Raw genomic sequence first — 72,089 nt, forward strand, 5'->3', positions numbered from 1 at the left:
TCGTAGTACAAACCATAATTCTTTTGGCCATTGTTCTAGTTAGCTTTAGCTGTTAACCTGACATGGAAAAGGTTACCTGGAGAAACAAATCTCAACTAAGGGATTGTGTAGATCAGGTTCGTCTGTAGGACATTGTCTTTATTGTCAACTGATGTAGGAGGGGCCCACTCCATTGTAGATATCACTAATCCCTGGGCATGTGGTCCTGACTATAAAAAAAGCTGGATGAGCATGGGTCCATCTGTGAGCCAGCCAGTGAGTAACATTAGTTCACGCTTTTTTTCTGCCTGAGTTCATGCTCCGACTTCTTTCAGGGATGAACTGTGACTGGAAAGTGGGAGTCAAGCAAAACCCCTTCTCCCTCAGTTGCTTTTGGTCAGAGTGCTTTGTCACAAAAATGGAACAGAACTTGAACAACCATCCTATGCTGTTCCTTGTGATAACAGACACACACACACACACACACACACACACACACACACACACACACACACACACCTTGGTGCAGCGATACAGACTGCAATAGATGCTGTCCAAGCCCCATCTCTGTCTTTCATGTAGTTTCCTCTGCGAGCTGCAAGGTTGCTCACTTGGAGTATCTGTAGCCATCTTCCTGAGGATGTTTCGCTCCTGGACACAGGAGCAGGTGCTCAGTGCAAAGGCTGAGCTGGAAGTGCCAACCAGTTAATGTCCCCTGAGGCTACATCAGTAATTAACCTGAGAACCAAAGTACTAGGACCCTGGCATCCTCCACAACAGACTGGATTACTGCCTGCCTCTGCTTTCTGGGTCATTCTGAGTGGACACTTGCCATCATTTCCCAAGGATGCTAGAACTGGGAATGTTGCTGCAGTGCCTGTAATTATAAGATGCTTTTCTGCCAAGTCCTGATCCACCCGTGGAGCCAAGGGAGAAAGTCGTATCAGAATGATGGCTGGAGGCACCAGAAAAGTGTAACTAGAATTCACCTGGTGGGAATTCCCCTGAAGGGAGGAAATCAACTCCCTTCCACACTGCACTTTCTGGAGCTGCCTTCTACATAGATTTTGTGCAGGGAGAAAACATGCATAATTGTGGTTCTTTGGGATGAAAAGACTTATGGAATTATTCCCTCGTAAGTTTGCATATGCTACTTAAATACCGAGGCATGAACAGCTCCAAACATCATGGCCTGTCTCTTGTAATCTGGCTTCCTGGTTTCTGTTTATTTGTGTCCAGAGTAATGCAGCTGAGACATGTTTTCCCTTGTTGTGCTATCTCTTGCTCAGAACAAATAACAATTCATACCTGTTTCACTTCTGGGGGAGAGGGGACTTATGTGGGCTGGGAATTTTTCTCTGAATCGTTTTAGTAGAGCTGGACATGTGAGAGCAGTGTAATGCACATGCTAGCTAATTCTTTTCCTAGCTGAAGTGTACTGCTCTGAGCTCCTCATTGTATACAAAACGACAAAAAGGATGCCAGTGAAGTTAAGTCAGAAATGGATCTACAGCTTAGAAAGCAAGTAGGAAACGGAAGGAAGGAGAGGAAGCCTGACTGAGGACTTGACCCCAAGACTCGGCAGCCAAGCATGTCCCCACAGGTGTGGTTGCCCTGGCTACTTAATGCTCCACAGTTATTTGAGAATTCAGCCTTAGCTGAGGAAGCGTCTTTGAAGGTGGCTGTGTGTGCACCTCTATTCAGATTCTAAGCCCTGGAGAGGCACTAAGGACAGATGCTCAGGTCTCTCCTAAGAAAACTCTTTGAAGAGGCAGCCTTTCCTGTTGCCTACCCATCCTTTCCCCCTCAGACATGTCTCTTCCTGTAGCTCTATGCATTTTACAGCATAGAATTTAATACCTTCACTGCTTAGGGTCTGGATTCCGCCCCTAAAATCTGGGCTTTCCTGTTTTTCTCATTGTTAAGCCTACAACTCCGGATACAGGGTGGGCACTGAACAAATGAATGGAGCAGATATGGAAGTGATTGAGGGCTCAGGTGCAGGGCTGCTTCAGATGAAAAGCCTCTCCTTCTTGATAAAATAAGTAAAGGCTTCTAGAAGCTGACTTGTTTTTAGCAAGAGGAGACAGTACACAGTTCACACTGCAAAGCAAAATGTGGCAGAATCACTTGACTGTTTTCTCCCTTAGATTTGCTTCCAGGCAAAGTTGGAACTTCTTACCAAAGCCCAAGCTTTGGCTTGTCTCTATGTGAACCGAAGAGGCCTTTGGCAAGAAGCCTGGAACCTATCAACGTGATAGACAAGCTCGCTCTTTTTCCCTGAGCAGAGACTAAAGGCTGGGTTTGAGTCTTCTGTTCAGTTCTTTGGTGAAATGATGCCACTTTGCATGGTGCCTGCAGGCTGCTTTGTAGGAGGGGAAGTGTTTCTCTTTTGACTTTTCCCTGCCCCTGACAACTACATATTGAAGGGCTAGCATATATTCATGTGCTGCATGCCTTCTGAACAATTGTGTTCTGATAAAGACCTCGAGCCAGCACCATTGTTATCCAGTTGCAGCTGAGTGATGCTAAGTTGTTTGAAGACTCATCTCATTTTAGTTAAGGCGAGCCATCATTCTAAATGCTAAGCCAGGCCAGGCTTTTTCTGAGAACAAAAAGTTTGGTCTCAGAAACATCTCTGTATGACTGCCTGAGAAACTCATTTCAGCCAATCTTTATTAGCCACTATTAGCCCCAAGGGAGTTGTGCTATAAATAGAATGTTTGCATTTGTCCAAAATTTATATGTTAAATCTTAATGCCTATTGTAAAGCTATTTGGAGATGTGGCTTTTGGGAGGGGTGACTAAGTCAGTCATGGGAACTAACTTAGAAGGGAATTCATTCCTTAACAAAAAACAAAAAAAAAAAAAACAAAAAAAAAAACCAAGCCAAAAAAAAAAAAGGAAAAAAAAAAAAAGAAAAAGAAAAAGAAAAAGTAACGAACACTCTGGGAAGTTGACTTGCTTTTTTCTTTCCTGTGAAGACACAGAAAATAGCTACCATCCAGAAACCCAGGGACAGCCACTCACCAGGTAGATTTTTGCTAGAGTGTTAGTCTCTGGTCTGCGACTTCCTAGTCCCCACACCGGTGGGAAATATATTCCTGTTGTTCAACAGCTTCCCAGTTTATTAGAATTTCTTTGTATCCACCCAAAAGGGCAAAACATGTTAAAAGAGAGTTGGTTCAAAGACCCCTTTGTGTTTGACGATGTTGGCATATACAATAGTGTAATTACACAAGACAGAATGCTTGCAACAGCCAATGTCAGGAGAATCTAGAAATGCCTACAAATCTCCTGGAGCATTTCTCACTGTATCGAGGGTCATACCTTACTCTTGCTTCTACAAAGAAAGCAAGCACCTCAAATGTTGGTTCACTGTCCTCAGCATACAGGACGGAGATGGAAATTCTTTTCAAAGTGCCCATTTGGGCCTCCCACCATAGCAGTATGCTCTGTATCCAAATAGAAAGAAACTCAAAATGTGCCTTTATCCTAGGGCCAAGAGCCAGCTGTGAAAAGGAAAGGTCTGAAGGAAGAGCTGCCTGGGTGGATTTAGGTTTTATATAAACAAGGAATTATTCCAATATAAATATGTATTGTGTAACATTTCGAACCCACTCGCCTCAAATTTTGTTTCTTTGTTATTCAAAACTAATTGAACACACCATGCATTTTCCTTTCTAAGTCTAAGTACTAGAAGGAGGATATGCCTTCCTGTCTCCATCTGGGCCCAGAGTCAGGACTGTTCCACAGCCCTCAGACACAAAACCTGCCCTCAGAGAGCTGGTCTGCCAGGAGCACTCTCCCTCCTAAGCCCACAGCCCACAGCCCGCAGGAGAGACCCGCCAGAGAGCACAGGGCTCAGAAAATGCAGGATGGCCTGGGGAAGGGTCCTTCCAGTCTTCATCTGCACCCAGAGTCAGGACTGTTCCTCAGCCTTTGGACACAAAACCCGCCCACAGAGAGCTGGTCTGCCAGGAGTGCTCTCACTCCAAAGAACATAGGCTCACAGGTTCACAGGCTCACAGGCTTACAGACTCACAGGCCTACAGGAGGGACAAGCTCCCTACAGAGAAAGCAAAACCAACAAATATCAGAGATAACCAGATGGAGAGAGCCAAGAACAGGAACCTAAGCAGCAGAAATCAAGACTACTTGGCATCATCAGAACCCAGTTCTCCCACTACAGTAAATACTAGACATCCCAACATACCGGAAAAGCAAGATTTGGATTTAAAATCACATCTCATGATGATTCTGTGTTTACCAACACAATACAAGAGATTAAAGAGAGAATCTCAGGGACAGAAGATACCATAGAAAATATGGACACAATAGTCAAAAAAAATGCAAAGAGCAAAATGTTCCTAAACCAAAACATCCAGGAAATCCAGGGCACAATGAGAAGACCAGACCTAAGAATAATAGGTATAAAGGAGAATGAAGATTCCCAACTTAAAGGGCAAGTAAATATCTTCAGTATAATTATATAAGAAAACTTCCCTACCTTAAAGAAAGAGATGCCCAGGAACATACAAGAAACCTACAGAACTCCAAAGGGATTGGACCAGAAAAGAAAATCCTCCTGTCACATAATAGTCAAAACACCAAATACTCAAAACAAGAAAGAATATGAAAAAGCAGTAAGGAAAAATGTCAAGTAACATATAAAGGCAGACCTGTCAGAATTAAACCAGATTTCTCAACAGAGACTATTAAAGCTAGAAGATCCTGGACAGAGGTCATAAATACTCTAAGAGAACACAAATGCCAGCACAGACTACTATATCCAGCAAAACTCTCAATTAACATAGATGGAGAAACCAAGATATTCCATGACAAAACCAAATTTTCACAATATTTTCTACAAATCCAGCCCTACAAATGATAATAGATGGAAAACTCCAACACAAGGAGGGAAACTGCACCCTAGGAAAAGCAAGAAATTAATCTCCTTGTAACAAACTCAAAAGGAGAAAAGAGTCACACAAACGTAATTCCACCTCTAACAACAAAAATAACAGGAAACAACAATCACTATTCCTTAGTATCTCTTAACATCAGAGGACTCAAATCCCCAATAAAAAGACAGACTAGCAGACTGGATGCATAAGCAGGACCTAGCATTTTGCGGCATACAGGAAATATACCTCAGTGACAAAGTCAGGTACTACCTAAAAGTAAAAGGCTGGGAAAAAATTTTCCAAGCAAATGGTGCCAAGAAACACGCTGGAGTAGACATTTTAATATCAAATAAAATCAAATTTCAATGAAACATTATCAAAAAAGATAAAGAAGGTCACTTCATACTCATCAAAGGAAAAAAAAATCTATCGAGATGAACTCTCAATTCTGAACATCTGTGCTCCAAATACAAGGGCACCCACATTGATAAAAGAAACTTTACTTAACCTAAAACCACACATTGCACTTCACACAATAATAGCAGGCGGCTTCAACACCCCACTCTCAGCAATGGAAAGATCATGGAAACACAAACTAAACAGAGACAAGGAGAAACTAACAGATGTTATGAACCAAATGGATTTAACAGACATCTATAGAACATTTCATCCTAAAACAAAAGAATATACCTTCTTCTCAGCACCTCATAGTACCTTTTCCAAAATTGACCATAAATTGGTCACAAAACAGGCCTCAATAGATACAAGGAGATTGAAATAATCCCATGCATCCTATCAGATGACCATGGATTAAAGTTGGTCTTCAAAAATGACAAAAAGAACAGAAATCCCACATACACATGGAAGGTGAACAATGCACTACTCAATGATAACTTGTTCAAGGAAGAAATAAAGAAAGAAATTAAAGACTTTTGAGAATTTAATGAAAATAAAGGCACAACATACCAAAATTTATGAGATACAATGAAATAAATGCTAAGAGTAAAACTCAGAGCTCTGAGTTCCTCCAAAAAAGAAAATGGAGAGAGCATACACTATCAGCTTGACAGCACACATGAAAGCTCTAGAACAAAAAGAAGCAAATTCGCCTAAGAGGAGTAGACAGCAGAAAGTAATCAAATTCAGAGCTGAAATCAACCAAGTAGAAACAAAAAGAACTATACAAAGAATCAACAAAACCAGGAGCTGGTTCTTTGAGAAAATCAACAAGATAGATAAACCCTTAGCCAGACTAACCAGAGGGCACAGAGAGTATATCCAAATCAACAACATATGAAATGAAAAGGGAGACATAACAACAGAAACTGAGGAAATTCAAAAAAGTTATCAGATCCAAAGCTTATACTGAAAACAACTGTATAATCTGGATGAAATGGACTATTTTTTAGACAGATACCAGGTACCAAAGTTAAATCAGGATCAGATAAACCATCTAAACTGCCCCATATTTCCTAAAAAAGGCGAAGCAGTTATTAAAAGTCTCCCAACCAAAAAGAGCCCAGGACCAGATGGGTTTAGTGCAGAATTCTATCAGACCTTCATAGAAGACCTAATACCAATACTGTCCAACCTGTTCTACAAAATAGAAACAGAGGGAACACTACCCAATTCCTTCTATGAAGCCACAATTATGCTTATACCTAAACCACAACAAAACCCAACAAAGTAAAGGAGCTTCAGACCAATTTACTACATGAATATCACTGCAAAAATACTGAATAAAATTCTCACAAACTGAATCCAAGAACACATCAAAATGATCATTCACCATGATCAAATAGGCATCATCCCAGGGATGAAAGGATGGCTCAATATATGGAAATCCATCAATGTAATCCACTATGTAAACAAACTCAAGGAAAAAAACCACATGAGCATCTCATAAGATGCTGAGAAAGCATTTGACAAAATTCAACACCTCTTCATGATAAAAGTCTTGGAAACATCAGGAATTCAAGGCCCATACCTAAGCATAGTAAAAGCAATATACAGTAAGCCAGTAGCCAACATCAAACTAAATGGAGAGAAACTTGAAGCAATCCCTCTGAAATCAGGTACTGCCCACTCTCTTCCTATCTATTCAATATAGTACTTAAAGTCCTCATCAGAGCAATTAGACAACAAAAAGAGGTCATAGGGATACAAATTGGAAAGGAAGAAGTCAAAATATCACTATTTGCAGATGATATGATAGTATACTTAAGTAACCCCAAAAATTCCACCAGAGAACTCCTAAACCTGATAAACAACTTCAGCAATGTGGCTGGATAGAAAATTAACTCAAACAGATCAATAGCCTTCCTCTACTCAAAGGATAAACAGGCTGAGAAAGAAATTAGGGAAATGACACCCTTCACAATAGACACAAATAATATAAAATACCTTGATATGACTCTATACAAGCAAGTAAAAGATCTGTATGACCAGAACTTCAAGTCTCTGAAGAAAGAAATTGAGGAAGATCTCAGAAGATGGAAAGATCTCCCATGCTCATGGATTGACAGGATTAATATTGTAAAAGAGGCCATTTTGCCAAAAGCAATCTACAGATTCAATGCAATCCCCATCAAATTTCAAACTCACTTCTTCATATATCAGAAAGAGCAATTTGCAGATTCATTTGGACAAGCAAAAAACCCAGGATAGCGAAAATTATTCTCAACAATCAAAGAACTTCTGGGGGAACTACCATCCCTGACTTCAAGCTATATTACAGAATAATTGTGATAAAAACTGCATGGTATAGGTACAGAGTCAGGCACATAAATCAATGAAATGGAACTGAAGTGAACCTACACACTTGATCTTTGACAAAGGAGCTAAAACTATCCAGTGGAAGAAAGATGGCATTTTTATCAAATAGTGCTGGTTGAACTGGAGGTCAGCATGTAGCAGATTGCAAATTGACCCATTCTTATCTCCTTGTACAACGCTCAAGTCCAAGTGGATCAAAGACCTCCACATAAAACCAGATATACTGAAACTAATAGAAGAAAACGTGGGAAGAGCCTTGAACACATGGGCACAAGGGAAAATCTCCTGAACAGAACACCAATGACTTATGCTCTAAGATCAAGAATCGACAAATGGGACCTCATAAAACTGCAAAGCTTCTGTAAGGCAAAGGACATTGTCAATAGAACAAAACAGCAACCAACAGATTGGGAAAAAGTTGTTACCAATCCTACATCTGATGGGAGGGCTAATATCCAATATATACAAAGAACTCAAGAAGTTAGACTTCAGAGAATCAAATAACCCTATTAAAAAATGAAGTACAGAGCTAAACAAAGAATTCTCAACTGAGAAATATCAAATGACTGAGACGCACTTAAAGAAATGTTCAGCATCTTTAATCATCAGAGGAATTCAAATCAAAACAACTCTGAGATACCACTGCACACCAGTCAGAATGGCTAAGATCAAAACTCAGGTGACAGTAGATGCTGGCAATGATGTGGAAAAATAGGAACACTCCTCCATTGTTGGTGGGATTGCAAGCTGGTACAACTACTCTGGAAATCAGTATGGAGGTTCCTCAGAAAATTGCAACCTGTGGACCCAGCTATACTTCTCCTAGGTATATACACAAAAGTTGCTCCAGCATATAACAAAGTCACATGCACCACTATGTTCATAGCAGCCTTATTTATAATAGTCAGAACCCAGATGTCCTTCAACAGAGGAATGGATACAGAAAATATCGTACATTTATATAATGGAGTACTACTCAGCTATAAAAAGTAATGACTTCATGAAATTCTTAGGTAAATGGCTGGAACTAGAAAATATCATCCTGAGTGAGGTAACCCAGTCACAAAAGAACACAAATAGTATGCACTCACTGATAAGTGGATATTAGCCCAGAAGCTTGGAATACCTAAGAAAAAATTCACAGATCATATGAAGCCCAAGAAGAAGCAAGACCAAAATATGGATGCTTCAGTCCTCCTTAGAAGGGAGAACAAAATACTCACAGGAGGAAATACAGGGACAAATGGTGGATCAGGGACTGAAGAAAAGGTCATCCAGAGACTGCTCCATCTGTTTATGACATATCCAGCCACCAAACCCAGTCACTATTGCTGATGCCAAAATGTGCTTGCTGACAGGAGCCAGATATGGGTGTCTCCTGAGAGGCTCTGCAAGAGCCCTACTGACACAGATGAGGTTGGTTGCAGCTAACCATTGGACTGAACAAGGGGACCCCAGTGGATGAGTTAGAGAAAAAACTGAAGAAGAGGAAGGACTTTGTAACACCATAGGAAGAACAACAATATCAACCAACTAAACCCCACCAGAGTTCCCAGAGAGTAAACTACTAACCAGAGAGTACACCTGGAGGGACCCATGACTCCGGCCACACATATGGCAGAGGAAAAGCCCTTGGTCCTGTAAAGTCTTGTTTCCCCAATGTAGGTTAATGCCAGAGCGCTGAGGTTGGAGTGGGAGCATCTTCATAGAAGCAGGGGCAGAGGGAGGGGGTATGGCAGAGATGGCGAAAGGGGATAACATTTGAAATGGAAATACATAAAATACCCAAGAAAAAAATTTAAAAAAAAAGACGTGAGCATCTGTCTCAGTTGTCTTCAGATCTGATGCTTTCTTCATGTTCTAATTAAGTGAAAATCCAACATCTTAAAAGGCTCAGTTTATAGTAACGAGGATTTTATGGTGGAAGACCTTACTTCATCTTTAGCTGGAGACAAAGCTGATCTGTCTGATTCAATGAGGGCCACAGAAGCATTTTTTTTCTTTCCTTTCCACTCTATTCATTCACAAAGAACAAGGATGGGCCAAAATGGGAGTTGCTTTCATTCCCAGGACATTTGCCTGAGAATTGCCTCTTTGGTGGAGAGTAGGGACTGAAAGCCTGAGGGTAACCTGCTGAGGTCCTCGGCGGCAGGTGCTCATTCAGGCTCCCTGTTCTCCTATTCTTGCCAGGCGCTTTTAGGGACAGCCGGCAGTGTTGAGGATATTGAGACCCACTTCCTCATCTACACAGCAATTGGAGAGGTTTTTAATTTTTATTTTGGTTAATTGCTAACAAGCAGTTGCACCAAACACGTTACTGTGCAAGGCTACAGTCTCCTGCTTCTCGGAGTCCCCTTCAAACAATGGATGTTCTCCAGATACATGCTTGGTCACCAAAAAGGAAGCATCTGTTAAGAGCACTCTAGAGAACCCTTATACACACATGAAAATTGCTTTTATAATAACCACACACACAGCTGTTTTTAGTTTATAGGTTTTGTAAATGTCGAGGATTCTGTGCCTTGATTTTCTTCTAAAGCAGAATGTGTTTGTATGTCTCTAATGTCTCCACTCCCCCAACCCCTCCCCATCCTCAATTCTCTCCTGGGGGATCTGGATCTTCATTCTTGCTCTGTAGCTTGGAATGTGTTCTTTAGAGATCCAAGATGTAGCCTAGTCAAAAGTGCTTGCCTGGCATGCAGAAAGCCCTGTTTGGTCCATGGCACACATGGAACTGGTCTGTAATATCTGCACCCTGGAGGGTCGAAGGTTCGAAGTCATTTATGTTTACATAGTTAAGTTGAGGTCAGCTTCTGCTGCCTAAGACCACTGTTTAGAAACACACATCTCCTATTGTCATACTGGTTATCAACATCTGGAGCTCGACCTCTTCAGTCATAATATGGTGATCATAAAGTATGCCATATAAATTGTGAGGGTTGAACAAGTTCACACAAGGCTCATCATTTATTAATGCTGTTTTTATTTCAAATTGGCCCACTGCCTGTGCTTATCAATAAAGTTTTATTGGAATACAGCTACCCCCATTTATTTGTCATCTCTGACAGGAGAGTTGAGTACTAGAAACAAAGACCACACTGACTGAAATCTAAGATGTTTACGTAATCATAGTACAACAGTTTTCTCACTCCTCCTTCATGTCCCCAGGGAGCTCTGGATCTACTGGGAACAAAGACTCTTGAAAGACCTCCGGAGAGGACCTTTCCCTCAGGAGGAGACCCAAGCGCCCAATGACCAAGCCGAGTCCACTCGGATGCAATCAGCAAGAGGGTTTATTGGAAAACACAGGTACCTGCGGGCACACAGTCTCTTCGGAGGACTTGCACGCCCAACAACTCCAGCATGGGGCTTTTATAGGGTTTGGGGAAGCAGAAGCGGGCGTACAGAAGCAGATGCATAGTTACGGGGATTGGTGGATTCAAACGAGGCACATAGACATGTTCACATATGATTGGCTATTTCACATGATGAGGTAATAAGGTATAGCTACACACATTGGCAGGTTTGGGGCGTCCTGAATGTTGGGGGCTGGGGACTTATCTCTTCCTGCCAGGTGGCCTGTAAGTCAGATCCAGTACTCCTGGTCTGTTCTGCATTCCTTTCCTTTTATGGTCTGTTAGTTCTAGCGGCAGGGCGGGGCTGCCTGGACTTGCTTTTCACAGTGTTTAGCCCTGAGTTTGTGAACTTTAAAACTTACTCTTTTAACTTCATATTTTTAAACCTTAAATTTGTATAATTTTCCTTTCACTCTGACACCCCATCACTGTGCACTGCAGGAGAAAGGCAATGTTGAGCTGAGGAGAGTTTTGGATTGTTTTCTCCCCTCACCTCCAAGCACACGTATAACCTCAGAGAATCAGCTCCCCTCATCTGACCTCCTGATGGCCAAGGTAGCATGGCAGGCCTAGTGATCACCAAGGGCTCCTTGGATCTTAGAACTCTCTGGTTTCCTGGGTTGTCATTCTGTTACCATATGGGGAAGCTGCAATGGAATAGAGGAAAAAGGAAGCAGAAAAGAGCTAGGAGGGACAAGAGAGAAAGTTCTGGAATGTGTGTAAGGGTTCACCAGTCTTTGTACACAGAAGTCACTGCTACAGCAACAGGGCTCTGCATTGTAAGTGTTCATGGAAGTTGAGCAACAAAGGAGATAGGAGTGTGCTCAGATCTGTCTTCTCTGAGCCAGCAATGAAGGGATTCATGTGGTCTGGGATTAGGTGAAATGGAGACTAAGTAACTGAGAACCTGGGTAAAGTCAGCCATGTTTGTTCTTGGTCCAGGTGGAACTGTCAGGATTCCGTCTGTCTAAAAGCTGTTCACAGTACCTGTTGTTTATTATCTAGACCTGAAAGGCCCTGCCTTTGATCATTTTGCAGTTCCAGCTTGAAAGATTCTGGGTTCCACCCCACCCTAACTCATACTAGGTTAGGCTTTAGAGTTATGTGCATCCTGGGGGGCAGCTTGGGCAGATTTCAGGAGCAGGGAGGTGGTTTTATGGCTCTGTTCCCAAGCCTTGTAAACTCCTTGTTTATTTCTATCCTTTAACCACCATTGGATCACCCTTGTGTCTGAGCCCAGTTGTGACTTGAAACTTTCTCTCAACCAACAGATGATGACAGAGGTTTTTGAAAGGACAACTCTTGACAACGTTTTGTTTGTAAGGCCTAGTCTTGGCATAGTAGAGACACACCTCTGCCAGCCCCAAAGAAGCAGGTAGCCATGTGGTGAATGTCTGTGGAGGGCCATGGGGTATATCACTACAGGGTATCTGGGGTCCTGAGGTCAGCCTCCAGTTTACAGTCAGTAAGAAGCCAAGGGCTTCTATCATGCAGGCTAAGCAAAAGTATTCTATCTAGAAATAGCTCCAGTCAACCTTCAGCTGGCAAAATATCCTTCAAGTACCCAGCCTTGGGGACCTGGGCTGCAGACCCAAATGAGCAGTATTCAACCTATAGGAACTAGAGGAATATAAATAGGTACTTTTTTGCGTTATCATATTACACAACAATTAAAAATGAATATAATCAATGTCCAAAAAAATTCTAGAAATAGGCAGAGTAAATGACAGCCTAAGGTGGGTAGTTTGGGGCTCCCAAAGGTCTTTCATTTTCCCCTAGGTTTCCCATGTTTTTATACACAATATCTATCTTCCTTATTCTTTATAAATGAAGATGTCAAATATATATTTAAAATAAAGATATTTCCAAGAAAGTAATAAAACACAACACATGTAATGATTATTTGTTGTAAATCAATTTGTTCAAATGTCTGATAAATTACCATTTCATATTGTAAAGACCACTGTATAGGATAAATTAGCTTTATTGTCTGTCTGTTGAGATAGGACTTGCTCTGGAGCTCAGGCTGCCTTGAACTTGAGAGGATTAAGTTCTGAGTGAGGTGGGAGAAGGAACCCGGAGTTATTCATAAATTTGTAGAGAATTAGCTACATTGCTGACCTGGTGCTTAATACATCACGTTTGCAGCCATGCACCCCATAATGATGTTTAGTCAGGGGGTAGACTCATGCATGACAACACAGATTGCACAGCTGTGTATTAGGCCTTGCCACCTAGGCTTGTGCAAGTAAAATGATGGTCACACAGCTATGCAATCCCCTAAGAATACATATCTAGACTTAGATCCTATTGTTCATGGATGCACAGCTGTGTACCAGTTAGTGATCACCACCTCAGCACTGCCAGGTAGGCACTTTGACTACTCTCAGTTCTCCATAGCATGGAGTTTATGTAGCTTGTTCAGTCATGTTGCAGTGGAACCTTGGTGTCTGGAATGGGCTTTGCATTTCCATAACAAGAAGAGGCAGACGAATGAGAACAAAGGCAGGTAAGAGAAATAAGGAAGAGATCTGGAGAAAATTCTCCAAGTAGGAATTATGTTGAGGACATCTCCATTCAAAAAGAAATGAGAGATTAATTTTAAAAAGATGGATACTGGACTTGTTAGCAGCAGATGCCTGAAGGCTGAAGATGGCTTTGAGGCCTTGTACAGGTTCAGTGGGAAACAGGGCTTTGATTTCTGAAGTGGAGAACCTTAGTTGTAGGTGGAAGGGAATGGGCAAGTGGGCTGTCACTTTTTGTTCAGGCCATTCTGAAGTGACATAAAACACTTTCCCAGACTGAGCATGTGACCCGTGCAGTGTGTGCTCTGGCTAAACTATAGCAACGGCACACATTTACATGTTATCCTGCAGCCCTCCTAAAAAGAGCAGAAGAGTCAAAAGTTGGAATTGTAAACCCTTGGCTTGCAGGAGTTCTCTTCTGTGAATATGTTTGGGTCTTTGTTGTCTTGGAAACACCAACATGACACAGTTTAGCAACTTCTTCACCAGCTTTATTGATTGACTCAAGGGAAGGCACAAGGCAAGAGCTGACCATAGAGTATGTCTGTGAACTTCCCCAAGCTGGAACTGGGAGAGGAAAGGACTATTCTCAGGTTACTGAACTGAGCAAGGCTGTACCGGGCGAGTAGCCACCATGTCCACTGTGTGCAGGCATTTAGAATGAGCACACTGTGCAGGGCTGTCCTACAGCAGAGTGTCATACTCCAGAGGCACTATTAGGATAGTTTTAAATCCCTGGTTCAACCTGACCCTGATTTTAACAGCTCTTAGTAATGAAGCATATTTGAGGTATGATTAGTATATAGCAAGCAATGTCAATTTTACATGTAGGTTGAATCATGGATATGTATTTATGAAATCACAACCAAGATACTAAAGGTACAAATCCCCAAAGTTTCCTCTGGACCCAGCCCCCAAGGGACTGCTGATTTACTTCTGTCATTATTTAGGGTTGTTGTTGTTGGTTTGGTTTTTTTGGTGTTGTTTTGTCTAGAATTTTATATAAATGGAATTGTACATTTGCTCTCCCCTTTTATCTGGCTTCTTCCACTTAGTGTAATGAATGTGATATACATTCATACTGCCCATGCACCAACATCCACTGTTTCCTCCCCCTGCAGAGGCACCTACTGTCTCTCCATTCTCTGCTGTTGACGATTTATTTGTTAAGAATAACCATGCCATGAATATTGAGGATACGTTTTTGTATGGATGTAGGCTTTAATTTCTGATGCCTTAATACATAGAAATGCAAAGATTAGTGGTATACTTAACACAAAGAAATTGCCAGGCTGGGTTGAAGAGATGGCTCAGTATACCAGTGAAGTACTTGCTGCCTGCCCACGTCTGATTACCTGAGTTTAGGTGCCCAGAACCCACACAGAGGCTGAGTACTACAGTGTGGGTCTCTCTAAAGGAGAGTGGGCAGTGGAGACAGATAAACCCAGGAAACTGAGGAACCAGCCTGTAATATGCAGAGGGAGGGAGAGGGAGAGGGAGAGAGAGGGAAGGAGGGAGAGGAGAGGGAGAGAGGGAGAGAGGGAGAGGGAGAGAGAGGGAGAGAGAGGGAGAGGGAGAGGGGGAGAGAGAGAGAGAGGGGGAGGGGGAGGGAGAGGGAGAGAGGGAGAGAGGGAGAGAGGGAGAGGGGGGAGAGGGAGAGAGGGAGAGGGGGGAGACCCTGTTTCAAACAAATTGGAAGGGAAGAGTTGATACCCAAGGTTTTCTTTTATGACCTTTCTGGATTATTTCTCTCCTCTGGACAGTGACTGTAACAATTGTTCCATTTGCTCCAGGTCTTTGCAAATGTGGTGGTTTGAATAAGAATGGCCCCATAAACTCATATATGTGAATGTTTGCTTATCAGAGAGTGGCGCTACTTGAAGAGGATTTGAAGGGAGTGGCTTTGTGTCATTGGAACTGTGTTTCCAGAGTTTCAATAGTCCAACCCAGGCTCATAACCTTTCTTCTTGCTGCTGTAGATTCTGGTATAGAACACTCAGCCCCTTCTCCAGCACCATGTCTTCATGTTGCCACACTTCCCACCAGGATGATAGTGGACTGAACCTCTGAAACTGTAAGCCAGCCCCAGTTAAATGTTTTCCTTTATAAGAGTTGCTGTGGTCATGGTGTCTCTTGACAGCAATAGAACACTGGACAGCAAACATGGCTTGAACAGTTGTTCCCTCTTCTGCTTTGGGACCAATGCAGTTCTAGCTGACTCCCTGTTATTTGTCCTCAGAGAATGATGATTGTTATAGAAAACCCTGTCTGGGAGAACTTTATCTGTAAGACCTGCAAATCTGAATATAAAAAAAAATATTGATTTAACAGCAGACAATACCCAGAAGAACCTGCATGAAAGCCTAAGTCATTCCTAACATGGTTTCATTTCTTCATCTGAGAACATCATCATCATCTGTCACTGAGTGACATTAACCTCTCACACTGAGAACTACAACTGAAATAGCCAGGGTCCTTTATCTGCCTAGCCACATACCCTGCTGTTTCAGTTGGAACCAGGATGCAGAGTCTGAGGAATCTCTTATGCTTAATTTAGGCAACATGGGCTTCATGAGTTAATAAGAATTATGATTGTAAGACTACACTTGTAATTGTTTCTAACATGCCTCTGAGGTGGAGAAACACCCTGACGGTGGCAGAATATTTGAGCCAAATAATGTGAAAAGATAAAAGATGCAGCTTGCCAGTGTTTGCCTGGTGCCACCCAGGGCCATCAGGGGCTGGAGAGCAGGTGAAGGGCTAAGCAAGATGGCTCTTAATTCAGCTTCCTCACGTTCTGCTTCCTGCCTTGGGAACTTTACCACAGTTGCTGTGTGCTGCTCAGTTTCCTCATTTGTGGGGTGCACATACTAAAAGCACATCTTCATGTTACTCAGACTTTATATTGCTGTGACCAAACACTGCAGAAAACAGGAAAGGAAGCATTTAGTATTGACTGATAACTTCAGAGATTTTAGTCTGTCATGGTCGGGGGAGGCCGTGGCAGAGCAGAGCAGAGCAGCTCATATCATGGCAGCCAGAAAGTAGGGCAGAAAGGGAAAAGGGGAAGGGAGAGGGAGGAAGGACAGTAGGAGAGGGAAAGAGAGAGGGAGAGAATATAGTGAACTAGTAGTGGTCTTTCTTGTGTATCCACTATGTGCATAGTCAATTAGACAGCACCTCCTCCATCCAGGCTCTATGTTTCTCTGTTGGTTGATCCTCTGTAGAAACACCCTCACAGACACACTCAGAAGTATCCTTCCCTAATCCTATGTATAGGATTTCTACTTTAGTAGCCAATCTGTGGTGTGTTTCTCCTAGGAATATTCCCATTTTTAAAATCCAATCAAGTCAACTCTCAAAATTTGTGATTGCACTGCCTCATAGAGTTCTTGTGAAGATAAAATGTCTGTCAGTACAAATTGCTTAGAACACCAACACTGGGTGTAGACAGTGGTCAGTCAACAGATATAACTACTACTACTATTAGGCTGTGATGGACAGCACATTGTCCCTCCCATCCTTAGTAAAGATAATTCATTTTCATGGTCTCTTAGATGTTTCAGCACATTGATTGTTACAGTGTTACCATTTCCTCCCACATTTTACCAGCCTCCCCCTCCCATTTACATGTGAGGATCCCATGAAAGTTAAGAAGCCGTAATTAGAAGAGGCAACACATCACAGCAGGATTGGAGATGCTGCTGTTGGTGCTTCCTGTTACTTTAAGATGTTCTTATAAGCACAAGTGACAAGCCCTAAGGTACCAGATTAGTTTTCTTCCCAGGGAGGAGATATGCTGTCTATCCTAGACCATGCTAGTAGTACCAGGGGAAGAGCCCTGCTCCTAAGTCCGGGAAGCAAAGTGCTGTCTCTTAAGACAGGTTACTCCTCACGGTTCTAGCTCTTTATTCTTCATGACTGTAGCAGCCACAGTGTCCTTCCCCAGGAAGCTCTTAAGGAATCTTGGGATTGGGAATTTGAGGGCTTTTGGCAGTGAAGATGCTCTTCCTGCTTGAGGAAAGACATAGAACAGACGACTCCATCCCTAGCAGGAGGACAGCATCCATTCTCTCAGCCTCATTAGGTCCAGGACTAAATGTATAAACATGGTCTTCCCTTCAGACAGCTGCTTCCAGTATTGATTGGGCATGGTCAGCCCCTCTATTCCAGCACCTAGTGATTCAGGGAGAACTGTAGAGGCTTGGGGAGTGAAAGACATTTAACAAACCCATAAGCACAGAGAATGAGATCTTTGGGAATATGGGGAGAAAGGAAAAGAAATGAATTGTTGAAAGAAGACAAAGGCTCCCAAATATATCAGGAAGGAAAACAGCACTTTGCTAAAAAAAAAAAAAAAAAAAAATTAGAAAACTAAGGACTCCGGTTAGGAGCAGGATAGCCATGAACGGGAAATACTGTAAAAAAGACCAGGGTGAGGGAGGCTGAGGACATGGATGGAGATGCTGGGTAGTCAGGTGGTCATGTGGGAAATACGATAATCCCATACGTACAAGTGAGAGAGATTCAATTTGTGAGAGGCACAGATAAGACAAATATAAGAAATAAAGCCAGTTTCAGAGTGAGACTGATGGACTGAATGTATCTGACAACAGGTCAGGGAAGGTTCAGTGGGGAATAGGAAGCATGAAGGAGACAAATCTGAAGAGAAAGAAGATGTCCTCATTGCCATGGCTGTCAAATGACTTTGACAGGGAGCAGAGAGGGACAATAGAGCGCAGAGGCTGATGGACAAATTCTCTAGCCCTGAGTCACAAAACATTACAGGGATCTGCTTTGTAGTCCATGACCACAGCCATCCCTGAGGCACACGAGGAAGCCTTCAGAGCCAGTGGGGCTGCTGTGGTGTTAGATCTGAGGTGGAAAACCTCCAGAAACAGCTACAGAAGTAAAGACTCCGAAGTCACGTTGGGATTTTAAACTTGCAATCTCAGTGGGGCAGGCATTTCTACTCTTAATAGCTAACCTGTGGTGTGTTTCTCCCAGGGATGGCCCCATTAAAAACCTGTACATAGAAAAATCATTTAAAACCATATTTCCATACATATCTATCATTGGCTTGCCCACGTTTTCCTCACTGCCCCTCTTCGTGCCCCACCCCACCTGACTGTCTCTCACTTCCACAGCAGTCTCTCTTTTGCTTTCCTATGGTAAGTATGTCACATGCATGTATTTAAATTCCGTATATGAGAATTCAGTATCTGTCTTTCATTTTTTTCCTTTCAGTTTCTTCCCTCGTTCCCCTTCTCCTTTTCCATGATCACCCCAAACCCTCTCTGAGCCTTACTTCCCAGTGGGAAATAGCCTGGTGGTCAAGACTCTGGGATCCTCCACTTATAAACTCATCTTTCTCCACTGGATGAAGCTAACTGTTGGTGGCTTTTTGGTCCAAACAACACAGACAGGTGAAATCTTGCATATTGTAGGATCATTCTAGGTGCAGGGCTACAGACTAAAACCCAGTATAGCTAGAGATAGGTCACCCCGGGCAAGGCAGGCAGGTAAACATTTTTTTAAAATTATTATTGTTGTGAGCATGTATATCACTTCTAACCTTTCCTCCCCCTCCAATTCTTCCCATGTTCCTCCTTTCCTTTCCAAACCCATTATCTCTTTATTATCTATATGATATATAATATATGTCATATATATAATATATGCACACATATGATGTTATTTCTCTGCTAGTGAAATGAGCCAATTCAAACCAGATTTATATATATTATATATATATATGTGTGTGTGTGTGTATACATATATATATATATATATATATATATATATATATATGCAGGTTTATTGGGAAACTGCTCTCAGGCAGGCAGGTTCAATGGCTCCAAGGAAGGAGGCCAGGGAAGGAGGGAGGGAGACAGAGGAGAAGAGGAAGAGAAATAGAGAAAGTGTGCACATGGAAGTAAAAAGGGGATAGAGAAACCAAAACGTCTGGATGCTGTAGGGAAGAGCCTCTGGGGGAAGGGCAGCCCCACCCCTAGGCTGGAAAGTTCAGGGTAGAGACTGACGGGTTCTGGAAGAACCTGGAGGCCAGGTCTGCTTTGGTAAAATATGCACCTCAGCTCATGTGTCCATCCTGGGGGAGACTCGGGATCAGAGACGCAGGATCACAGACCTGCTTTTACCTTGAAACGGCAGTATATGTGTTGGAAGTCCTTTCAGGCTAGGGAACCTTGCAGGGGTCTTATGAAGGGCGAGAAAGGACAGGAAACTGGCATCGTAGACATGTTTCTCAAAGTGTTTTTCACACAAAATTCACAGGTTGAAAGAAAAGAGAAGCGTCCATATTTCAATAAACTAGAAAAACTTCAGGCTAATCTACAAATTGGTTTTGTGATTAGGGAACTTATGGGTCTTAAATGTTCTTATGGGTCTCACTGATTTCTAAGGGAGACAATGAAGTGTGCAGTATTTTTTTAATTTTAGGCAGAAAAACCTTTTGAAGGAGGATCTTGCAGGTCTGACATTTTGTCTTTTACCACCCCATCATAGAAACTGTTCAGTAGTGTCTAGAATGGTGGTCTTGACAGTGAAACATGCAAAGCATTGCTCCTTAAGTCTCAAACCTGGACAGGCAGTGACTGAGGGGTCGTTGTAACACATCAAAGCCAATGTGGCTGCCAGGTTTCTTCCAGCAACCCTCAGTTCCTACCTGTTACAGGGTATGGCTGACACACCCTGCCCTGCCCTTAACTGCTTCTGCGCAGGGCCTGGTCTGCCCTTCCCACAGACCACAGAAAACAGTCTAAAGAGCACCTTTATTCCTGCCTTAGCAGTTACCCTTCCTAATTCCTTATCTTTTATGACAAACAAGGTAGGAATGTTGGCCATACTGCTGTCACTTGGGGCCAGTGCAATATATTTCCATGGCCCTCAGCCCCCAGCCCAAAGCCCTATTTCTCCCATATGGGCAGTTTGCTTCCACCAGCACTCCAGTCATGGGTGAGGATGTTCCACAAGTCACGTCCTGCCACCACCTGGCATAGGTCAAAAGTAAGGTCAGACCACCAGTTGTTGAGGGTTTTAGAGGCCATCAGGGAGGCGATCTCATCTCCAGTTCCAGTGGAAACCACGATCCAAGTTTGACAGATCAGGACATGGGGGCAGCAGGAGTCCCCAGGGACTGGGGCATCTGCAGGTTTCACGTGGGATGCATGCATCAGGGCCACAATGCCAGCCACTTTGAGGACTGTAGGAGTGGTTAACAGTACCAGGAAGGGTCCTTTCCACTGGGGTTCCAGTGACTGTGGCTAATGGCTGTGGACATAGACCCAGACACCAGTCTGGAAATGGTAAGGGGTCTCTGGTGTTCCTGGAGCATATAAGGCAGACAGTTTAGGCCAAATCTCATGTTGTATTGACTGAAAGGCTTGGAGTCTCAAGAAGAGTTTCCTATCAGTGATTTGGGATACCTCCAGGGAGGGCCCAGTGGACACCAAGGGAGTTGGGGTACCAAACAGAATCTCCAAAGGGGTCAGGTTAAAATGGTAGGGGGTGTTCCAAGCTCAGAACAGGGCCAGGGGAAGGAACACCACCCAGTCAGCACCAGTCTCCAAGATCAATTTAATTAAGGTCTATTTTAGATTTCTGTTCATTTTCTCTACCTGCCCTGAGCTCTGGGGACAGTACCCACAATGGAGCTTCCAATTAGTTCCCAATATCTTTGCCAATCTCTGACTTACCTTAGAAATAAAAGCAGAACTTTTGTCCAATCTAATTACCTTGGGCACTTTGAACCTCGGGAAGATTTCTTGGCTACCACAGTAACTGTTTCCTGCTTGGTGGAGAAAGCCTCAACTCATCCAGAGAAAGTATCTACAAACACTAGGAGGTATTTGTAACCATATTTACCTGGCTTAGCTTCTATAAAATGGACTTCCCAATAAACTCCAGGTTGTTCTCCCCTAGGTCTCTTGCCCTGTTTGCTCTTGGCTACATAAGCATTTACTTGCTGACATACCTTATACTGTTCTACTGTCTCTCTGGCTAAAAACCCAAGGTTTGTTACATATACTTTAGATCCCTTGACTGCTTGGATGAGCTTCTTATCCCCTAAATGAGTTTTTGCATTTGTTCACTTGGCCAAGTAAGTCTTTTGTTTGTTCTCTGGGGAGTAGTTTTCCTCCTTGAATGTACCATTATCCTTCATTCTCTCAGTAATAAGTGGTGGGCTGGCTAGCAATTTGGGCCTTTCCTTCTGTTGTATATTTTAAGTGAGGCCATCTCTCAGTCTAATCCCAGTTCCCAGTGGGTGTCTCTTGTAGGCTCATAACCAGGGTAGGCTCCTGCATAGCCACTTCTTAAGTCACTTGATCTGCCTGGTTATTGTCCCAGGCCACTGAGTCTCTTCCCTTCTGATGTCCTGGGCAATGAATAATACTCAACAGTTGTTGACTTCATCAGGGCATCCAAGAGATCCAAGATTTCCTGATTTTTTTCCCCCTCTGATGTGAACAGTCCTCTGTCTTGGTATATAGATAGCCCCATGAGCATGGGCTGTGGCAAAGGCATACCTGCTATCCCTGTAGATGTTAATTTTCTTGCCAGCCTCAAGTTCTGAGGGAAAGTAACTCCACTTTCTGCACTGACGGGCCAGACCAATAGAGGTTCAGCCAGTGCAGATGACATTTGCGCTATTCACTAGGGCAGCACCCACTCATCTCTGACCTTCAGGAAGAAAACGGCTCATGTCTGTAAGCCAGATAGCCTCAGCTCGTGGCAAGGGTCAGTCAGAGGGGTCTCCCATGGGATTCTGCCAATATTTGACACTCATGCTGTGGTGGCTCCAGGTCAGGATCAGGCAGCAGTCCATGTCAGCTGACTGGTGGTCTCATCCTCTGGGTCTTTCCATTCAAAGGCGAAGTATTCTTGACTTTGGGATGCCAAGGTCAGGCAGAAGAAAGAATCAAGTCTAAAACTGTGTACCAAATTCTGTATGGTGGCAAAGATCTCAACAGAGTGTGGGGGAGGCGGGGTTAGGCAGAGTAGGGTGGATGCCAGCCAATCTACCATGGTTTAACCTTTCTTAAGTCCTGGACTAGGCAATAATCGTTAGTGCCTGGCTTCTTAACTGGCAAGAGTGCTGTGTTACAGGCCAAATGGCACTAAGCAACACCTCAAGCTGGAGGAGCTGGGTGATGTGTGGCTTGATTCCTTCTTTTGCCTCCCCTGACATTGGGTACTAGAGTACTGAGAAAGGATCAGCCTGGGTCTTAAGCTTCACATACACAGCTTACAGATAGATACACATAACCTAGCCTAATTCCCAAACAAGAGGAAACTTTTCCAACCACCAAGCAATATCCTCTGTCTTTTGGGTATTGGTCTCAAACAATTTGTATTTGTCCTTCAGCCTAATAATAAAGACTTAGACAGGTTCTTCAGCAGGCCCCCTCAATTGAGGGCCCTTGGGAAGGAAGTGGATCTGAGACCCCATCATGGAGAGCAAATCTCTCATGAGCAAGGGATAGGGGCAGTCAGGGATGAACATGAACGAGTAGGATACCCAGCGCACGTCTAGGTCCACAGTTCTTCAGGTAGTCCATGAATATTGTTTAGTCCCAATGACCTCTTGGACCCACGAGTTTTTTTTTTTGGCTGGAGACTGGCCCATCAGCTTGGAGGAGGACTGAGTGTTGTGTCCCAGTATTCTCCAAGAACTGGGTGGGTTTCCCTTCCACTCTCAAGGTTACCCTGGGCTGGGGGAGGGAATCTGAACCACTGTCTTCCTCCATTTGGGAGTGCTTTTCCCAAGGCCTGGGATTTCCTGCCCCCGGCTTTCATTTGCTGGGAAACTCTCGGGCCCAGTGGCCCCTCTCCTCACAATATGCACATTGGTCCTTTTCAAGGGGCTTTCTGTATCTCTTTGGTTGGAGTCTCTCTTCTTTGCTGTCCCTAACTACTGTAGCCAAGATTTTCTGTAAATTCCTTTCCTGTCGCTTTGTTCATCTTCTTCCTTTCTCCTTTTCTGCTCCTTCTGTCTCCCTGTTATGGTAGACTTTCTCAGCAACCTGCACTAAATCCCTCAATGACTTATCCTGTAGTCCCTCTAGCCTCTGAAGCTTTTTTCTGATATCTCTACTAGCCAGGTCTATAAAAGTCATAGTCACAGTAGCTTTGTGCTCCTCAGTGCTGGGGTCATAGGGTGTATATTGGCAGAATGCCTCCATGAGCTACTCTAGAAAGGCTGAGGATGACTCGTCTGGTCCCCCATGTACCTTGGTCAAATTGATGGGTCATAAGGCAGCCCCATTGAGACCTGCCAATGGAGTCTGGTGATAGACCTTCAGGTGATCCTTACCTCCTTGCACATTAAAGTCCCAGCCAGGTCTAGTCAGGGGAAACCCGCTGTCGATGACAGTCTGATCAATAGATGGTGCCCCCGTGTCTGAGGGGACATTCTCTCTGGCTTCCTGCATTATCCTCTCTCACTCTTCAGTCATGAAGAACACTCTCATGAGTTGTTGGATATCATCCCAGGTGGGCTGATGAGTAAATAAAACAGTCTGAGATTAATCAGCCCCTTGGAGTTATCTGAAAAGGGGGGTGTTGGGCCTTACAGTTGTACAAGTTGACTGAAGAAAAGGGCCAATATTGCATGGCCTGATTGCCATCCTCATCTATGGGCCTGTAGGCTCTGAGAGGGAGGGCCACTGTTGTATCAGGCGAAGTGGCCCTTTTGCTCCAAGTCCCCATGGCTGGTCCTGGTTCAGAGGGTCCCTCCCCACACTCCCCCCTTGCTGGGGCTGGAGAAAGAGGGGGGAGTGTAAAGGGATGCTGGATAAGGGCTCAAAGGAGGGGCCATGGGAACTGGGGCCATGGTAGAGGGAGTGGAGGATCCATCAATATCAGATCTGCTGTGGAAGGGTCCTGGAGGATGTTGTTCTTTACAGACTCGTTGGTCTCTACAGGGTTCTTCTCCTTCGTGGCCAGGGTTGAGGGTGGGGGCATCCTCCACTAGATCCTTCCAGGTAATTATGTAGGGCACTTGGTCTGGATGCCTGAGGGATCCTGGTCTAAAGACTTTTTTCCTTTACTGTTTTAATCACCTGCAAATCAAGGGTCCCTATGGGTGGCCACCCTACTCTGAAGGTGGACCATTTTGAGGAGCAGAGAATAATTAACCTGCCTTTCTTTACTAGTACTGAGAAGTTTCTCCTCTTTCCCCAACTTCCCTCCAGTGGTTAACTAGGATGTTTAACAGGGTAGATTCAATCTGTCCATGTCCAAGACCAAAAACACAGAGAAAGACAATCAACACACAGTTCACCCCTGCCCTGGGTGCAGAACAAGATTCAGTTAGCTCCTGCCGATATTGAAGTCCAAAAAACAAAGAGAAAGACAATTAACACACAGACAGCTTGGACCTGCCACAGGTGCCGAAACCAGGTAATCAGGCGATTTGGCCAGCTCCTGCTTGAGTCCACCAGGTGACCGGGCTAGCTTACACTGGTATCGAGTCTAACAGGTTCCAAAAGGAGCAGAGTCCTCCTGATTCCCCCTAGGGTGAGGGGAGGGTAGCGGGGGGGGGGGGTTGAAGAGTCCTCCAGACCCTTAAGGTCATGACCCTAAGGTCTGTCCGCCAGCCAAAATTTGACCGCACCAGACCAGAGAGGCTCTCTAAGCCTTACAGATGCTCACAAGCAAACCAAAAGCAAGACAGACAACATGGATAAAGACAACCACGGTACCTGACATCAAGCTCGAGCTTTTCCTCTGACCACCATTCCTCAAAACCTCTTGGGGGTGGGGAGGAATCTGGTTTCCTGGCCAATGCACCAAATTTAAGGCTCAAAGTGAGTCTTAACTACCAGGAGACACTACCAAGTGAGACACGAGAACAGAGTTCAATGCAAATGCAAGAGGTTTATTTTTCCAGTGGGTACATCAGGGTCAACCCTCAATCAGACCCTCGTGGTGAGCAACTAGAAGGCAAACCCAAATGGCTATAATAAGCAGTTTTTATACTTTTTAGGGGTACGTGTTACATCAGTAAGGTTACAGTTTAAACTTATTGGCTAAGCATATTGACCTTTGAATCTATTGGCTAGCAAGTCTATGACATGATTTCAAGTTCTATCTGGGACCAGAGGGTCAGGTGACTATCAGTCAGTCCATTCTGTGTTTTTCAAGAATGTCCCTGCTCCTTCTGAGAACTATGGTTGGAGGATAGAACTTGGCCAAGCCTTGACCTGAGGTGGTGGGTGTAAGGATGGCAAAAGCCCCTAGGGTTCTTCAACCCCAACTCTGAAATAGCCTTTTGTGTGTGCCTACCATCCCCCCATAATAGGTCCATTGTGTGGTGTCTATTATGTGGTATGATTTTTGAGGTATTCCTTGGTCCTCGATTGCAAAGCTACTCTTTTATCACAAAACCCTTGTATAATCACCTTTGGATTATATTGAACTTACTAAATTGTCCATATGTAGTTCAGGTAGGTAACACTCACTACATTTCCTTGCCTCTTTGGGTGGATGTGGTGAGCAGGTAATAATGAGCTTTGTTTTCAGTAGAGTTTAGTCCTCCATGGAATTTAGAAAGTGTTACCAAGGAGACACAAGATGCTACAAAGGAGAGTGAGGTCATAGTCTTAGCAATGTGAGAGAGTGAAGCTCCTTTCTCCTCCCAGACTAGGGGATCTTTTGGGTGCCTTTAGAAAGGAGATCCTAGTTCTCCTTTCTTACACTACAGCTGAGAGGAATGTCTTATACAAGCATGTCTGATAGGTTATGCCTCCATCTCCTGTGAAATGAACCCAAGTCAAGCCAGATTATATTAAAAGCAGGCTTTTTAGGAAAGTTCTCTAGGGCAAGTTCATTGGCCCCAAGGACTGAGGCCAGAGGAGCCACCATGGGGAGGGGTGGGGGAGAGGAGAAAGAAAGAAAGGATGTGTGTGCAGAGTCAGAAGAGGAGAAAGACTTAAATATCTGGATTATATAGGGAGGAGCAGCTCAGCCCCTGGGTTGGAAAACTCAAGGTTGGGGACAGGGTGTGCCAGGTGGGGACTGAGGGAACCTGGGGACCAGGTCCGCTTTGAATATGCACCTGAGTCTCTTATCTGGATCTGAAATCAAACAACAATGTCTTGATAGCATGTCAGCAGAGAGAATTTGTTACTGCTGCTGGGTAACAAATGGCCCCAAACAATGGCTTGAAACTGTAAAGTGTGTTAGCATACCATATGAACACCTAGGAAACCTCGAAGCAGAGAAAAACCAGTAGTTGAGTCAATGTCCAGGTTGAGTGAGATAGGGTGGCTACTTTACACTGAGTTTAATGAACCCAGAAAACATGTGTTTGAGTGAGGAAAAGAAAGCATAAAATACCCTGAGTGTATGCTTTCTCCCTATGGAAGCTTAATTATGGCAGCCTGTTTTATCAGTTCACATGGATGAGAGAGAGGGGGGCTGGGGGAGGAGATAAATTATCATGGGAGAAACCAGTCTTATGTAAATGAATCTTGGAAGTGACATTCCATTTCTTTTGTCATTTTCTGAGAAGAAATCATTAAGTTCAGTATGTTCTCCTGGAGAGTACTGAGCCAGGAGGTAAACCCTATTGGGGGCCATGTGAGAAATGAACACACAGAGCACAGCCATTCTCTCTAAAGAGTTCTGTGGTTATTCCAAAATATTCAAAGGGAGAGACCTGAGGCCCACCTAGGGAGAGGCACTGCAAGGATGGCTGGTGGTCTGTGTGGCCAGCTCACCAGCAAAAGACTCAATCTACCCTTCAACCTTGTACTCTATCAAATGCTAAAATCCATGATTTAGTCCCAAGAAAGGGAATGCTTCAGGACTGACTGAGAAAGGCACATTTTAAAATAGGTACTGGTTTTTGCTGTCTTCATAAAGATGGACTGATTTTCATTTACCCAATTCACATTCCTTTATCTCCTTTCGTCCTGGAAAAATCATTGCACAGCTAACCATTGAGTGCAGTGGATTAGAAGTGATAAAAGTAAAATGTACGGGTTCAGCCCAAGTCACTGAGACAAATCATAGACATTACTAAACATCGAAAAGATGGCTCCAAGATTAAATTCAGTGAAACTTGGAGAAAGCCACTTGTCAAACAGCAAATGAACATCAAGTTGGGAAATACTGAAGAAAAGGAGCAAACTGGACTGGACTCAGGTGAAAGACTTTAAGTAGAATATGGAGAAAATGATAGCCACAACGTCTCAGACACAAGCCTAGCCTGATGTGGACCACACGTTCACATGCCCGTTTATCCAACAGACCTGTGTTGTGCTATGTGATAGGTGCTTCAGTTGACACTTTAGGCATGACAAGGAGCTATAGCAAGCTCCTGTCAGAAGTGGTGTTACACACTGCTGGTCCCAACAACTTGGGAGGATTAACAAGTTTGGGTCCTTTGAGTCTAGGAGTTCAAGCCTAGGTTGGTTAACATAACAAGACACCAAGTCAGAACAATCATGGTACTGAATCTGCCTCACTATCTTGATCTTATAAATAAAGTTTAGCTGGAATACAGCTACATGAATTAATTTATGAATTGTATGTGATATTTTCTCATAACAGCATAAAAGTTGAAATAGCTGTCATGACTAAAAATGTTATTGTCAAGTCTTTGACAGAAAAATGTTTGCTGACCCATAGGTTAGACAGCTATGGCTCTGTGAAGTGGAAACTTCTAGTTTGTTTTGAAAGTCAGTTATGTTAAATGATGTTTTGCTGGGACACATAGAATGTCTTACTAAGACAGACATGTGAATGAATGTTTTCCTGAAGCAGACACAGGTAAAAGGATGCTTTGCTATAGTAAGCATATGAAAGGTTGTATGATGAAGGAGTATAAATGTGACCCCACAGACAGTGGGAGAGAGAGCATTGGTTTGGTTTGCTCCACCTCACTAGTCTTTATTAACAACAAGCACGTATTGGTTCACCGTACACTGCAATTACCGGGCTCCACTAGTGGTGAGGCGAGAGAGAAACTCATCAAAGAACTTCTTGTGAGGTTCGTTCACCTTCTTGGTACTTCAGCGGCCACAGGCCAGTTTGTAAACCTTGTGGTTTCTTCAGGATTGAATTATAGCTGCTGGTTTGTGAGTGATGTCTGCCTGCCTAGAGGACTGGACTGAAGCTGCTGATTTATATTTGGTGTTTGCTTTGGGACTGAACTGCTGACTAAGAATATTGAGCTTGCCCCCAAAATACTATTGCTAAACTGGTCCACTCCCCACCCCCATATCCTAATAACTTTTCTCTTCCATTACCTCTAGTAGGTGGTGGGCAAGAGGGGAGGTTGTACATTTATTAAAATAGGCTGCAAAAATGTAGGCCAACAGCTCTGTTCTCATGGGGTTCATTGTCTGTCAGGAAAGTCACAAGCTTTGTTCATCATCTATCAGGAAAGATGCATATTATCTTCATAAATCATTGTAAGCTGTGACTAGTATTCTGGAAAACTGCAAAATACAATCAGGAATATAGCATAGGTCACTGTTTCAGTTTTTAAATGAGCTTTGCTCTGTATTCCAGATTATGGTTTAGGGTATCATGATTGGTTTGTTTTAAGGTGAGGTCTTGACATGTTGGCCAGGCCAACATGAGTTGGTTTTGAACTTCTGGACTCCAGTTGTCCTTCCTCAGCCTGCTATGAAACTAGGACCACTGACTTGAAGCACCAGGCTTTTCTGGAACCAGTTTTGATAGAATGGTTAGGTATACTTCTGGGGGATTATGGATATTTTTGAGAGTCATTGGATGAGAAGGACTGGGATAGAGATTCCAAACAGAGGAAAGAGAACACATCAAAATCTCTCATTGATAATGAGCTGTCCCTTGGAAGAACCAGGTTACCAGTGAGGTTTGTCAATGGAGAATGGAAAGCTGATGTTCAGAATCTCTGTATGGTCAGGAATCTAGATTTTGTTTGGGTTATGCTTTGTAATGTATCAAAGTACTTTACAATCGGTTTTATGAATCTCTAAGCTCATTATATCTTGTTTAATTAGTTGGTAGAAGATAGCAGAGATTGATGAAGAGTTTTGTACCAGCCCTCCCTCTTCCCTGCCTTGATGAGTATGTTGGGAACACTGACTAGTATAGCCTGTGGCCAGAGGGAGAATGGCTTATACCCTGATGGGTAATGCATATCAGGATAACCACCAAACAAAGGCCATGGAGCTGCTGGAGAGATGGGGAAGGCAGCCTGGGCTTGGGAGAAATTCTGTCAGGGTCATCTTCTACTCCTCATACGACATGTCCCTTGTTGAGTATCATCCACAGAGATGCCTCAAGAAAACATGCACCACTAGATTTTGCAGGAAAGCCAGAGGTTCTGATCTTTACGAGGAGCAATGCTGCAGCTTTGATCATGGATAATTAAGCTAACAGTGACTGAGTGGCAGTCCATTCTCTCTACGATGAGCCATCTTTCTCCAACTCCTGAGCCAGTTCTATTGCAGTGCCCTGCATGGGTATGGGACTTTATACTTGTGTCTGATGATGGAAAGAAAGAGCTAAACAAACATCCTTCAAGGAAGCCCCTTCTGAGCATGAAGTAACTCACCTTTTCTGGGTTCTCCTTTTGGTCTTTTCAATTCTCCAGAAGAAACCTTATGAATTCTGAGTGTGAAAACTCTAATCAGCACCTCTTTTTGTAGGGAGCTGCCTGGTACAGTCATCCCTCAAGGCATCTACCAGTTATATGTAAAAACTAGTATTAAAATCACTTAAAGTAATTTTGCCACTTAAAAAGATTATTTCTCCTGAATAATGATTGAAAAAAAGGCTTACTGCTCAGTGCAGTGTTATGGGTGCATATGCTGTTGTTACTGATGGCTTCAAAGTGTACAATTAAAACAATTGAAGGCTCAAGTCAACTTTATATATTTTTCCAAGGATTCTCATATTACTGAAAAATAAATATTGCAGAAAAGTCCTCTAGTTACAGTTGAGAACAATATCCAGGAACAGTGAGATGCCCTTGTCAGGGCTAGGTACAGTGATAAATATACTTACATCCCCTTTCTCTTTATATATACTGAATTAATATCCTTTTCTATATTTAACTTTATTTAAATTTTCTTTTATTTACTGTGTGAGTTTTTTTTTCGGCCAACATATGCATTATGTGTTAAACTAAGCAGCCCCAGTATTCTTGTGGAGCCCCCTTTGGAAGAACCCAGTTCTTCATGATAGTATTGGCATCTTATGTTTCCCTTTATTTCTTTCTTCTAAAAACGTTTAAAGTGATTTTCATTCATTTCTCCTTTCTGTAGAGATTAGTATCTCTGTGGATAAATATACTTACATCCCCTTTCTCTTTATATCAGTTGAATTAATATCCTTCCCTATATTTAACCTTATTTAAATTCCCTTCTATTTACTTCATTAGCCTATTTTCAGGCCAACATGTGTCACATGCTAGGCTAAGCACTCTCAGTATTCCCGTTGAGCCCACGGTGAAAGAGCCCAGTTGTTTATGATAGCGCTGACATTTTACATTTCCATTTATTCTCTATTCTTTCTTTGATTATGGGAGGCATGCGGCCTTGCTTTTTGCCCTCTGAGCAGCCTGGTTTATTGTATAGCAGGGGCTTTTTAGCATCTGCATGATTAAGCTTCATCTACAGTGCAGTAGAGAAGCATTTGAGAAGACCTCAGGCTGGAGTCTGAGTCAGCAGCTAAAGGTTTTGTTATTAAGGTTTAGTTTTGGGGCGCAGCTGTGTCTTAGCTTACTCTATGAATTCCCTGCCTCCTAATCTTACAGGGATGCCATGTATTTTCCCTTTGGGAATTTCAAATTATTATTGTTTTTTAAAGTGAGTTTTTACACCACATTGGACGCAAATACGTTGTAGACATTTCCTGACCCGGGGTTTCTATCCTGCCTTAGATCATTGAATTCCTAGATAAAAAACACACACAACTTTATATTTGCAACAGTACAAAGGCTGGGCAGCTGCTTGCCCTCTATGTTGTTAGAACCTACTTTTAAAATCAATAACCTTGAGTTATTACTTATTATGTTTCATCTGGGCTGCTCTTAACTCCAATTGGCCAGGCCTCGGGGTCATGCTTTCTTGACTCCTAACCCATGGCGGTTTCTCCTTCCTCCTCCTACCTTTCTTCTCCATATTGGGTTCTCTGCCAAGCTATTAGCTGTTGGCATTCTTATTTGTCAATCAGAAATAACTTGAGGCCAAGGTGTATGATGTAGGCTCTCCCTTGGACAGCCAGGTCTTGGGAGCCCACACTTAGCATTGCAATAGACCCAGCCTCAACAAAGGCACATGAGAGGCCCATGTTGGGGCTGGGTACAGAGGAAGACAATGTAAAGGCACATGAGAGGCCCATGTTGGGGCTGGGTACAGGGGAAGACAATGTAAAGGCACATGAGAGGCCCATGTTGGGGCTGGGTACAGGGGAAGACAATGTAAAGGCACATGAGATGCCCATGTTGGGGCTGGGTACAGAGGAGACAATGTAAAGGCACATGAGAGGCTCATGTTGGGGCTGGGTACAGGGGAAGACAATGTAAAGGAACAGTGAGCTGTACATATTGGTCTCAGCATTGTGTTCAGTTGCAGTTTTCTGTGATGTCTCCATTTGCTGTAAAGGGGTTTTCTAAAAATAATATTTCTTTTGTGTTTTGAGATTATAAAAACAATTATTTAATTTGCCCCTCCCCCTTTCCCCGTCTAAGCCTCTCCTTGTTCTTTTTAACTTTATGGTCAAGAGAGGCGTCTTTGAGTGGTGATACCTGCATGTTTCTGTGGATAAAGGATGAGCTTTAGGACACGCGTTATGCTGTTCTGGCGCAGTGGTGGTGGCAGATTCATTCTATGGTCCGTAACCTCATTAACCCAAGAAAGCTGGCTAGGTTTCCAGTGTGAGGTTTAGTTTCTTTCCTATTGAGTGATGTACCGGTTTCTTATGTTTAAAGTTGTGTGTGTACGTGTATATCTGTGTAGAGATCTGTGCATATGAGTGCCGTTGCAGAAGAGGGTGTTGGAACACTTGGAGCTGAAATTAGAGATTGTTGTGGGCCGCCCATGGGTGCTGGAAATCCAACCCAGGCTCTTGGAAAGAGCATCAGGCACTCTTCACTGCCAGGTCATCTCTCAGGTGTGAACCCTAAGCACAATGACTTCTGAGAACCACGTGATGTGATCTAACCAGGTCAGGAGTTGGGGCCAGAAGAGTCCTCTTTGTCTCGATGTCTTTTGAATTTCTCTCATCATGGTACTTGTTTTTACTGGTTTCAAGTTTGTTCTTCAAGCCCCTGGGTTTTGAACCCTAAGGCATGTTACAAATTGACATAATAGTTTGTAAGTTCCTGTCCTGTGAAAAGACACAGTGACACCTAAATGACAAGTTATAAGTTTTGCTCTATTTGTGTTATCAGAATCTCATTATTGTGGGAAAGGAATTTAAGCTAAAATAAAAAGCTAAGCAAGTTTGTGGCAAGGGTTGAATTATCTAAGAGCTGTGGATTTTCTGTAGAATTAGAGAGGTGAAGGGGTGGAAACTGATGTGTATAACCAAGCTTTGTTCAAAAATGTAGATGGGAGCCGGAGAGGTGGCTCAGTGATTAAGAGCCTTGGCTGCTCTTCCAAAGGACCCAGGTTCAATTCCCAGCTCTGACAGTACAGCTCACAACTGTCTATAACTCCAGTTCCAGGGGACCCAATGCCTTCTTCCAGCGTCTGCAGGCACTGCACACACATGGTACATAGACATTTATGTAGACAAAAGGAATATACTTCACACATGAAAAACCTCCAAAAGACTGATCAACTTAGAAAAACAATCTTTCATCACTAGTGCTTGGGATTAGATACAAGCTCAAAACACTTTAAAATATAGTCCCTAAGTATTTCAATGAAATAAATACCTTAAGAAGATATGTTATAGTTACACTACCTTAAGAATTCTGTACCGTCCTCCTCTCACCATATGGATCTTAGAGACTAAGGCTTGAAATCCTAGCTGCTGGGGAGAGGTGGAAGCAAGAGGATGGAAGTTCAAGGTTAGTCCCAGCTACTGAGTGAGGACAAAGCCAGCCTGGGAAACTTAGGGACAACTTCTCTCAAAAAAAATAAATGGAGGGCTAAGGCTATGCTGAGTAGGAGATTCTAGGTGAGCATGCTCAAAGCCCACATTTAGCCCACAACACAAAAACTGCACTCGGACAAATCTCAAGAACTCTGAGTGGCATGTCTACTACTGCTCATGACAGCAGTCAGAAGGGAAGACGCTAAGGAAGAAAATGGAGAAATGGAGACTATTCATTATCCAGCCCTAGGAGCCATTGAAAACTGTATTCCTAAGTAAAAGTAGATTAGAGAACAAAGCTTGGATCTGAGCTCTCCTGGGTTCTCATAGGAAATAAGTTCACACAGCCTGCCCTGCTCAAGGCCTGCAGTAACTGTCCAGGTTCAACTGGTATTGACACATGAAAATGCCATATATATATATATATATATATATATATATATATATATATCCCAAAAATTAGTTTTAATATGGAAAACTCTCACTCAGTCTATTAAACCATTTAACTTTTTTTTTTTTTTTAAAAAAAATGTTAGGCACACCAAGCAGTACAAGTGTGTGTTGGGGATAACGTACATTCCCACTGGTGACATCGTCACCCAGGCAATGAAGCAAGATTGTTTGCCATGTTACTTTTTGCCCCTAGTTAGGCTGGAGAGATGAACCAGTTCTAAGGACTGGAATATTGGAAAGAAAACTCCTGAGCCCAGTGTTCATGAATACAATGACTGCTCTTACTTCCCCGACTCTCTCTGACTGCAGACTTTCTTGATCTATCTGTCCCTTATTCTTCTAAGTCCCTCTTCAGCTTCTTCATTTTAAATCTGGTCCTAGTACCACATCATTGCCCAAAGAGATTCAGGCTGAAGTTTGCTGTCAGTCTGATTAGGCAATAGAAGAACCCAGAACTGCTCTTGTCAACAGAAGGGTTACAGGGCCTCGTCTTCAGACCAGAAAGGTGAAGCCTTCATCTCTCATCAGAGTAAATGTCACTCTGCCTTCTGCAGCAGAGCCAAATGCATGTAAGAGCTTTGGACAGAGCACATCTTAAACCTGTCAGTGTCTGGGCAGTTGATGAGGGGCTTATAATGCTAAGCACAGTTAAAGGGTTTCTCCTTAAGTCCAACGAGCAGTTTGAATCAAGATCAGAAGTTTTTCTTGTTTTTCCTTTTTTGGGGGGGGGTGCAGGGAAACTTCAGATATTCATCATTCAACAAACATTTATTGAGCACTTGCTTTCACCAGGGGACCAGTAGGTACGGGGCATTTAACATCAAACAAGATGAACTTGATCCCTGGCTTCATGGAGAGTACAGTGGTGTCCCAGGGGAGAGGAATAAACACAGAATAAAAACATGAGTCAGCTGACGATGCTGCCTGGAGAGCTAAAGAAAGGGGCTGCAGTGAAGAGCAGGGTCCCCTCCATTTGAGATGGTCATTGATGGTTTCCAAGGAACTCATACCTGAATCATAAAACCTTCTTAATTCTCCTGCATTTTACCTATTTATATGTGTTTATATCTTAATCCCCAACTTTAACAAATGGAAATGCTCAAATGAAACAGCACACCAAAAGGCATTAGCAATGGCCATTTCTCAGTGTCACTTAACTGAGGGTCGCTTGAGTGTCTGCCACAGCATCAGTGCTGTGCTAAGTTCTAGGAATGCAGAAATAAACAAAAGACTTGACAGAATACAGTCAGGGCTGTGAAGTGTGCCCTGAAAAGTATTGTGGGTGCCCTGGGACTGCAAAGAAATCATATTTAGAAACAGGAGATAAGGTCTTTTACTATGGAGCAAAAAGGCCAGTGGGGCTGGGCGAGCTCACTGAGCTGAGAAAGTACTGATGAGAAAACAGGACTGCCTGACAGTCTAACGCTGGGCATGGTGGTGCTGTCCTCTCAGCACCGCAGCCTTATCATTGAAACCCAGGCCAGTGAGAGACCATGCGCTCTAAACAAGTGAACATTGCCTGAGAAATAATACCCAAGCTTGACCTCTAGCCCTCAGAGACTTGCGCACCTACACACATGCACACGCACACGCACACAACAGACACTCATATAGAGAGACACACAGACAGAGATAGAGAAAAAGAGAGATAGGGGGAAAAGAAGCCAATAGGTAATTGGGAACAGTTAGATGAACCAGATCAAGCAAGTCCTGGATCACAGAAAACCGCATTTGGATTTTCTGTGAAAAGCGTTGGGGAGCTTTTGAGAGAGTTTCAGTTATTTGGCAACATTACTTGAGGTACACGTTTTCAAAAACATCACCCTTGATAGTTGTTAGGTGAAGAATGGAGGACTCTTGGGGACAGAGTGAAACAGCAGGAAATGTTGGGTGCTTGCTCTTGGATCCTGGTGAGAGGTGATGCAGGTTGGAGCATAGAGAACTCCTGAGTGTGGTCTTGCAGTTGCTCTCTGCACTGCTCCAGGGACACCATTCATCTGCATGACAGGCCAATGACATTTCTGGACTTGAATCATAGGCTCACCCTGGGTCTCAGAGGAGCAGTGGGTAGAGGATCCATACACAGGTTATATTGCATAATGCAAAGGAAAAAAGAGGAAAGAATCTCTTTAAAATTTCTTTATAGATTTAAAAAAATTCTTTGGTATCTCACATGTACAATAGATTTTAGTTATGCTCACAATTATTTCCTCTCGCCCCACTCCTGCTGAGAACCCCTTTCTTCTCCAAAGGCTTCTTCCTACTTTAAATGCCTTTTTGTTTTTGTGTGACCCCATGTGGTTAATGAGAATCCTTGCAGGAACATGAGTCGTGGACCATGAGTCGTGGACCACGTAATGATGGCTACATTATGGCAGAGAATGACACTGAAGGAAGAACTTTCAAAAATGACTCGTGGGTTACTACCTCATGTGAGACCAGCCATGTTGGTAGCATTTTTATAAATGAAGAGAGATTGACTATGAAATCACTGGGGGGAAGAAAGAGATTTTTCTTGGTTTATTAAATGTGAGCAGCTAGGCAGCATCTATGGGAAGGGTTCAAAGAGGTTGGGGTCAAAGTTTGGCATTCAGTGTGGGAGCTTAGGCCAGAAGGGAACTTGGGGTTATTGGGCTAAAGATGTCACTTAAAGCCATGATGTAGAAAGAAATGATGGAGGGCTGTGTCTGTGGCTTCTGTGGAAGGAGGAGCTGGGGAGCCATAAGAAGAGCAGGGAGGTGATTGAGAAGAGGAAGGAGGGGTTGCTCTGTGCTAGGAGCAAGTCATCGGACTGCAGCAAGGAGCCTGGGTGACCTATGCCCTAAGGACCAAGTTTTAATTAGAACCATAAACCATGCATGTGTACCACTGTCTCTAGCGATAATGTTGCATCTAGATCATCTTTCTATGTGTGGTGAGGGTTGAGCAGATTTCTCTTCACAAAGCGACCAGTTGTCCCTATGAGCAGGAGTGGGTGTTAGCAAGATATGATTCAGCAATGTGTGGGACCTAACACTCTAATTTAACTCTGAAGTGAAACCTGTCCAGGCTTAAGTCTGCTTCTTGTAGGGCAGTGGTTCTCACTGGGGCAAATTTATCCGCTGGGGGATATTTGGCAATGTCTGGAGACATTTTCAGTTATCACAACTGAGTGACAAGGGGTGGGTGGAGGTGCTACTGGTGTCTAGTGGGTAGAAGCCAGGGATGCTGCTGATTCTAAACATCCCACCACACACACGACAGGCCGCCATGACACACAAGGCAGGTCGCCATGACAGAAACTATTCTACTTCAAATGTCAACAGCATCGAGGAAAAGAAACCTTGATATAGGGGGTGCAGTGTCACAAGAGATTTCATTGTTTCCTCCTGAAGTTCTTCTAGAAACAAGTATACCCAGACAGGGAAGTTGATTGAACTGATTCCCTTGACTGATGTTTCACACAGAGTCATCTGAGAGGCAGCCCACAGAGTGATTTCTATAGCTCAGTCACATAGTCTACACACACACACACACACACACACACACACACACACACACACACACACACAGAGAGAGAGAGAGAGAGAGAGAGAGAGACAGAGACAGAGACAGAGACAGAGAGACAGAGAGAGAGAGTCAGAGGAAGAGGGGGGTGAGGGAGGGAAGGGGAAGGGATGAAGGAGGAGAGGAGAGAGTGCAAGCTCACACCTTTGTATTAGAAGAGACTTAGAAAAGCATGAATGTGGCATCCACATTCTATTATTCAGGACCCTCAAAGCTGTTTTTCTCTCTTGCTCTCAAAGCTGGCATTCATTTTTGTTCTCTTGGGAATAAATGGTACTTTTTCTTCTTTACTTGTAATTTAAAAATGGTTTATTGGCCGTGTGAAAATAGAGTGCCACAATGATTTTAGTCCTTAGTATGAATCCAAGGCAGATGTGGTGTTTTTATATTGGCCCTGCTTTTTCCTCTGTGTGTGTGTGTGTGTGTGTGTGTGTGTGTGTGTGTGTGTGTGTGATGGGTGTGTATATATGTGGGGGGGTATTTTTGTATGTATGTGTATGTATGTGTGTGTGTATGTGTGGTACATGTGTGTGTAATGTATATGGGGTATGTACGTATGTATGTGTTTGGGGGTATGTGTTCAGTGGAAGTTGGCTGGCAAAGAGAACCTCATGAGAGAGGCTCAGAATATGAATTCTTATTCAGAAGGCAGAACTTTAACTCTTATTAGAAGCTGATATTTTAGACTACAAGGCAATTCATTTGCCATCACTGGAAGAGCACAAGAGATTACACAAACATTTGCATGGAAATGTGAACCTCTCATGATTTTGTTCCTGGTTGTTCTCTAGGGCCAGAAAGGCTGTGGTGCAAGACAGAAAGTCATGTTAGATAATTGTCATTTGTCAATGACAATTTGAAATGTTGTCTGTTAAAAATAGGAAGTTTTAACTAGTGTTTTGAAAAGAGCAGAGAAGGAGACAGAGAGGGAGAGAGAGAGAGAGAGAGAGAGAGAGAGAGAGAGAGAGAGAGAGAAGAGAAGAGAAAGAGACAGACAGAGACAGAGAGAGACAGAAACAGAGAGAGACAGAGAGAGACAGAGACAGAGAGAGACAGAGAGACAGAGATATAAGGAGAGAGACAGAGGGAGAGAGATAGAGAGAAAGGATTCTAGAGAGCCATTTTTTTTTATTTGCACACTGTAAGAGAGGTGGCTCTGTACAAGAGAGGAGGAGGCATGTTCTCACCAGGAACCAATGAGGCTAGCAACATGACCTTGGACTTCTCTCCTCTAGGATTGTAAGAAAACAAATTTCTGTTTCATAAGCCAACAAAACAAAACAAAACAAAAATAAAAAAAAGTATATACTAGAATCTACCTAGACAAAGATTAAGGTCACAGGGTTCTAGGGGATTTGGGTGTGGTTTTGGTTGGTTTGGGTATTTGGTGTGGTTTTGGTTGTTTGGGGATTTGCTATGGTTTTGATTGTTTGAGTGATTTGGTGGGGCGATGGTGGTTTTTGGTTGGTTTGGGGATTTGGTGTTTTGGTTGGTTTGAGGATTTGGTGTGTTTCAGTTGTTTGGGGTTTTGGTATATTTTTGTTTGTTTTGGAGATTTGGTGGGTGAGGGTGTTGAAGTAATGCTGCAGTAGGAGATTTTCTTTATTTCAGTGTCCATCCTTTACCCAGTGCCAGCTAAACTTGAGGTGCTCGTGAGAAACCTCACTGGGTTTCAAGTCAAGTTTGAAGTTTAGGGTTAAGGATATGATTAGAGAATCACATTCTAAATTTGTGCTGTAAAGATGGCGTTTAAAACCATGGTGCTAGATATAAGCCAAGGCACAGTAAAGAAACGAGAGCGAGAGCGAGAGCGAGAGCGAGAGCGAGAGCGAGAGAGAGAGAGAGAGAGAGAGAGAGAGAGAGAGAGAGAGAGAGAGAGAACAAGAGAACATGGCAACATGGCCAGGGCTATCTTTTGGGAACATAAAGAAGCAAGAGAATAGCAAGAAAAAGACTAGAAGAGAATAGCAGGGCAGGGGGGAACTTTGCAATTATAAAGAGTGAATGGTGAGGGGATGAAAACAGTCACCAAAGGAACCTGGGCTTTGAATGTAAATAGGGAGCCTAGAGCTTTGACTTTTTTTTTAAATTATTTTTTGCTCTTGTTATTATTTTTATTAATTATTCTATTTACATTTCCAATGCTGTCCCCCTTCCGGATCCCCCTCCATGAACCCCCATCCCCCTTCCCCATGGCTTCTAAGAGAGTGCCTCCCCACTCTGCCTCACCTCTCTAGCATCCCCCTTCTCTGGAGCATCAAGCCTCCACAGGACCAAGTGCATCCCCTCCCACTGAGGCCAGACAAGGCAGTCCTCTGCTACATACATATCAGGAGTCACAGATAAGTCCGTGGTGGCTTAGTCCCTGGGAGTTCGGAGGGCTCTGATTAGTTGAGACTGTTGTTCTTCCTGTGGTGTGGCAATCCCCTTCAGCTCCTTCAGTCCTTCTTCTAACTCTTCCATTGGGGTCCCCAGGCTCAATGGCTGAGTATCTGCATCTGACTCAGATGACAGCCATGCCAGGCTCCTATCTTCGAGCACACCTTGACATCAACAATAGTGTTTGGGCTTGCTGTCTGCACCAAGGATGGCAAGGTGGGGCAGTTTCTGGGTTGCCTTTCCTTTAGTCTCTGCTCCATTTTTTGTCCCTGTATTTCCTTTACACAGGAACAATTCTGGGTTAAAAATTTTGAGATTGGTGGGTGGCCCCATCCCTCATATGGGGCCCATATCTATCTACAGGAGTTGGTCTCTTCAGGTTTTATCTCCCCACTAAATTCCCAATGGGTTCTGGGAGCTTCCCACATCCCTATTGTCTGGGACTTTCTAGTGGTTCCCCAAGTTCCTCACCTCCCACTGCTACTTATTTCTATTCATTCTCTTGGGCTTATGAACTTCTCTCCTGTTTCTTCCCATACCTGATTCTGCCCCCCTTTTCTTTCCTCCCGCTACCCTCTCCCACCCAGGTTCCTCCCTTCGTCTGCCTCCCGTGATTATTTTGTTCCTCCTTCTACTTCATATGTTCTCTGAGTTGTATCATGAGTATTCTGAAATTTTTGGCTAATATCCACTTATCAGTGAGTACATACCATGTATGTCCTTTTGGGGCTGGGTTATGATCTCACTCAGGGTGATATTTTCTAGTCCTATCCATTTGCCTGCAAAATTCTTGATATCTTCGTTTTTAATCATCTAGTAGTATGTCATTGTGTAAATGTACCACATTTTCTATATCCATGCCTCTGTTGAGGGACATCTGGGTTCGAAAGAATAGCTTCTGGCTATTATAACATGAGGATGCTATGAACGTGTGTATGTCCAGGGGAGGTGGGTCTTCAGGTAGCACCACGTCCAATTTTCTCAGGAACTGCTAGATGGATTTCCAAAGTGGTTATACCAGTTTGCAGGTCTATCTTAATAGAGTGTCATAGTTTCTTCTTCTAGAGGCTAGGAAACTGACTTCTTTTGCTTCATGGGAACACATTTCTGAAGTTTCTGAGGATGCTGGCTTTTACCTAATCACCATAAATCCTTCTACAGTCTAGCTTGAGCTGGGCTAAGACTCATTTCTGAACTTATGCACTTCCTGAGACTAACTCTAGAGAAAATTATGAGAATAAATATAAAAGGAGAGAACAGATCCATAGATGGGATCCCACAGACAACAGGATCCCATAGATGTGATTCCACAGACAGGATGCCACAGACTGGATCCTGCAGTTATCAGAAGGGAAAACTCATGGTAGAGAAAAGCTAGAGCCTGACATCTAGGATCCAATTTCAGAAATATGCAGGAAGCAGAGCTTTGTATGTGCTGCCAAATGGTCCTCAGTACCTGAGCTGATAAGAGAAGAAGAGCTGGCCTTGCTGAGTCTCTGATGGTAATGAGATAACAGTATTGCCAAGTCACCTGCAGCGCTGACAACAGCATTCCCACTGTCGAGTGAATGACAGCAGGCTGTCTGCAAAACTGAGTTCTACTGGCTTCTCTGTGCTCTGACAGAGGCCATAAAGAGGTTCAGTTTCTATCCAAAAGGATTTGAATGTCAACTGATGGTGACAACATTTTAGCAAGAAAAAAATCAGTCCAAATTTGCTTTATGGAGAGGTCTCACTGACTGATGTGGGGCAGGGGAAATCAAGTCTGTTGAGTGGTGAGAGTCATCCAGGAGAGAGAGAGAGAGACCATGAATTCATTTAAAAGATGTTAAGGAGATAGTTCCCAGCCTTTCTTTTGTCATTCAGAAACTCAGCGTGAGGTGCCCACAGATAGGAATATAGATGAGATGGGCAAGAAGGAGTTATGTTCAAACTCTGACTCTGATTCTGGGCGGATTCTGTGGCATTGATTCTTCAACTTTCTCACTCTAAAACTAACTCCAGGACTAACAACTCTTGCTGCTTCACAAGCTGGTCAGAAGATTCAGTGAGGCATTGCCCATCCACAGCATGTGGGAACTAACTGCCTAGAAGCACAGATAGATTGCGATAAAGCTTCAGATGTCCTCTTCTTACTAAATATTCTCACTTTACGAATAGATACCTCTTTCTCTCTCTCTCTCTCTTCACAAAACCAACTTATTCCCTTTAAACATTTTCAAAAATGTGTTGCTCAGTTAATGTTTTTGTCAAGTAGATGGCATGATGTTTAATATGAGACATCATAGAAGCTATATGTTATTAATGTCATTCGTGACACAGATATCACAAACCAACTTTGATTAAAAGGATTTATTCAGAAAGAGAGGGCTGTTAATGGCTGTCCTTGTGATTGATAGCCAAGTGACAGAGTTAAAGGACACACATTTTGTATGCAGATTGATTTGCAAAGATCATGCTTTCAATTTGCCCACACTAACTGGCTACTCAAGCCCACAATTACCCAATTAGTGGGAATCCTTTCCTAACTGTGGGGCAAACATGATAATGGAGCCCCACACTCAGTTTGCTTCCTCCTAGGAAAGGTGACACATTGGAATGTCATGATGTCATGTCAGAATTAAAAACACCCCACAGCGTGATCCCTTCCTAAATGGATGGTAGTTCAGCCAGGGGTGTTAGCTAGCTGCTACTAGCTCTTGTATTTAATTAAGGATAATGGATATTTATTGCACATTCCTGGGGAGCCACTCAGGACTGGCGCAGATGCTGATGTCAGGGTCCACTTTGGGAGTCACTATGCCCGAGCAGGATAATAATGCTTTCCATCTGTGTTTCTTCCTGTGAAGGATGCTCTTTCTCCCTCAGGCTTGTCCTTGTGTGTCACTTCAGTATTCTAGGTTTGTCTAGTCAAACAAATGAACCAACATCTACAACAAATCCCCTTGGTAGGGTCCTCGTTTCATGTTGCACTTGGATGCTTAGATCTAGTCCAGTTTTAATCTGACAGGAAACTATGGCCTCTTGTGTAGTTGCTGTACCAAAAACCACTGCCCTCTCCTCTTTTTCCCTCCCCTCTCTATTCTCCTCCCTCCTGTCCTCTCTTCCCACTCCTCCCCTTTCTTACCTTTGCCCTTTCTCTTCCCTTCCCTTTTCTCTCTCCTTCCTTTGCTTCTTTTCTTTCCCCTTCTCTTATGTGCCTTCCCATCCCTTCCCTTCCCTTCCATTTTCTTCCTTTCTTCTTTCCCTTTTATTTTACTAAGAGGAATCAGGTTGAATGCTTCAAATTGTACCAGTGCTTCAGAACGTAAGCTCTGTGAATGGCTGATGAACATGGAGGAACTCATGCATCATGAGATGACAGGAACAGTGACAGTAAGATGCCATTGTGCTTTCTAGAATGATCAGTGGTCTGCACTACTGAGAACATGAGAGCTACCAAACTCTCATAAACTGACATGACTGAAGTAAAGTGCATAGACTTTAAAATGATGGCTTGTTAAGTTCTTTAAAAGTTAATGGTAAGTTGGCCTATGACCTAGCAATTCCATTTTTAGATTTTGCCTAATAAAAATGAATACAAGAGTATGCTCACATTTTTCATACAAGTTTTATTAATCACAGCTACAAACATCTCAAATGTCCATCAGTGAGATGTGTAAAAAGATGAATGACTGTGGTATGCCTACCGGCAGGAATCCTATGCAGCAACAAAAACAAGACCACCCCTCTATATAGTAACGGAAAACGTTGGCTAATGTTATTTCTGTGATGTTATGGAATAGGCTAGCTTCCTTGAAGAACTTCTACTGAACAGAGGCTTAGAGAATATGAGGATCAGAATACACAGGAGGATAACATGTAATCAGCTCAAATTTTGAAATCACTCATAAAGATGGCTGGAATGGATATGTTAGCCCTGTTCATAAAGAGGGCAGGCAGTGAACACATACTGTAAGCTATGTGTAGACATGTTAGGAATGACAGAAAGCTAGTAAGGTGGCTTCTTTGTTAAAGTGCTTCCTAGCCTGTGTGAGGGGCTGGGTTCTAGTCTCAGTACTATATAAGACAGACATGGTGGCTCATTCCTGTAGTCCTATGTTTTACTATCCATAAAGACAAGAGAATCAGAAGTTCAGGGCCATCCTCAACTACAGAGTGAGTTTGAGACTGGCCTGGGCTATATGAAACCCTATCTCAATACCAACCAACCATCCATCCAACCAACCAACCAACCAACCAACCAACCAACCAACCAACCCAAGACTGGCAAAGTGGTGTGATGTGAGCAGCAAGGTAAGGAAGATGGTCATTTGACAGGTGTACAACTACAGACTGTCCTGCATTACTCAAGACAAACTGAGGGCATTATTTTGGCCTCCTGTTTTGACCTTTATACTGAGTATTTTTGATATGCGTACTAATCAAACTAGTATCAGCTTTTGTGGTTGATGTTCCCAATTGTCTAAGGGGCTTCACTTATGAGACATGTATTTCTTGCTCACAAGAACTCCATCAACAAACACCCTTCTAGGAGGTCACTCAAAGACCCAGGCTCCCTCCATCTTGTAGCTCTGCTTCCTTCTTAGGACTCAGAACCCTTTATGTTTTATTATCTAGAGTGGTGAACAAGAGAGACAAGGCACACCTGCTTCTCACAGTCTCTGCATCAAAGAAGCATACAGCATTTCTACCCATGCTCGAATGATGAGAATGGGGTATCCCTCCTCCCCTTGTTATGAGGGACATTGACGTACGTGGCTCTTGAATGAATGGATGCTCCAGAAACTAAGTTCATATTCTGTAAAGGAAAAGAACAGGGTTTGGTGATAAGCTACTTGTTTATGGAGCAGTTCATACTCTGCTTGCGGCCCACCCTTCCTGTTCATCTCCCATATAAATGGACATGTTCACTGGACTCTGCTTCATTTGGAAGGCCTGCATGCCCAGGAGGAGTCTGACAATGACAGCAAAAAAGCTGAGCTCTCCATCCAGGAAGGCTCACAGCAGGGGCTCTGGGGTTCATCCATCACAGTGCAGAGGCATTTCATCATCTGAATGATGAGGAGAAGGGCCTGCCAGAGTGGAGCTCATAAAACAGATGTTCACCTGGTAGATCCCAGCAGAAAAGAATTGAGCCTGCAGAAAATGAATACCCTGAAAAGTAGCCATCCCACCTTAACAAAAGCAGCCCCTGTTTTTGCAGCCTGCTTTCCAGTGGGGAAAGTCATGTTTCTTCTTTTTGAATTATGTTCCAGTTTTAGCATGGATAATAGCTGATTTTCTCATGTTTCCAAACCAGGAAAGCAGGGTCATTAATTCTTCCTACTGTAGGATGAATACAATGCCACCGCATTGTGGCTGCAGGTAAAAAATGTTTCATGAAATGCTCAGCCCTGCCATCATTATCATTAAATCCCACTCAGGATAAATAAGGCTCATTTCAGCCACAGTCATTTGTTCTTGTTAGGGAGCCACTGAATGGCATGAAATATTAAATGACAAGGGTTAATTCTATTCTTGTGAAGAGCTCCTGTCTAATTTCCCATAAGGCTGCACATCAGGGCAATGTTTCAAGTCTGAAATAACAAACTTGCTGGCTTTTTATAGGAAGGGTCTATCCCATGGCTGTGGTGATAGATCTGTATTCTGCAGTGAGAAAGCAAAGCTGACTCCCACTACCAGTGTGAGGAATTGGGGCAGGATGGTACCCAAGCTCTGCAGCAGTGGCCTTGAGAATCTGCCTCTAGTGATCAATGCCTCTTCATGTTCAGCTGGCTCTCTTGAGACGAGTGGGGGTTTCTGGCACTCTGTAGTTGAATGCCAGTCTCTCACCCATAATTCACTATTTTTCCTATCCAGCAATTATTTGTTGTCTTAAATTATGTTGATGCTTTATTAATATGTTAAATGAGCTTGCCGGAGCTGTGTTCACTCTTTACAGTGAAGTACACAAGACATTAGTAACGGATAGAAACACTCCATTTAAAGATCTCCTTATAAATCAGCTGACAAGAGGAAAAAGAATGATTGTTTATTTATGAGGTCCTGGAAAGAAATTATATAGAGCTGACTTTACATAGCTTCCTGTTCTAAAAACATTGTGAAACATTGATTATGTGCTTGCCATCAACTTCATGCTCCTGTTGCCTGTATGTTTCAGATATACCATCGATCTTTACTAAGAGTAATCTCCCCAAAACTGATTTCAGGTCTGATGGGAAGTTGTGGAGCAAGACAGTAAAGTGCACTTGGGCAGAAATTGGATATTCTTTCTTTTGTAGAAAGCACCAAGGAAAAGTCTTCGGAGTATACTGTCCTCATGGAGGTGTTTTGCACTGCCCAGGGGCCACTGAAAACCTATATCGGGAAAATATAAATAAACCTTCACTGGGTGGCTTGAGACTGTAGCTGGGCTGTTAAAAGGTTTGCCTTGTAAGCATGAGTTCAAGGTGGAGATGGGCAGATCATTGGGGCTTTCTCACTAGCTAGCCTAGCCTGATTGGTGAGCCCCAAATCTCAATGAGAGAGACACCTATCCGCCAAAGCATTTCCTGAGAAATCATACCCAAAGATGACCTCTGACCTCCCTAGGCACAAGGGTACAGGTGGTCATGTGTCCGGCCTGCATGCATCTACTTCTCACCATCAGGAATATACATGCATTTCCACAAATTTAGAAATCCAAATATTATGAGCATACAGATTTTAATAGAGTGAAACAGTCACCAAGACATCAGATGAGCTGCACACGGAACTTAACCGGTCCCACAGCTCTCTGTACTGAAATCCTATGGGGGAAAGAGCTGGATTCACAGAAGTGTGGCCAATCCTGATAGCTCAGAGGAGAGAACTACTTCTGCCTACATTCCTGACCCAAGAGGAATCTACCTAGTGTCCTCTGTGGCTTCTGGGCACAGGAACTTAAGAACAGTCAGGGGCAAAACCCTTCCAGTTTCTGCCTGAGCCCAGAGCTGAAAGCCAGTTGCCTGGAGCTCTGACACACCTGAGAGCCAGAGGTTAGACCAACTCTTCTGTTCCAAGCAACATGCCTGGAGGCCTCAGGACACATAAACCCAGGAAGAGCTCTCGATTCCCATATCCAGCTGAAAGAAAACAGGTCTACAAAAGTGCTGACACACAGGCTGACAGAAGGGTCAAGCTACTGGCAGACATGGTAAGATAAGTTAACACAAGAGACAACCTGATGGCAAGAGGCAAGCGCGGGAACCTAGGCAAAAGAAATCATGACTACTTGGCATCTCAAAGCCCAGTTCTCCCACCAAAGTAAACACTGGATATCCCAACACACTGGAAAAGCAAGATTTGGATTTAAAATCACATCTCATGATGATGATACAGGACTTTAAGAAGGACACAAATAACTCCCTTAAAGAAATACAGGACAAGTATTTCTTTGTAAACAAGTAGGAGCCCTTAAAGAGGAAACACAAAAATCCCTTAAAAAATTACAGGAAAACACAACCAAATAGGTGAAGGAATTAAGCAAAACCATCCAAGATTTAAAAATGGAAATAGAAACAATAAAGAAAGCACAAAGGGAGACAACCCTGAAGATAGAAAACCTAGGAAAGAGATCAGGAGTCATAGACACAAGTATCACCAACAGAATACAAAAGATTGAAGAGAGAATTTCAGGGACAGAAGATACCATAGAAACTATTGAAACAATAGTCAAAGAAAATGCAAAAGGCAAAAAGCTCCTAAACCAAAACATCCAGAAAATTCAGGACACAATGAGAAGACCACACCTAAGGATGATAGGTATAGAAGAGAGCAAAGACTACCAACTTAAAGGGCCAGTAAATATATTCAACAAAATTATAGAAGAAAACTTCCCTAACCTAAAGAAAGAGATGCCCATAAACATACAGGAAGCCTGCAGAACTACAGAAAAGAAATTCCTCCCATCACATGATAGTAAACACACTGAAAGCACACACACAAAAGAAAGGATATTAAAAGCAATAAGAAAAAAAAGGTCAAGTAACATATAAAGGCCACCTACCAGAAATATACCAGACTCCTCAACAGAGACTATGAAAGCCAGATGATCCTGGACAGATGTCATACAGACCCTAAGACAACACAAATGCCAGCGCAGGCTACTATATTCAGCAAAATTCTCAATTGACATAAATGAGAAATCAAGATGTTCCATGAAAAAAAAACAAATTTTCACAATATCTTTCTATAAATCTAGCCCTACAAAGGATAATAGATGTAAAACTCCAACACAAGGAGGGAAACTACACCAGAAAAAAAGCAAGAAAGTAATCTCCTTGTAATGACACCAGAAGAAGAGAACCACACAAACATAATTCCACCTCTAACAACAAAAATAACAGGAAACAACAATCACTATTTCTTAGTATCTCTTAACATCAGTGGACTCAAATCCCCAATAAAAAGACATAGACTAACAGACTGCATACAGAAAGGGGCACCCAGCATTTTGCTTCATAAGGAAACACACCTTGGAGGCAAAGACAGAAAATACTTGAGAGTAAAAGGCTGGAAAACAATTTTCCAAGCAAATGGTCCCAAGAAACAAGCTGGAGTAGCCATTCTAATATCGAATAAAATCGACTTTCAACCAAAAGTTATTAAAAACGTTAAGAAAGAACACTTCATATTCATCAAAGGAAAAAAATCCACCAAGATGAGCTCTCAATCCTGAATATCTATGCTCCAAATGCAAGAGACCTACATTCATAAAAGACACCTTACTAAAGCTCAAAGAACACATTGCACCTCACACAATACTAGTGGGAGATTTCAATACCCCACTATCATCAATGGACAGATCATGGAAACATAAATTAAACAGAGACACAGAGAAGCTAACAGAAGTAATGAACCAAATGGATTTAACAGACATCTGTAGAACATTTCATCCTAAAACAAAAAAAATACCACCTTCTCAACACCTCATGTTACCTTCTCTAAAATTGACCATATAAATTGGTTACAAAACAGGCCTCAACAGATACATAAAGATTGAAATAATCCCATGCATCCTATCAGATCACCACGGACTAAGGCTGGTCTTCAATAATAACAAAAAACGACAGAAAGCCCATATAAACATGGGAGCTGAACAATGCTCTACTCAATGAAAACTTGGTCAAGGAAGAAATAAAGAAATTAAAGACTTTTTAGAATTTAATGAAAATGAAGGCAAAACATAGCCAAGTTTATGGGACACAATGAAACCAGTGCTAAGAAGAAAACTCATAGCTCTGAGTGCCTCCAAAAAGAAACTGGAGAGAGCATACATTTGCAGCTTGACAGCACACCTAAAAGCTCTAGAACAACAACAACAACAACAACAACAAAAAAAAAAAAAAGCAAATACACCCAAGAAAGGAGACAGCAAGAGATAAGCAAACTCAGGACTGAAATCAACCAAGTAGAAACAAAAAGAACTATAGAAATAATCAACAAAGCCAGGAGCTGGTTCTTTGAGAAAAGCAGCAAGATATATAAACACTTAGCAAGACTAACCAGAGGGCACAGAGTGTATCCAAATTAACAAAGTCAGAAATGAAAAGGGAAACATAACAACAGAAACTGAGGAAATTAAAAAATCATCAGATCCTACTACAAAAGCTTATATTCAACAAAACTGGAAAATTGGGATGAAATGGACAATTTTATAGACAGATACCAGGTAGCAAAGTTAAATCAGGACCAGATAAACCATCTAAACAGTCCCATAACTCCTAAAGTCTGACAGCCAAAAAAGCCGAGGACCAGATGGGTTTAGTGCAGTATTCTATTCACAGGAGATCTAATACCAATATTCCCCAAACTATTCCACAATATAGAAACAAAAGGAACTCTACCCAGTTTCTTCTGTGAAGCCACAATTACACTTGCCACACAAATATCCAACAAAGAAAGAAAACTTCAGACAAATTTCTTAATAAAATTTTTACAAACCAAATCCATGAACACATCAAAATGATCATCCATCATGATCAAGTAAGCATTATCCCAGGGATGCAGAGATGGTCCAATATTTGGAAATCCACCAACATAATCCGCTATATAAACAAATTCAAGGAAATAAAGCTATGTGATCATCTCATTAGATGCTGAGAAAGCATTTAACAAAATTCAACATCCCTTCATGTTAAAAGTCTTGGAAAAATCAGGAATTCAACGCCCATACCTACTCAAAGTAAAAGCAATATATAGCAAAGCAGTAGCCAACATCAAACTAAATGAAGAGAAACTTAGCAATCTCACGAAAATCAGGTACTGTCCACTCTCTCCCTACCTACTCAATATCATACTCGAAGTTCTAGGCAGAGCAATCAGACAACAAAAGAAGGTCAAAGGGATACAAATTGGAAAGGAAGAAGTCAAAATATCACTATTTGCAGATGATATGATAGTATACTTAAGTGACCCCAAAAATTCCATCAGAGAACTCCTAAACGTGATAAACAACTTCAGCAAAGTGGTTCGGTATAAAATTAACTCAAACAAATCAGTAGCCTTCCTCTATTCCAAGGATAAACAGGCAAAGTAAGAAATTAGGGAAATGACACCCTTCACAATAGTCACAAATAATATAAAATACCTTGGTGTGACTCTAACCAAGCAAGTTAAAGATCTGTATGACAAGAGCTTCATTCAAGTCTCTGAAGAAAAAAATTGAGGAAGATAGCAGAAGATGGAAAGATCTCACAAACTCATGGATTAGCAGGATTAATATTATAAAAATGGGCATTTTGCCAAAAGCAATCTACAGAGTCAATGCAATCTCCATCGGAATTCCAACTCAATTCTTCATAGAGTTAAAAGAGCAATTTGCAGATTCATTTGGAATAACAAAAAATCCAGACCAGAGACAATTATTCTCAACAATGAAAGAACTTCTGGGGGAATCACCATCCTTGGCCTTAAGCAGTATTACAGAGCAATAGTGATAAAAAGTGTATGGTATTGGTACAGAGACAGGCAGGTAGATCAATGGAATGGAATTGAAGATCCAGAAATGAACCCACACACCTATGGTCACTTGATCTTTGACAAAGGAGCAAAAACCATCCAGTGTAAAAGATAGCATTTTCAACAAATCATGCTGGTTCAACTGAAGGACAGCATGTAGCAGAATGCAAATTGATCCATTCTTATTGCCCTGTACAAAGCTCAAGTCCAAGTGGATCAAGGACCTCCACATGAAGCCAGATACACTCAAATTAATAGAAGAAAAAGTACAGAAGTGCCTCAAATACATGGGCACTGGGAAAATTTCCTTAACAGAACACCAATGGCTTATCCTCTAAGATCAAGAATTGACAAATGGGACTTCATCAAATTGCAAAGCTTCTGTAAGGCAAAGGACATTGTGAATAGGACAAATTGGCAACCAACAGATTGACAAAAGATCTTTACCAATCTTACATCCAGTAGAGGGCTAATATCCAACATATATAAACTCAAGAAGTTAGACTCCAGATAATTAAATAACCCTATTAAAAATGGGGCACAGAGCTAAACTAAGAATTCTCAGCTGAGGAATATCAAATGGCTGAGAAAGCACCTAAAGAAATGCTCAACATCCTTAGTCATCAGGGAAATGCAAATCAAAACAACCATGAGACTGTGCCTCACACCAGTCAGAATGGCTAAGATCAAAAACTCAGGTGACAACACATGCTGGTGAGGATGTGGAGAAAGAGGAGGAGTTAGAGGGAGGACTGAAGGAGCTGAAGGTGTTTGCAACCCCATAAGAACAACAATACCAACCAACCAGTGCTCCTAGGTACTAATCCACCATCCAAAGTGTACACGTGGGCAGACTCATGGCTCCAGCTGCAAATGTAGCAGAGGATGGCCTTGTTGGGCATCAATGGGGGTGAAGTCCTTGGTCCTGCTAATGCTCAATGCCCCAGTGTAGGGTAATTTCAGAGTGGGGAGGCGGCAAAGGGTGGGTAGGTGGTTAGGGGAACACCCTCATAGTAGCCCAGGGAGGGGGGAATGGGATAGTGGGTTTATGAATGGGAAACTGATAAAGGGATAACATTTGAAATGTAAATAAAAAATATCCAATAAAAAATGAATAGAATAAAAAGAAATGGTTGCTGAACAAACCAGAGAGAACAAGCCAGCAAGATATGCTCTACCATGTTCTCTGCTTTAGTTCCTGCCTTCATGTTCCTGCCTTTGCTTCCTTCCAGGATGGACTGCCATTTGGAACTTTAAGATGAAATAAATCCTCTTCCAGTCAGTGCCTTCTGCCTTGGCAGATCACCAGCTTGTCTACTCCTCTGTAGACACTACAGTCAAAATGCCTCCCAGGAGGTCCACTGCATGAAGGGTGGGGCAACTGATAGGTGCCTAGCATGGCTGCCCTCTGAGAGGCCCAACAAGCAGCTGAAAGTCAGATGCAGATATTAGCACCCAACTAATGAACAGAAGCCAGGATCCCTGTGGTTGAATTGGGGGAAAGCTGGAAGAAGCTGAGGAGGAGGGCAGCCCCATGGGATGACCAGCAGTCTCAACTGGCCTGGATCTTGGAGATCTGTCAGACATTGAGTCACCAACCAGGCAGCATACACCAGCCAATATATACACACATATGCTGTATACACATATACAGCAGAGGACTGCCTAGTCTGGTCTCAGTCAGAGGAGATGTGCCTAACTCTTAAGAGACTTGAGACTTGAGGCCCCAGGGAATGGGGAGGTCTGGTGAGGTGGGTTGTGGGATTTTCTCTTGGAGAGGGGGAGAGGAGGTGTGGGATGGAGAGCAGTGGGGGTGGGCAGACCAGGAGGGGGAAGAAGACTGGACTGTAAAAAAGGATTAAAGAATAAAAAAAGATGAAATAAGCAATTTCCTTCCTAAATTGCTTTTTTTTAGTGTTTTATCACAACTATGAAAAAGCAAACTAAGACATAATTTTATAAATTTTGTAAGTTATTAGGTCACTAGCTTTGATAAGGTATGTTCCCTTAACAAGATGACCTTCATGTTATTGCTGTTAAACTAGAAGTTCTTCAGGGGGAAAGGGGTTGGAAGAGAAGGAGTTTCGAGGCATTGTTGGATACAAAACCAGCATATCAATGTTAATTGACCTTGTATATATTAGCAAACTATCTAAAAGTGTTATCAGAAGAGTGGTCCCATGGACATAGCCTCCAAAACAATAAAACACTGGGAAATATTTTTAATCAAGGACTCAGATGACTGCTATCCCTCCCCTCAACAAAACAAAACAAAACAAAACAGAAACACATGAAACACAGATGAAAGAAATAGCAAAACCATGTGCAAAGACACTCCTTGTTTGAGGGTTAGAATAATTGTTATTTAAAATGTCCATGCCACCCCAATGATCTTCAGAGTTAATGCAATCACTACCAAAATTCCAATGGCTTTTTTTTTTCAGAAATAAGAACAATTCTAAAATTTGTAAGGAAGCACAAGAGATCTCTAATAACCAAAGCTATTTTGAACAAGTAGAACAAAGCTGGGGGCAAGATGCTTCTTGATTTCAAAATTGATTACAGAACTACAGTAATCAAGACTGTAATGATACTGGAATAAAACCAAATATATATAGACCACTGGCCAGAATAGAGAGCCCAAAAATAAACACATGCAATGTAAGGTCAAGTGGTCTTCAACACAAGTGCCAAGAAGAGAACAAGAATGCAGAATAGATGCCTCAATAGCTGTAAAATTGAATATTCACAACAAAGAGTGTGGAATATTCACACCAAAAATATGGAGTATTCACACCAAAAAGTATGGAGTTGGACCCTTATGTCACATCACAAGCAAAAGTCAACTAAAAGGAGACAAAGCATTGTTGCAAGACCTGGAGTCTTGAAACTGACAGAGGTGCACAGGGGACTCTTTGGTTACTAGCTTATGAATATGATGACGAAAATATAGGCAAGGGAGGCAACAGTAGACAAATGAGCCTTTATGAAATTGAAAAGCTTCTATGAGGTAAAGAAAATGATTAGCACAGTGAGAAGGCAGCCTATGGGGTAGGAAAATACTTCCAAGTATGTATCTGATAAAATGTTAATATCAAAAATACATAAAAATTCAAGATAGGAAAATAACAAGCCAAACTATCAAGCGCAGTAACCTCCCAAATAAAGGAACTGAATAGGTACTTCTCCAAAGAAACCTTGCCAGTGGTCATCAAGAATATGAAAAATTACTCAATATTGTTAGAGACATGCAAATAAATTATAATGAAAACTATCATATTCCCCTTAGGACTGCTGTATTAAAAACCCCAGAAGATATCAAATGTTGACAAGGTTATGAAGAGAGAAAACTCCTTGAACACTCACTGAGGAAATTGGGAGTAGCCAATATATGAAATGAATATGGAAGTTTCTTAAAAAATTAAATTCAGAGCTACCATACATGTGATCTGTGAGTCTCATTTCTGCAATATGTGAAAAGGAATTTAAATAAGGATCTCAAAGAGTTAATTGCACTCATACATTAATTGCAGCATTGTCACCAACAGCCAAGATATGTAATCAGCCTAAATGTCCCTTGATAAATGAATGGATAAAGCCAGTTTGATATATCCATGTAGTGGACTCAGTCTTTAAAAAGAATGAAATGCTGCTTTTTACCACAGCAGAAATGAATGATAAATTGCTTTTTATACTAAGACAAGAAACTTGGATTTTTGTCCTACAGAGAATGAGGCAGTTAAGACATTATAAATATATGAATTAAGGATAGAAAAGATGAAGCCAGCTTCTTTTAAAGAATATTCTGCTTACAGTTGTGTAGATGGTTTAAAGGAAATAAGATGAGAGATACAAAGGAGACAATGAGAACCTGAACTACATGAACAACATAAAATAAAGCACAGCATTGTGGTAAATAAATTGATCCAGACATAAGGACAAAATTGACCTGATTTCATGAGTCTATAGTATATAGAAATATTGAGTGTATAGAAGCGGGGAGCAGAATAGTTTCTATCAGGGAATCATTCTGATGAAGGGAGTGAAAGGGAGGTAGTAATCAAAGGGCATACAAGGCTTTTACCCAAAGGGATAAGTCTTAAAGGATTTGCTGTGCAGAAAAGTGCCTGTAGGTTAGTGTTTCACTGTATACTTAAAATTTGCTAAGGGGGTAGATCATATGTTAAGTCTTTTCTTAATGCACACAAAGTATCAAATAGTATAGGAAGAATCTTTTGCAGAGTGTGGGTATGTCTTTTACATATATTATAGTGATGGGTATATACTGATTTCTAAGCCCATCAGGATGCATTCATTAAATAGGAACAGATTTCTCATAGATCAATAACATGCCCACAAAATATTTTCAAAAAATTAAATGTGATTTTCAAAACATTTTGAAATGTTTTGAAAATCAACCTGTTCTAATGCAGAGAACAGCAAACATCTCAGTACCTCCAGTGCGTACACTCTCAGGATAAAACTCATGAGTAAGAAGAAAAACTGATACAAAGTGAAATAATGACCTCATTTTTATACAAGGACAAGAAGGGTTTTTTATCCTGTAGAGACATAGGCAGTTAAGGAATATGTAAAGAAAACACAGGATGAAACAATCATTCTTTAAAGCTAATTCTGCCTGAAGTTGAAAAGATGGTTTAAAGGAAATGAGATGAGCGCCCACACAGTAATCAATGATGGCCTGAACTACCTGGAAAAGATAGATTAGTGTGGACAAGAACCTGAAACACAGGTGAAGCAGAACTGATAGTGTCATAACTGTCTCATCAGCAACTCAGAATTAGAGCCCACTCTTGGTACCAATTTCAGTTAGAATCATGACTGATTTTTTTACATGCTTTCTGCTGGGGACAGCATACCATTACAGGGACTGCCAGCAGTAGGCTAGGATGGAGACATTTCAGAGGCCCGTGGCAGCTCCTCGTAAAAAACAGTTGTTCCAATTTTTCCTAACCTTAACCCTGGACAACAATGGCTGTAGAGATTTCATTTGTGTGTGGCTTTTCAGTTGGCCTTGGTGTGCCATGTAGTATATTCTTCTATATTTGACTTTCCTATTTCTTTCTCCTTCTGCTCTGGCAAATTCTGTGAAACTAAATGTTCCTTGATATAATGATTCTTAAACAATTAAAAATTGAGGCATAGGGGCACAACGCAGCACACTCCTAATGGCCCATGTGCATGCTGTGTGTTCTCATCTAGAAAAGAATGTAATAACCGCATAGTGGTAGTTCCAGATTAATGCTTGACTTGCAAAGTTAAGTTTGAAGAAATTATTAGAAAATGAATTCAAGCCAACATTGGAACCCTGAGAAAGGAAAAAAGTTATAAAATAAGTTTTGCACAACATTTGAGAGTAGTTCCTGGATAAGAAAGTTATATCTTAGTTATATCTGAGAATGCATAAAGTTATATCTTAGTAAAACTAATTCACAACACTGGGACTCTGAGGAGAGTCATTGTGTGCAATGTGCAGAAGCAGGAAGCCAGGGGAGCTGCTGAGCTAAGGGTTAACTTGGTTCTTCCTGGCAACTGCCTGGCAGCTTTGCCCATGTCAGTTATCATTAGAGCCTCACAGGGAAATGCAGGTAGCTGACCTCGGAGCTCCGAGCTCTGCAGTATAGTAAGTTAAAAGTTAAAGTTTAAATAATGATAAGTTTGTAATTATTATTATTTTTGCCATAGGCCTGGGAATCGGGGAAGCTTGAAACTTTGGGGAACAATTGTAATTCTTAATTCTTTGTGGAATGTGGTTTTTCTTTTGAATTTGATTTGGCAATGATTATACAATGTCTTTTTTTCTATCTGCTTTTTGGAGTATCAATAAAAGACTGGGTCAAGAGAAAGGTTAGAGAGCATGTGTGAGCATGTGAAGAACAAGTAGAGAGTGAGTGGAGAGATCATGAGGGGTGTGTGTGTGTGTGTGTGTGTGTGTGAGAGAGAGAGAGAGAGAGAGAGAGAGAGAGAGAGAGAGACAGAGAGAGAGACAGAGAGAGAGAGACAGAGAGACAGAGAGAAACTTTAAGCCTTCAAATTGCCTGTCAGTTTGTACCCGAAAAGTAGTCTATATATTTATTATGCGCCTTCCAGATAGCCCTGCTTCCAGTTGAGAACGCCGATCCTATGTCAAGGCTGGACTCCAACTGCTTTCTTTTTTTACCTATGCTACCACAAAGTTGTTAAGATATTCTGCCTTTGTTTCTACTTTCTATTCTCCTGTGCCACCATGTTAGACCTTATTGTTTTTCTTTAAACACAATTGGATTTAAACTTATTTATAGTCAAATTCCTGGCGATACTTCAGTACACATCTCAATGAAAACTACTTTTTCACAGAGAGTTCAAATTACCAGTTCATATTCAGGTTCAGCAATTTATAGTTATATAATTTGAGCAAGCCATCTCCCTCATACACCACACAGGGATTAATACCGTTCACTGCTTAGTTGTATTGAGAATTAGAGGAACATCTTCCATGAAATTAAAGGTCAGTTGATGTTCTTTTAGTTCTCCTCAACTTAATTCCCTTTAAGTATTATGGATTGATAGATGAAGTATTAAGTATTAGGTTTCTTTGTGACATTTCCAAATATGCTTTTTAAAATATTTCTCCCATTCTTACTGGTGGGAAGTAAGGTACAAGTATAAGGAGCAAGTGAAGAGCGTGTGACTTTAAGACCTACTCAATGACCCTAAGGTCGGATGTTCTATTGGAGATGATGTAAGTGATGGTGTCCTTATTCTACATGCGCTTTTCCCTTCATTGCTTCAGAAGCTGATGTTTTCTTTATATCTTGGGTTGTAGAGTCTAGGTAGAGCAGCATGGTTCTTAGTTGTAAAACAGAGGCGTAAGGTTGTAGCTGGAGAGGTAATGTCAGGAATAGAAGTACCCTAGCTCTCGTGTCCAGAGCTCTTGGAAGAAGGCAAACGTAGCACTGAGTTAGCCTGAGGTGCTCCACATGCTTCTCATTGCTACACACTTGTGAGGTAGATCGTGAAATGAGTTAGTTGCAGGCACTATTAATTTCCCCTGGAAGAGGAGAGGGAGCAAGCAATCATAGGTTTTTACTTATTTCCATGTAAAGGGACATGATGGACCCCTTTGTGAGTTTGTTTTTCTGACCTCATATAGAACAATGCTCTGAATACAAACCAGGAAGGCTGAACAGTTTATTGCTTATGAAGTTCCTGAAAAGATACAACAGTGATCTGTTATAAATGCTCCCAAGTTAAAACATATCCAATAAAAAATAATGCTGTCGAGATTGTGTGGTGCTTTCTGATGGTGTCATGAGCATTGCTTCCTTTGAATATCAGTGCATTCTGAGACACTGCACACTGCATTTGATGAGCCGGGATGATTCTTTTAACTGTGTGTTCCAACATCACTCACTGCAATCCTGACTTACCCCAGGAATTGTGGGTTGTTTTTTAATGTTTTGCTGTGATGGGACTTTGCGCCTTTCTCTGGCATGGAAATCTCTGTTGGCATCTGCCGTAACCCGAAGGACTTGAAGTGGTGAGAAAAAATTTATTTCCATTTTTCTTGGATTTCTTGGTCTATGGCCTTTGAATTCAGACTGGTTTCATGTCTCATTGTTACCATGTAATATCCATTTACCTAAGTAAAACTTATTTGAGCCTCAGTTTCGCTGCCTCCTATACGGAATAGCATTTACTCACAGGAACACTGTAGCAATAATATAGGTTAATGTAAATTGCCTGATTCAGTACTTAAAACACGTTATCTATAATAACTGATAAATGTTACCTGCTATTCGTTTGATACTGGCTCCATTTGAAGAGGAAAATGGGCCACATGGGTTAAGCATAGGGTTTAAAGAGTGGCTATCTAAAGAAAGACATGGCAGTTTCTCTTGTTTTCCAACTCTGATCGTCTGCATTCATCTGGGTCAGGGTATTGCATTGACTTGAGTGGTCTTTGCCGTAGATGAGAACCACATCAAGTCATTGTGACCACTCCTGGGTACAGCCACTATCTTCAGTTACTTGACCCTATCATAGTTTGGTTCTGAAACATTCCCAGATGTCTTGAAGGCTTGGTTATCCCTGCAGTAGTGTTTAGAAATGAGGCTTATGAGAATGGTTGGATTATGAAGGCTCACCAGTGACTCAGTGCACTGCTGGGTTCATCACTACTGGGTATTAGGAGGTTGTGGGAATGGAGTGGGTCTTTGAGGATATGCCCTAGGGGACTATATTTTGTCCTGGGCCCATGTCTCTCCTCCATGGCTTCCTGGCTTTCATGAAGTGGTTGACTTTGCTTAGCTATGTGCCCCTTACCATGTGCTGCTGCTTCATCACAGCCCAGGGACAACAGATCTAAGCAGCTACATGCGGAAACCTCTGGACCTCAGAGCCTAATGAAGCCCACCTCCTTCAAGTTGCTTTTCTTAACTGTTTTGTCATAGCAATGGAACTGGAACTCACAGCTCATCTGAACATGTGAGGACCCTGTGGTCCTATTTAAGACTGGATTATTCTTCACGAACTTGTCCACACCCTCCATCTAGTCTACTCACTAGAATCTCCCCTTTCTCACATGTCATGTTCCATAAGTCCATTAATGAACATGATGGCTTATTTCGCACAAGTTTAGTAAGTTCTGAGACCACGCATTATAAACTCAATGCTCAGGCTTGGCTGGATTGTTTTTTCTTGCTAAGTGTCAAAGATCATGCAGTTGAGGCTTCCTGGTGGGCTAGCTGCCAGTTGCTAGATGACCTGTGTTAGTTGACCTTGCCTTTTAATTTGCCACAGGGCCCATCATCAGTGATAAAAACAGGTTTTTAATTCATATAAAAGACACATCGTATCTTCAATGATAAGAAGATTACAGATGGAACTTTTTGAGAACTCCACATTTCAGGACTTGCTAACTCTAAGTTACGTGAGCATTTATGTGAAGACTAGGTTCCTTAGAACCTCCTCCAAAGCTATTATTCATAGCAGCTAAATGGGTGGGTACTACGGTGGCAGAGGGCTTAGTAATGAATGAGCATACAGCTGTGTTGGTTCATAATTCAACTTTAACAATCAGGTGAACTTGATACATCTGTGTAAACAGTTTTTGAAATCTAAAAATTCCTGCTAGCATATATTTATTGAGAACTACTATATTTGTATGGTTCAATGGAAGACACAAATGAGAGCAAGCAAATTCATGAGTTTAGTCCTTTATCCCAAGCACTTTAGTTTTACATGACACATGTACACATGTAACATGTGAGTTCATGTGCACATCATGTAAAATTGAAATCAAATTAAATGTGTCTGCATGGGAACATTCATCATTTAATTTTTAAATTTTCCCTTCCACTGCATTTCATTGCCTCTAATGATGGAAGAGTATGTCCTGTGTGTAGGTACAGCACTGTCTTCTTGTGTCTGTCAGATGGTTGTGCAGTCCAGGATGCTCCCAGGAGCACTGCTCCTGGGCCACTGTGAGCAGTGCTCCAGTGAACACCGAGTCCAGGCTTGTCTCTATGGGTTGCTAGATCATATGGTATTCTATTTTTATTTTTATTTTTATTTTTGAGTTTCCATGTCACTGTATCTGTTTGCACATTCGCCAGCACTGTGCAAGGTTCCCTTTCTTGTATATCTTCTGAGCATCTGTCTTTCATCCTTCTAGGTAATAGCTGTTTTAACTGGAGACTTAGCTACTAGCATTCACTGTGACATGAGTCAAAGGCCTTGGTGATGCTGACACTCCTGACCCCTTCCACATCGTGTCCTTTTTTGCCTCTGTGCTAGTAAGTGTTTTGAGTTCCTTACATTTTTTATGGCTATTAATATAATATTTCCTCACATTCTTAGGTACATTTTTGCTCTCTGGACTATTTCTCATATAAGACAAGTCCAGAAAGTAGTAAACACCCCCAAGCACAGTAAAGCTAAAGTAGACAGGAGAAAGCTAAAGAGACCTGCACACTTGTCAGATGTCAGAGAGCTAACTGCCGGCAACCTTCGTCTGTGCTGAACCACACAGGCTCTTTCCACAGTGCTTTTGCTTTCTTTAGTTATCATTTCCATAGAGTGACATGCACAGTCTTGATGTGGGGTATGTGCACATGTGCACCATACATATGTCATGTGTCTTTCACATCAACAGTTCATGACACAGCAAACTCCTTCCATCCCAGAAAATACTTTTGTGAATCTACCCCCTGAGGAAACTTGCCACTTTTGGTTGTTTTTCAGTACTACGGCTTGAACCCAGGGCTTCACACACACATTAGGCAAGTGCTGAGCAACTGAGCTATATCCCCAGGCTGTTCCTAGGTTTCCTTTGCTTTGTGTAACTAGATGCTACAGTACATACCTTTCCGTTTATGCAGTATCTTAGTTCTTCCCAATTCTATCAGTTGTGCTGCTTTGTCCATAGTGGACATCTTCCTGTAGCTGGTAGGGACCCCTTGTTTCTGAAGTGCTTTTTCACTAGCCCTCTGGTCATTTAAGCTGTTGACTTTTGTTGTCTATTGTAGTAGTACCCAATTAATTATTCAAATTGATCTCAGCGGTGGCTGCCCCAGTTTTCTGGATTCCCAAATGAAAGACACACACACACAGCCTTTAGAGTTTGATATGCCTTAATCAGCTCAATGGCTGGTTCACTTTCTAACCTCCACATGGCTAACTTACTTCCCTCCGATATTCCCAAGTTATTACTGATTAATTTCTGTTTTCCATCTTGGCTGCCTCAGACCCAGCCGTGCAATCCTCTTGGGTCATGTTTCCCTGGTTCCTAAATGGCAGGTATGCTCTCTGTGACCACCTTCTCAGGCGTGGCGGCTTTCCTCCTTTCTCCTGGCCTGGATGATCTCTTTTCTTTTCCTTCCTCTCTGTCTCTAGCCTGGGAATCCTAAAAGTCCCACCTCTGTCTGGCCTGCCCAACCATTGACTGCCGGCAACTTTATTTACCAATCAAAACGAACTGGGGTCAGGGTTCCTCAGTGTCTTAAGTGCAGATGTGTGGATTTTCATGCAAACAATTTTGGGGATCCAAATTAAAATGATATAAGCAGCATTAGGTCAAACTCATTATAGTCTATTATGAATTAAGTTGCTAAAAGTATTTGTGTTTGGTTGTGTGGAAATAGCCTACATTTCTCTTGACTAAGGTATACAATTGCTGGGCCACAGGATATGTGTATATGTACATATGTATTTTTACCCAATAGGTAAGTCATTTTTCAAAGCCACTGATCTATTTTATGCTTGTCTTGAACAGTTCATGAGACCCCCTGCTCTTCTTCTGGTGATCTCTGAACTCAGGCAAAGCCTGGTTTAGATTCAGATTAAAAATCTACCCCTTGTAGCTCTGGAATTTTGATTTGAAGACTTAATCTCTCATTATCTCTCTCCTTATATATAAAATGGTGCTGCCCACTGCTTCACACTATCAGGGACTATTCTGACATGCTACGTGCTGTCATGTATTCTCCTCATGTACCCAACATCATGTACTGTTCATCACACCCACAGTGGATACCTTAAGACAAGAAAGATGTCCTGTTGCAGAAATTATTTAATCCCCACCCAGGGTTTCTACCAAACCTTAGACAATTTCGTTCTTGGATAAAAGACTTACACAAACTTTATACTTACAATAAGCCTTAAACAGCATACGAACTGAGCAGATATTTGCCCTCTATGCTACTAGAATTTTTTTCCTATCTATAATTATCATTACTTACTACTGAATATCTTTCATCTTAACTCCAATTGACCAGCCCTCATGGCCACGTTTTATGGTTCTCTTAACCCATGATGGCTTCTCCTTCTTCCTGCACCTTTCTCTTTTCCTCGTGGTTCCTCTCTGACTCCAAGCCCGGAAACCTAAACCCCATTTATGTCTCTTCTGCCCAGGTATTGGCTGTTGGCATCTTTATTTACCAATCAGAAATAACTTGGGGGCTGGGCCACTTAGCATCTATGTGCAGACTCTCTCGTCTCTGGGATAGCCAGTCTTGGAGACGCCAGCATTAGAATGCAAACAGCATCAGGCCAACCCACTACAATGCCTTGTGCAAGGTGTGGTGTGGTGTGGGTGACATTCACTGTAAGTGTTACGTACACACAGAATTCCATATCATTAAAGAAAAATTTATTTCTATTTCAATTTTCTTTAATCCCAGTGACATCAAATATGCAGGCTCAGTTTGGTGTTTGTATGATACATTTTGATCAGATTCTTAGGCTACATTTTTCTCTCTTGTATCTTCTCTCTCCTGCTCAATCTCTTCTTTTCCATTTTCAGAAATGACAGAACCAAGGTATTTGCCACTGAACATGTGCAAAGATGAAACACTGATATCAGGGCAACCTACAGTTTGAATTTAGCGATGCAATCAGACTGTTGGCTTCCGATCTTTCCATGATGTAATTAATCCTAGAGAAAATTGGATATCTTTTCCTCTCTAATTACACAGCTAATTTACGTTCACTGACCAAAAAAAAATAGCCATTAAGATAAACCTAAAGGGGGAAAAGTGTTGCCCCAGTCCCAGCAGCCGTCCGTCACCCTGGCTCAGATTCCAGCATACCTATGCATTCCTCGCCCATTCATGACTGTGTGCCCATCCATTCAGCTCCTGAATTCTCATTCATGTCTTCCCTGAGGAGTCATTAACCATCATTGATGAGTGGTAGTCAAGCACCTACTGTGCTCAGGTACTATTTGAGGTGAACAGAAGCATCCCGCTCCCTGGGCCTTCTGTGTCCTTAATTTTCTCTGCATTTGCATGGATATAAAATTGTTTAAATGGTACCACAAATATTATAATAGAGTTGTCTTACCTGGAGTTAAGTTTAGCATATCATAAATATCTTTGTGTCATTGCACAGATCTGCACTATCCACTGTAACACCTAAGGACTATTTGATCAAAGTATAATTTTATGGATGCATTCACTAAGTGTCTACTGCTGAACTTAAAGGTTATTTCTATTCAGCCTGGGATGGGTATTGTGTTTATGCAAAGCTTTACTTATGATCCTTATGTCCAGTTCTAGTTTCATGGTTGACTGCTAATGTAGATATGGTTAAGCCATTTTAACCACTTTGACCCACCATATCCTTATCTGTTTAATAGGACCAGTGCAGTAATCAGTCTCATAGAGTGTCTCTAAGGAGCAAGCCTCTTGGTCTATTAAACAAGAATACCTTAAGCACTAAACAAGCATTACATGATGGTGCTAGCCTTGATAATGCCTCTGACCTATTTGTATGAATGGCTTGATTCTCACTTATGTTGTGTTGCTACCATCTTCTCAGTAATTACTATAAAGTTGTCACTTAGTAAATGTGGTCAATGAACATTGGATGAATAAGTCCTAACACCAGTGACATAAAAACTTGGATGAATGAAAAAAAAAATCACCATCACCAGTCCTGATTAAGAAATGAGGCTAACTGGACCCCAAGCCAGAGGCTAACTAACCAGGATTAGTGCGGCATAGGATGTTCTTGTGCGAGACGTGAGCAAATGTCCACCCAAACAGAAAACTGACGATTGTCTGAAGTAAGGACACTACCATAGTCCCATTTGGTGAAGCAATAGGTTTTATTGGTGTTACTTACAGTGTGTCAGGGACTCATAGGAGCAGGGATGACTCAACAATGACAGCTTTGATGAATACATCATCAAAAGTCCACCTCCAGCAAGGATGACAGTTCATGACAACCTGCAAACTGCCTGCTAGGTTATCTGGCCACTCAGCTGCTCTGGGTGACTCCAGCAGTCTCTTCTGCTTATAAAACCTTGGGGAAAGAAGAGCCTAGTGAATCTTGTCAGTTTCATGGACTTCTTGATGTTTTTAAGTTGTTTACTTTTTGAATTTTAATGTGCTGTCTTGCAGGGTGAAATGCTTCTCCTTCCTTTAAAACATTCTGTGCCTTAAGAAACCTCTCTCTAGGGTGGAATGTTTTATATCAAAAGGAGTGCTATATAGTAGTTCAAGTATTCAAGGCCAAAGGCTTCTGTTCTAAGGCAACTTCCACTTTACAGACCCCACATTCGAATTCATGGTAACTTCACCAGAACATAAACAGCATGTAAGAGTTCCCCCTGGGGTCAGAATCACACAACAATGCCTTTGTTTCTACTTTATGGAGGTAGAGCTTTTGGTGAACAAGATTGGGGCTAGCCAAGCATGACGGTAATAGAGATGGCTTTGACCTTTCAGAAAAGAGCTGAGGGGTACCTGTTAAGCTCCTACACTGTACATCTTGTTTGTTGAGGGATGACAGAATCAGTACCAACTGCCAACTGTTTTAGAGTCAATACAAGCTGGCTTTAATCACAGGAGGTAGAGAGAGGAAGGAACTGGGGAGGAAGAGTGGAGGAGGAGAGGGGAAAAAAGAGGGGGCAGGATCAGGTGTAGGAGGAGGCAGGGGAGCTGTACAGAGGATCAGAAAATTAAACAGAAGTGTGTAGCAATGAGGGATGGGAAACTGGGGGTAGCCAACAGAAAGTCCCAGATACCAGGAAAGCAAGAGGCTCCCAGGACACAACAGGGATGACATTAGCTGAAGTACCCAGCAAAGGGGAGAAAGAAGCTATAGATTGCATATCCAGAGGTTAGGCAAGGCTCCCGGTTGAGGGATGAGGCCACCCATTCTTCTCAAAATTTTAACCCAAAATTGCTCCCCTCTAAAGGAAATTACAGGGACAAAGTGTGGAGCAGAGACTGAAGGAAAGACCATCCAGAGACTACCCCACCTGGGGATCCATCCCATATGCAGCCACCAAACCCAGTCACTATTGCTGATGCCAAGACATGCTTGCTGACAGGAGCCTGATATGGATGTCTCCGGAGAGGCTCTGCAAGAGCTCTATTGATACAGATGCGGATGCTTGCAGCCAACCATCAGACTGAGCACGGGGTCCCCAATGGAGGAGTTAGGGGAAGGACTGAAGCAGCTGAAGGAATTTGCAACCCCATAGGAAGAACAACACTATCAACCAACCAGACCCCCCAGAGCTCCCAGGGACTAAACCACCAACTAAAGAATACACATGGAGGAACCCATGGCTCCAGCTGCATATGTAGCAGAGAATGGTCTACATAGGGGAATGCTAGGGCAGTGAGGCAGGAATAGGTAGGTGGGGTACCCTCATAAAAGCAGGGGTGCAGGGGGTGGAATGGGGGGGTTTGTGGAGGAGAAACCAGAAAGGGGGATAGCATTTGAAATGTTAATAAATAAAATTAAATAAATAAAGAAAAGACTGTCATTGTGTGCCATTTCTCTCCTCTCTCCCTTGGGGCTGTGAAGTCTAGGGTTTTTGTTACTTTGACATAGAGAAAGTTGGCTTGGAGAGGAGGTCCAGTGGATAGAGTTCTTGCTATGGAAGTGTGAAGACCCGAGTTTGGAGTCCAGAACCTATATAAAAACCAGACATGCAGTGCCCTGGGAGGGAGATGGGAAAGTGGCACAATGGGTAAAGCACTTGGTGTGCAAGTGTGAACATCTGAATTTGGATTGCCAGAATCGAGGAGAGTCAAATGTCATAGCGTGCGCCTGGAATTCGAGCAACGCGTGGTGAAGTGGGAGATGGAGACAGGCGGATCCCGGAAGCTGCTGGCCAGAGCCCACCATAGGCTGTTGTTGAATCAGTAAGACGGAGGACAAAGACTTCCACATGTGTGCCACGGTACTAGTGTTCCTGCACTTAGACACACAGCACAGTACTGTGTGTGTGTGTGTGTGTGTGTGTGTGTGTGTGAGAGAGAGAGAGAGAGAGAGAGAGAGAGAGAGAGAGAGAGAGGGTCAGAGAAAGCTACCACCTAACTGTCGTTTAAAATCATCTGGTGGTTGGTCAGCGGGATCGCCATTAAGTGAGTAAAATAACAGGAAGTAGGTATATGAAATGGCAGGAAGTTGTAGATGTCCCTTGTGAAGTTCCTCAGTCAGAGTTGGTACAGTGCACACTCAGTAACCCAGCAATTGCAGCCCTAAGCACTCTACCTGGAGAATCCTATCCCCTTCGGCATCAGGACATGCTCAGGATGCACTGAAGAGGAGTGTTTGGAATGGCTCAGAATGTGAGCTATGGAAAAGACTCATTAACACCAAGGCTGTGTTTGCCACGCATTAGAATATCATTCAGAAATAATGTTTTCCTCTGTGTTACATCGAGTAAAGAAGTGATACCGAAGGAGGACATATAGTAAGGTACTGTTCATACAAAGTGGAAAAAACAGAATTCATACATTTTCTAGGTTTGCAGACAAAGGAAGCAATGCTACAAGGTGGCAGACAGCTGAGCACTGTGAGAGGCTGGATGGGGTAACATCTCAGGGAGCAGAAACACACTGCAGTTGGAGAATGTTGGCTCAGTTCTATTATTGGATGATGATTACATGCAGACTCTCTTCATGAATGCTTGCTACCCTGTGCCTTCATGCAGGTCTCTGTGTAATTATTTGTCTTGTGCGTTAAGTATATACTTTTAATAACTTGGTTTCTAGGCAGAGCACAGGCACCGAAGCACAGCTGATGCTCTTCCTTAAAGCAGAGCCCAAATTCACAAGGTCTTAGCGATGACCCTTGCTGTTTAATACATACGCAGATTTCAGGCTCCTTACAACTGAATTCCATGGCAAGGACATTAATATGGTATATTTTGTTTAAAAAACCTTTTGAAGTATTGATTTTGAGAATGTTTGCATTAGAATAAACAGGGGAGGTTGGGGCAGACTGGCGTTTCAATGGTGTGCACGGAGTGAGAGGTGAAAGGTACAGCATGAGCATCTGTGCAGCGTCTGCTTCCTTTTGCTGCTTCTCATGCTCAGTCTGCTTGAGAAACACTGGTTCAGGCTAGTGGAATAACTGAGGATCCTGTCAGGGTCCTCTTCTGAGCCAGCCAGGCTGAGGTGGAGCCTAGGGCCTGCGTTTCCTGCAGGCATCCAAATGTACTCTCCCTGCAGAGGCCAGATACTGAATAGCAAAGGACCAAAGCCTGTTGAGTCAGATGGAGTTGGAGCGTAACTCTGACACAAGAGAATTGCCACATGGGCTGTTCAAACAAACAAACAAACAAACAAACAACATCTCTCCTTGTGCCTCAGCTTCCCTGTCTGTGGTCTAGAAGAACCTCACCCTAGGTGTGGTTGTGACTCCAGAGAGCTCAGCCAGACAATGCCATGGCAGATTTTCAGACACTGAACAGGTATTCATGGAAGGCCACCTTCTCTCCACAGGACCTGTTGTACCTTAAACCCTCCTCCTGAAAACCTGTTCTGGAGACTGTTGAAGAAGACCTGGCTTCATTACTTAAACATACACATACACCCAGACATTCATTCACACATTCTCATGCATATGCCTTGTGTATATGCATTCATATACATACAAACATGCTCATGCATATGCATGCATACATACATGTGCTGCATGTACATACAACACATGCTCATATGCATGTAGACACACACACTTATATGTGTATGTACACACTGTACCTTGGCTCACAGGCACATGCATATGCCTGTAATGTATACACATCATCTACATTACAAATATACTCATAACTATGCATGTACACATACTTCTCTGCTTGAATACACAAAATGAATAAGTGCTTTTTGGCTTATAATAGGGTCATGTCTCAATCAATCCACTGAAGTTTGAAAATATAAGCCTAAAATATGTTTACTAGGCTCACCCTGATATCAGATCTTAACCACGCTTGGAATACTGTACCTTAGCTCACCGTTGGGGTCATGAGAGAGTTTCCTATTGTGATCAGCTCAAGGAGAGATTAGTGAAATGAATGAGTATATTATAGGTGGGAGACAGTTTTAGCACACACAGATATACATAACATACATATGCACATACATACATATATACATACCTGTTCTCAGCTATAAGTGAATAAGCATATATAGTTTGTATTATCACATTTGCATTTTTCAAATACATATGTTTGTAAGTTTGCATAAGCACACTCATGAATGTGTATTTGTTTGCTCATTCTCTGTCTCTCTAGCTATAAGTCAGTCCAACTTTGCTGAGCACTTGCGGTGTTCCAGGAACTTTGCTAGTCCTTTGAGACATGTCTCTACTTCTGTGGAGCTTGCCCCTTGGTGGGGTAGAAAGCAGACAGCAAATGTGTTTGTTATGCAGTGGTAAAGTCATGTGATGTGTGAAGTCACACTGCTCTATGAGGAAGATGTGCGTAAGCCGTGTCTGTAGGTGGTGGTGAAGGAGCCTGAGCACCTGGGATTTGAAGAAATCCTGGGGAGGTGTTCAGAGTGTTTGCCATGAACAAGGAGCTGGGTTTTCACTTTTGTAACCTGCCTAAAGATGGACAGAGGGAGCTGACTCCATGATATTGTCTGCTGACCTCTACATGTATGCTGTGGCCTGTCCCCCAAATAATGATAACATTTAAAATTTAAAGAAGCAAGTCTCGGAGGAAGGACAAAACAGGTGCTTATCACCAGAGAAGGATGTGCCAGAGTCAGAGGTCATAGCAAGGGAGGCCCAGAGACAGCGTGAGGAGGTGGGGGGGGAGAAGGGAGACCGGGGAGGAGAGCGAGGGAATGAGGTGGGGGTGGCTTATTTAGTCAGAGCAGAGGTGTGGCAGGATCTGAAGTGTGTTTTTAATCTGTTGTGAGAAGAGAGGAGAGGAGCAGAAGCAGAGAGAGGAGAAGGGACACTGCAGTTCTGAAGGTGACTTGGGCTTCTTCCCTGCAGCTGAGCAGATGCGGGGGCTGGGGGGCGTGGTCACTCACGTGGGTGTGGAGCAACAGTAAGCCCAGGGTTTTGCTGTCAAACTGTGTATGGCAAACAGTAGGGGCTCAATAAAACTATGGTGAGTGCTGTACCTACGTCCACCTTCTGCTTGTTTATGTGTTCAGTGTATGAATACGTGCACATATGTGTCCATCCCGAGGCTAGAGTTTGACATTAGTGGTTTCTGTCACTTTCCACTTTTTATTTTTATTTTTATGAGACTTGGACTCTCACTTCCTCTGGAGCGCATGGATTTGGCCAGGTTAGCAGGCCTCAGGGATCTTCCCATCTCTGCCTCTCCAGTTCTGGGATTATAGGTACCTGCCAATGTGCCCAGCTTTTTACTCGGTTGCTGGCAACCTGAACTATATAGCATCAAGCTTGTGAAGAAAGGACTTTCCCAACTGAGCCATTGCCCCGCCCCCTCTCCTGTCCTGCTGAGAACCGTTTTTTTTTTTAACAGGTGAGGCAGTGAAGGCTGAAGTGCGCTTTGACAGATCTGCAAATGTCTCCAGTTTCCTTTTATGGCCACTTTGAGAGTCCAGAGTGAAACCCCTTTGCTCTTCAAAGCATAGCCATTTTATGTCAGTGGGTGCAAGCTGGCTTTTAACAGTGCACTTTGTAGAGAAGGAAGAAAATCATCTTATTAGCACCGCATACCCCCCTCCCCAATCCCCTGCATCAAAACTGAGTCACCTCTCACTTGCTGATTTGCTCTGGCTGCAATTAAGGCTAAATTGCCTTTGGGACCAGAAGAGTCTCATCTTTATTTGCAAGATTGGAACAACACACAGCTCCCAGCTTTTAACAGCTCTGTTAGTGGCAAACACCTCTTTTCTGAAGGAACAGGTGGGAAGCATTGGAGAGCAGTTATATTTTCATTAGGGGTCAGAATGGAGAGCAGGGCAGGAGAGGAGAACCTCGTGGGCTGTGGCAATAGATACACCATGATCTGGGAGCCACCTTTGGTAGGCTGCCTGACTTTGACCAATGATCCTTGGTTACCTTCCATTATTGAAGAGAAATCAATGCCTGGTTAACCATTTAAGAGAGACGAGCAGAATGGGTTGGAGAGATGGCTCAGTCAGTGGTTAAGAGCACATGTTTTTGCAAAGGACACAAAGTGATCTCAGCACTAACACTGGGCAACCATAATGCTTGTAATTCTGGCCTCAGGGAATTAAACTCTTTTTTGCTTTCTGCAGTCACCTGTACTACTGTGCACATACCCACACACAGACATGCACAAACATTATGAAAATAAAATTTGTAAAAGGCTCAGAGAACGTACAGAATCACATATGAAAATATTCTTATATTCTTGGAAGCAGTGAGAGGGAGGGCAAGGTGTGAAAGCAGTGAGGAGCACATTATTTTAGTCACTAAGCATGGTGCACGTGGTGTCAGAACATCTCCTTGCATATTATGCTAAAATGGTCTGGCTTCCTGCCTCTTTATGCCTTTCGTTCCTTCCCTATTTTCATCAAATTCACACAGCAAGTCTTCCCTAAACATCTATTATGTGTGAGGTCCTGAATCTTCTGGTGGAGAACATGACAGATGTGTTGGCCCTGGTGCTGAAGGAGGTCATAAGCTAAAGGAAGAAGAGAGGAAAAAGAAAGATCACATTCATGGCCGTGATCACCAAGGCCAAAAGGATGCCCAACAGACAATGAAGGGACGGAATGTTGGGACAACATGTGCAAAGGCCAGGCAGGAGTGCTGATGTCAGGGGTGGCCAAATAAAGCAAGATGAGTGAGAAGACAGAAAGATAGACAGGAGAGATCAAGTGGGCAAAGGGAGCTGCTGAACACTAGTGAATTAATGAAGACTTTAACAAGGGAGACTGACCAAACATCCACCAGTTACAACACAGAACCAAGCAACCCCGTCTCCACCCCATAACCCCCCCAAAACCCAGGGATCTCAGCTCCAATGAATAACCTTCTGCTTTACAGAACCTTGGAAGTACATTTTTCTCAATTATTTGGATCTGATAATGGTATTTGATGTTTTCTACAGTATTTGGTGATATTGCCAGTTAGCATGGGTTTTTAATCAGTTCACTGACTTAGAACTCCATGCATGTCCAAGGTTAGAGAATGGGGTGTATGTCTTGTTCTTCTGACTCCAAAAGGGGAGGTGGGAAAAAAGTTAGCAAGGACAACTTCTGTCTGAAGGCTGTGCTAACTCCTAGTGTAGTTAAAATGGATCTTCTAGCTGGCATTGAAAGACAGTGTGGCAGTTCATTCCTTAACCCATGTTACTCTTGGAAAAGCCAGTGGTCACCCTATGACATCACCACGATCACAGTACTCTCCTCAGGCAGACC

This window comes from Rattus rattus, chromosome 9, assembly GCF_011064425.1.
Source record: "Rattus rattus isolate New Zealand chromosome 9, Rrattus_CSIRO_v1, whole genome shotgun sequence".
Classification (NCBI taxonomy): domain Eukaryota; kingdom Metazoa; phylum Chordata; class Mammalia; order Rodentia; family Muridae; genus Rattus; species Rattus rattus.